Source organism: Triturus cristatus, chromosome 3_1 (genome assembly GCF_964204655.1).
Source record: "Triturus cristatus chromosome 3_1, aTriCri1.1, whole genome shotgun sequence".
Classification (NCBI taxonomy): domain Eukaryota; kingdom Metazoa; phylum Chordata; class Amphibia; order Caudata; family Salamandridae; genus Triturus; species Triturus cristatus.
The window spans coordinates 234,383,679-234,455,767 of record NC_140583.1 but is presented as its reverse complement, the minus strand read 5'-3'; the positions used below and the strand labels follow the sequence as shown (position 1 = coordinate 234,455,767).

Genomic DNA, 72,089 nt, shown 5'->3' with positions numbered 1-72,089 from the left:
CTGTGCTTTTGACTGTGTCTTGTGTCTGTCCTTCCCAGGGTACTTTGCCTGTTGTTTGGTCAACACTGACCCCCAACACCCAGAAGCCAACACCAGTGTGGAAGTTGTCAATTCCCATCAACTGATATACCACACATCCCTGGACTTCAATTCTCCAAAACTTTGTGAGCGTGTGTCCACTGTTACGTAGTATTACCGTGCAACTATTGTGGAATAAACGTGTTGCTGATGTGTAATGAACCTGTGCTACGCTTTGTTATGTGCGTTGTCTGTCTTCCCACATCTGAGTGACATCTGCTTACCTCACCTGTGGACTTGTTACCACTGACTGGGGTTGGTGTTGTGTCTGTGCATGCCAATGTGTTTCAGGTCAACATCATTGTGTGGGATGAGTAACATGGCCATGGTGAGTATGTGGTGTGGTGCCATAGTGGTGTGTCTCCCTCATATGTGTGTCAACAAAATAGGGGACAGGAGGATAAGTTTAATGAGGTCCAGTGTACATACCCTAACAACTAGTAATGCAAAAAAGGTACAAAGTTCCTCTAGTCGAAGAAAGAAAAAAGGGGGGTTGGACTGTCATGTGTCAGGGAGGGGGAAACCCTTGTTAGAACTAGGGCTCTCACACACCCAGCAAGCTAGGTGTCATGCTTCATCATTTGAGCCTGCCCCTCAACACCCTTCGGCAGGAACAAAAGATCCCCGCCAAAGAGCCCCATTATTGGGAGCCCGTTAGGAATTGCAGCGCCGACCTGACGACACATGTCCTTCTTCGGACGACCCCTCTTCTTCCGGGGGGGAGCTTAATGTGCAGGCCTCTGCTTTGCAGGGGACTCTCCGCCAGAGTCCTCCTCCCTCCCTGTGGCGCTGGCAGATGGTGTTGCAACAGATGTTGTGGCCACACAAGGAGGTGTGGACAGGTTGGTGTTGATCTGGCGGAGGCATTGGAGTATGTCCCGATGCACCGCAGTAAGGGCATCCCACTTGGCCTCCATGCGGGCACGGTGGGTGACCTGCTCGTGTTGCATGTCCTTGAGGATCCCCACTACCTGGCCAAATCCTCCAGTGCTATCCTTGTACGCATCTATAATGCGTGCCAGGTGGGGGTCATCATGCAGTCCAGACCCCTCTGCAAGGTGCGCCCTGTTCCTCCCACCGCTCCCAGCACCCCTATCCACACGGGCAGGACCAGCGGCGGGATGCACAGGTGACACTGGGAACGCTTGGGTGGTGTTGCTGATGGTGTTTGCTGTAGCTTCCTGGGGGTCCTGTGTCCCTGTGCTGTGGGTGTTGATTTGCCTTGGTCTGTCTGTGTTGGCGGGGGTGCCCTGTCCAGATGGTGGAGGCGTGGGTACAGGGGGCGCAGATGTTGATGCTGCTGGTGCTGCATGATGGCTCACACTGGAGGGGACAGGTTGGTCGTCGTCATCCGAAGAGGACAGTGAGAGAGTCAGACCAGAGAGCTCAGTGTCTGCCAGAGTCTGGGACAGGGAATCCTCATCATTTTGTGCTGGGTGCCCAGCACCACCTGTGTTTGGAAGAGACACACGATGTGAGTTATGTTTCTGCATGCATTGATGGTTCACAAACATGACATTTTCTACTTTTCGAACAGATGCCTGCCTGTACACTGCTTTTTCCCAGCTTGTCACGGACAGAGTTTGATATTGTTGTTAGCCATTTTCCAGCATGACCTTGTGCTTCCCACAACAGAGTCCAGTGTCAGACATCTTGTCAGTCCATTCCCACTCCCTGTGAGGCGAGTATGGTTCAGTGTGAGCTTGCTGGGCCATGTGGGTGGGTGTAGATTGTCCGTGACTGCGACTCCCATCATACTCTTGGCTACACCCCCCTTTCCAAGCATGCCCATACTTCCTTCCTCTTGACTCTGCTTCCTTGTGAGGGGGTGTGACAGCAATGGCAAGATAGCTGACTGTACAGTCCTGGTGTTTATGGTTGGCCAGTGTCCAGCATGGCCTTGTGCTCCCCACAACAGAGCCCAGTGTCAGACATCGTGCTAGTCCTTTCCCACTCCCTGTGAGGCGGGTATGGTTCAGTGTGAGCTTGCTGGGCCATGTGGGTGGGTGTAGATTGTCTGTGACTGTGACTCCCATCATACTCTTGGCTACACCCCCCTTCCCAGCATGCACATACTTCCTTCCTCTTGACTCTGCTTCCCTGTGAGGAGGTGTGACAGCAATGGCAAGATGGCTGACTGTGAAATCCTGGTGTTCGTTTGGCTACAAGTCCAATGAGAGCCCCTGTGCTTCACACAGCAGCACCCAGTATGGGGTATCTTTTGCTGATATTTCAATGAGGTGTGTGTCAATGCAGTCTACCCGGTGAGTTGTGTGGAGTTTGTGTTGAGGAGTGGGGTGTCTCCACATGCTGATAAGTATGGTCAGGGCTGTCAGTCCTCCTTCCCATCATGAAACGTGCTTCCATTGTAGGGTGTTCAAGTTGTCTTTCAGGATGTCAGTCAGTGGTGTCCTGGTTCTGATTTGCACACAACCCCTAGCAGGGCCTTGTGCTCCCCACAGCAGGACCCAGTGTCAGCCATCTTGTCAGTCATTTTCCACTCCCTGTGATGTGGGCATGTTTCAGTGAGGTCTTGATGGGCCAATCAGGAGGGGAGCATTCTCTGTGACTACAGGCCCCATCATGCTTTTGCATACACTCACTTCACCTGTATCCCCACAATTCCTTCCTGTCAGTCAGCTGCACTGTGAGGTAGTGTGTTTGTGGTGGCAAACTGTCTGGCAGTGTCTAGCTTTGTGCCACTGGCTTGCTCTATTTGTTTGTAGGTTGGTGCATGTCATGACACAGTTCCAAGTCACTATGAGATGGCATGGAATGTGTTTGTCTGACTGGCATACACATCTTGGGATGATTATCTATTGGTTACTGTAGCTTTGCTTGCAGTGCATGGTTTCACTGTCCCCTTGCCACACAATCTTGGGTATGTTGTTTGTGTACTCACCAGGCTCTGGGATGTCTGTTAGGCCATGGATGCTCTCTGGTGGTAGGATGTCCCGCACCTTCTCCTCTCAGGTCCTGAAGTAGACTGGTTTGGCAGGAGGGCCACTCCTGGTGCACTGACTCAGGGCGTGATCTTTTTCGATGAGTTTCTTGACTCTCCAGCGCACGTTATCCCACCTGTTCTGGATATCGTCCTTTGTGCACCTTGCTGGTGCTTGGGCGTTCAACTTGTCCACAATCCTCGTCCACATCTTTGTTTTCTGTGACATGGGGGTCCTTTGGACCAATGTACCAAACAAATGTGGCTCTACTCTGAGGATCTCGTCTACCAGCACTTCTAACTCACTATCTGTGAACTTTGGATTCTTCTTTGGGGGCATGTTGATGGGTGGTGGTGGTGAGGGATGTGTGTGTGAGGGTGCAAGTGAGGGTGGCTTGGTGTTGGTTTTGCTGGCTGTATGTGTGTGTGCTTTTCGATGAGGTGCTGATGGTGTGTGGGTTGTGTGATGTGTGAGTTGTGAGTGTGTCTGTGGTTGCTGTGTAATGGTGTTTGCTGCTGGCTGTCTCTCCTGTTTGCAAGAGATGATGGTAGTGATTGTAGTCCTTTATATAGTTAGAGTTGTGGGTGTGTCTTTGTCCCATGTTTTTTTATTTGGTATTTATTGGCTTTGTCATTGCTTGTTTGGTCCTTTTTTTGTCTTTTTTCCTTTGGGTTTTGTAGGCATGAAGGAGACGTTCATGTGACGGAAACGGGCGCTGCTGTTGTCTCGTGCGGGCTTCTCCGCCTCGTTCACGCTGCCTATCTTCTGTGTTTGATACGCGTCGGTCGCGAAGGTCTCTATTGCTTGTGTGCCCGGTTTTCTGTGCGTGTCGGTTGTGCAGCTTGGTCTCCGTGTGAGTCAGTCTGGTTTTACACGCATTGCATCGTACTGCGCGGATCGGACATCGTGGGTACGGGTCGGTCGGGTTCATTCCAGGTTCGTGTAGGTCAGTGAAATTCGCGTCGGTTTTCCGGCCGGATCACTATCCCTACGGCTCGGTCGTACGGCTTGTATTCCGTATGTGTCGATTGTAATTCACTCGCGTTGCATCGTACTGCACGGGTCGTACGGCGCTGGTCCATGACGGTCAGTATTCGGTCCGGGTCCGTGTCGGTCGGTTCGTTTTGCGGCCAGTATCGGAATCGACCCCTAAGTGTCAACTTTTAAAATAGCAAAATATTGCCTAAAAATCACAACAGTAACTAAGTCGAATGTTATCACTTGTTTCTAAGAACTGTCCCAGGACTGAATCTAGGATCCAGTCCTGGAGTTACAAAAGTAATCCTGAAAGTAATCTATTGCAAATAACTTAAAACTTCTATTGAGCTCAATGCATTATTGTGTTTGAAATTGTGTTGCCTATTGCAACAACCTGTAACCAGTATTTACAGAAGTCAATTGCATTTTGCAAAAGTATTTACCTAAAGCATCTCATTCTGAGAAAGTATATTTAATACCTATTGTTGGTTCTAAAATAAAACAACCATATATAAACCATTGGCCTAGAGTTCAGTTATTGAGTGTGTGAGACCATTTGCTGACTGAGTGTGTACAACAAATGCTTTACACTGTCCTCTGATACTGCCTTACTGCTCGACCAAGCTACCACTTTAGAGAGTAAGGTTATATCTAACTTTAGCCTCTACCAAACCTCTGGGGAATGTGGACTCTGTACACACTGTACCTATTTGGGAACAGTATATACAGAGCCACTTTCTCACATTGGTGGATCAGCGGTGGGATACAAACTTGCATTTGTTGGACTACTTAGTTACCATCTGATTACACGACAGAACTCTTAAGATTTCCTTTAGAATTCGGATTGGTCTTTTCCAAATAACTAAAAGTCTTTTCAGGGCCTTGCTTAAGTCCCATTAGAATTTTAGAAAAATAAAAGTCACGATAATCAGGGTAGAGGATTAGAACTGTCAGGTTAGAATGACTCAAACAAACCCAGCTATTAGTGAAAATAATAACATGGACCTGGTGGAGGAGCTCGACCTCACACCCTACTTACACTTGTCTTTCAAGGAATTGAGGTCCCTATGCAAACTTAAAAATATGCCAATGGGCCTGCATCCAACCAAACTAGGGCTCCAGGAGCTCTTGGCTGAGTATGCTAAGGACCACCCATCTGAACATGGTGATGGCCAGTCAGATGAGGAAAGGGAAGAAGAAGAGGTGGATATTGACCCCCCCCCCCACACTATTCCCTAGGGAGAAGAGGGCCCCCCATACCCTTGAATCCAAGAATTAGCATCTGGGAACCTAGAGTTCACACAGGTGACCCTGGTACCAGAGAGATCACTGGGTGACCCACTAGTGAAGAGGACAGCCTTTTAGCAAGACTGGCCAAAAGATTGGAGCTAGAGTCCAGGCTCCTGGCTCTAGAAAAAGAAAGAAGAGAGATGGGTTTAGCACCCATCAATGGTGGCAGCAATAATAAAAACAAGGATAGGGAGGAAACTTCTGATCCTAAAATCCCCAAAGGGATTGTCCCTAAATTTGAGGAAGGTGATGACATCACCAAATGGTTCACAGCCTTTGAGAGGGCTTGTGAGATAAGAAGAGTAAAGAAACCTCTATGAGGGGCACTCCTGTGGGAACTGTTCTCTGGTAACTGCAGAGACAGGCTTCTGACCCTCTCTGGGTCAGAGGCAGGATCCTATCACTTCTTGAGGACGCACAGACCACGCACCCTACCACCGAACCAACGCCCACCACCACCACCCTCTGCAACTGGACCCCGATCAGCACCGAAGACACCACCCGCACAATGAACACCATCCACTCCGGATCCCCCACCGACCCCTGCCCCCACCACGTCTTCAACAAGGCCGACGCCATCATCGCACCCCATCTCCGGGACATCAACACCTCCTTCCACACCGCCACCTTCCCGGAGAGCTGGAAGCATGCCGAGCTTAGCGCCCTCCTGAAGAAACCAACGGCGGACCCCACCGACCTCAAGAACTACCGTCCCATCTCGCTCCTTCCTTTTCCTGCCAAAGTCATCGAGAAGACCGTCAGCAGACAGCTCGCCGCCTTCCTCGAGACGAACAGATCCCTCGACCCCTCGCAGTCCGGGTTTCGGGCCAACCACAGCACCGAGACTGCCCTGATCGCAGCCACCGACGACATCAGATCCCTGATCGACAACGGGGAAACAGCGGCCCTCATCCTCCTGGACCTCTCTGCTGCGTTCAACACTGTCTGCCACCGCACCCTAGTGCAGCGCCTCAGCAACATCGGAATCCAAGAGAAGGCACTGGAGTGGATCATCTCGTTCCTCGCCGGAAGAACCCAGAGAGTCCGCCTCCCCCCGTTCAGATCCGAGGCCACCGAAATCATCTGCGGCGTACCACAAGGATCATCACTCAGTCCAACCCTCTGCAACGTCTACATGAGCCCCCTCGCAGCCATCGCACGACAACACAACCTCAACATCATCTCCTACGCTGACGACACCCAACTGATCCTCTCCCTCACCAACGACCCCGCCACCGCCAGAGCCAGCCTACACGAAGGGATGAAAGACGTCGCCGAGTGGATGAAGAACAGCCGCCTGAAACTGAAGTCATACAAGACGGAAGTCCTCATCCTGGGATCATCCCCCTCCGCCTGGGACGATTCCTGGTGGCCCCCTGCCCTGGGCACCACTCCCAAACCAACGGACCACGCGCGCAACCTGGGCTTCATCCTGGACTCCTCCCTCTCGATGACCAGACAAGTCAATGCCGTCTTCTCATCATGCTTCAACACCCTGCGCATGCTCCGCAAGATCTTCAGATGGATCCCCACAGAAACCAGGAAGACCGTTACCCAGGCACTCGTCACCAGCCGACTGGACTACGGGAACACCCTCTACGCCGGAACCACAGCCAAACTTCAAAAAAGACTCCAACGCATCCAGAACGCCTCCGCACGACTCATCCTGGACATCCCCCGACAAAGCCACATCACCGGACACCTGAGAGACCTGCACTGGCTCCCCGTCAGCAAGAGAATCACGTTCAGACTCCTCACCCACGCACACAAGGCTCTCCACGACCTGGGCCCCAAGTACCTCAACGACCGCATAACCTTCTACACGCCCACCCGCCAGCTACGATCGACCAGCCACGCCCTTGCCACCGTACCACGCATCCGCAGAGCCACCGCCGGAGGAAGATCCTTCTCCTACCTGGCAGCCAAGACTTGGAACTCCCTCCCCATCCACCTTCGGCTAACCCAAGACCATCTCTCCTTCAGGAAGCAGCTCAAGACCTGGCTGTTCGAGCAGTAACGTACCCCTCCCCCCAGCGCCTTGAGACCCTTCCGGGTGAGTAGCGCGCTATACAAATGTTGTGATTGATTGATTGATTGACTTTGATTGAGGGATTTAGAGTCACTACTGAGGAGTATAGTATTAGATTCAGGGGGGCTCACAAAACCCAGACCCAGTCCTGGATTGACTTTGTAGACTTCTCAGTAAGGACACTGGATGGTTGGTTAGCTGGACATGGTGTGGAGGATTTTACTGGATTGTACAATTTGTTTATGAAGGAAAATATATTAAGTAATTGCACAAATGAAAAGTTGCATCAGCATTTGGTAGACCTAGGTCTAATTTTTCCCCAATAATTGGGAAAGAAGGCAGACCACTGGGTCAAAACTAGGGTTAAAAGGATAGCCACTGGGGGTGACCAAAAGGAGGTGGTCACAAAACCTCCCCAGGGGAAAGGTGGTGAGAATCCCCAAGATAAAAAGTCTGAGTCTTCCAAAGATCCCCAAAAACCTGTTCAGGTGGGTGGGACCCAAACTACTTCCTATGTGCCTCAACCCTATAGGGTGAAGAACTTTGATCCCTTAAAGGCCTGGTGTAATAACGGTAAGAGGTCAGGACACCAACTGTAGATAAATCTTGCCCCCACAACAAAGCCCCTAAGGCACCCAGTACAGCTACTCCAAGTGTACAGATGGGATCAGAAGTGTACCCTGAGCAAATCTGGGAACACACTGAGGCAAGTCTAGTCTCACTGGGAGAAGTGGAGTTTGCCACTGTAGCTGTGTGGCCACCCAACTTCAATAAATATTTGCAGTACCCCTGGGTGAATGGAACTAGGGTAGAAGCTCTGAGGGATACAGGTGCCAGTGTCACTATGGTGAAAGACACACTGGTGTCCCCAGAGCAATATTTGATTGGGAAGTCTTACCCAGTCACCAATGCTGACAGTGTCACCACTAGTCATCCCATGGCCATGGTGACATTAGGCTGGGTGGGGGGGGGGAGGTTTACTGGCCTGAAACACGTAGTGGTCTCTCCAAAGTTGCCAGCTGCATGCCTGCTAGGAAATGATCTGGAAACCTCAGCCTGGGCTGAGGTTGAGCTAAAGGCCCATGCAGCCATGCTGGGCATCCCTGAATTGGTGTGTGTGCAAACCAGAGCACAGAGCAAGAGGAAGGGTGAAAAAGTAGGTCTGGAGCCTGATATAATGGCCCAACCAACCAAGAGAAAAGGTAAGAAGACTGGGGAACCAGCTTCTGTACAGTAAAACATTCAGGACCCCTCTCCACAGGGAGAGGATTTGGATACCCCTGAGGGAACTGAGCCCATGGAACTTGACCCTTACCAGGTTGAACTCTTGGGCTCAGGGGGACCCTCTAGGGAAGAGCTGTGCCAGGGTCAGCGAACCTGTCCCACTCTTGAAAGCCTGAGGCAGCAAGCTGTTTCAGAAGCAAAGGGAGATGTCAGTGGTACCCACAGAGCTTCTTGGGAAGAGGGATTACTGTATGCTGAGGCAAGAAACCCCACTCCTGGAACCACCAGGAGGGTGGTAGTGCCACAGACGTACAGGGAGTTCCTCCTAACTTTGGCTCATGACACCCCCCTAGCTGGACATCTGGGGCAATCCAAAACGTGGGAAAGGCTAGTCAGTCACTTTTACTGGCCCCAGATGCACCAAAAGGTGAAGGAGTTTGTCAGCTCCTGTGTTACCTGTCAAGCCAGTGGCAAGACAGGTGGCCACCCAAAGGCCCCCCTCATCCCACTACCAGTGGTGGGGGTGCCCTTTGAAAGGGTAGGAGTGGACATTGTGGGTCCACGTGAACCTCCCACAGCCTCAGGGAACGTATTTATACAAGTAGTAGTGGATCATGCTACTAGGTACCCTGAAGCAATTCCACTTAGGACTACTACAGCCCCTGCAGTTACCAAGGCCCTCCTGGGTGTCTTCACCAGGGGAGGGTTTCCTACGGAGGTGGTTTCAGACAGAGGTTCCAACTTCATGTCTGCTTACCTGACACACATGTGGAAGGAGTGTGGAGTGCAGTACAAGTTCACTACACCCTACCATACACAAAACAATTGCCTTGTTGAGAGATTCAACGAGACATTGAAAGGCATGATCATGGGTCTCCCTGAGAAACTCAAAAGGAGATGGGATGTCCTGTTACCATGCCTGCTTTTCGCTTACGGAGAAGTACCACAGAAGGGAGTAGGTTTCTCACCCTTTGAACTTCTGTTTGGTCATCCTGTGAGGGGACCCCTCTGTCTTGTAAAAGAGGGCTGGGAGAGGCCTCTTCAAGAGCCCAAACAAGACATAGTGGACTATGTGCTTGGTCTAAGGTCCAGAATGGCTGAGTACATGGAGAAAGCATCAAAGAACCTTGAGGCCAGCCAGGAGCTTCAGAAGCACTGGTATGACCAAAAGGTTGCACTGGTTGAATTTTAACCTGGGCAACAGGTGTGGGTTTTGGAGCCAGTGGCACCAAGGGCCCTCTAAGATAGACGGAGTGGCCCTTACCCTATCCTAGAGAGGAAGAGTGAGGTCACTTATTTAGTTGAACTGGGCACTAGCAGGACACCCAAAAGGGTTATCCATGTGAACCGCCTTAAGCTCTACAATGACAGGGTTGACATCAACATGCTGATGGTGACTGATGAGGAACAGGAAGCAGAGATGGAACCTCTCCCTGACCTCCTCTCCTACAGCCCACAAGATGGGTCAGTAGATGGTGTGGTCTTTTCAGAGACCCTCTCTGCCCAACAGCAGACTGACTGCAAGCAATTCTTGCAACAGTATGCTAGCCTCTTTTCCCTGACCCCTGGTCTGACAAACTGGTGTACCCATGATGTAGACACTGGTGACAGTGCACCTGTCAAGAACAAAATCTATCGCCAGACAAACCAAGTCAAGGAAAGCATCAAAGCTGAGGTCAGCAAGATGCTGGAGTTAGGGGTCATTGAACCCTCTGAGAGCCCCTGGGCTAGCCCAGTGGTTCTGGTCCCCAAACCTCATCAACAGGGTGGAAAGAGAGAGATGAGGTTCTGTGTGGACTATAGAGGGTTCAACTCTGTCACCAAGACAGATGCTCAACCTAAGAGGAGATGAGCTGATAGATAAATTAGGGGCAGCCCAATTCCTCAGTACCTTTGACTTAACTGCAGGGTACTGGCAGATTGGCATGGCCCCAGGAGCAAAAGAAAAGACAGCATTCTCCACACCTGATGGGCATTATCAGTTTACGGTGATGCCTTGTGGGTTAAAGAATGCCCCTGCCACCTTCCAGAGGTTGGTGAACCATGTCCTGGCGGGGCTGGAGTCCTTTGGTGCAGCTTATCTTGACGATATTGCTTTCTTTAGCTCCACCTGGGGCAATCACCTGACCCACCTTGGGAAGGCTTTAGAGGCTCTGCAAAATGCAGGTCTCACTATCAAGGCATCCAAATGCCATATAGGGCAGGGCACTGTGGTGTACTTAGGCCACCTTGCAGGTGGAGGCCAGGTACAACCCTTACAACCCAAGATCCAGGCCATCCTGGACTGGGTAGCTCCAACAACCCAGACCCAAGTAGGGCATTCCTTGGCTTGACTGGGTACTACAGGAGGTTTGTGAATGGGTATGGGTCCATTGTGACCCACCTCACAGAACTCACCTCCAAGAAGATGCTCAAGAAGGTTAACTGAACAGTTAGTTGCCAAAAGGCTTTTGACACCCTGAAAGCAGCACTGTGCTCAGCACCAATTCTAAAAGCTCCAGATTATGCCAAGCAGTTCATAGTGCAGGCTGATACCTCTGAGCTAGGGATAGGAGTGGTCCTATCCCAGATCAATGATGAAGGCCAAGACCAACCTGTTGCTTTTATAAGCAGGAGGTTACTCCCCAGAGAGTAGCGTTGGAGTGCCATTGAGAGGGAGGCCTTTGCTGTGGTTTGGTCCCTGAAGAAGTTGAGGCCATACTTGTTTGGTACTCACTTCCTGGCTCAAACTGACCACAGACCTCTCAGGTGGCTAATGCAGATGAAAGGGGAAAATCCAAAACTACTGAGGTGGTCCATCTCCCTACAGGGAATGGACTTTGAAGAGGAACACAGACCAGGGACTTCCCATGCCAATGCAGATGAACTTTCCAGGTTCTTCCACTTAGAAAATGAAGACTCTATAGTGCAAGGTTAGTCTCATCACCTTTCGTTTGGGTGGGGATGGGGGTTGTGTGAGAAAGTGCCATCTTTCTTGCATGATATGCCCCCACTTTTTGCTGAATTGCTGAATGTACTTTGACTGAGTGTGCCCTGGACTCCTGCCAATCTGGTGCCCAGGGCCTATGTTCCTTCCCTAAAAACCTCAAACCCAAATTGGCAAACCCTGGCCACATGTCAGCCCCTAGTAAATGGTACCCTAGGTACCCAGGGCCTTGTGACCAGGAAAGGTCTCTAAGGGCTGCAGCACTCATTGTGCCACCCTTAGAGGCCATGTATCCTAACACACACACACTGCCCTTGCAGGCTGAGTGTCTGGGTACAAGCGAAAACAAAGTCAATATGGGACACATGCCTGTGTGCCATGCCCACCACCTACACTGAACTGGCATACATCAGCCACCCCTCTAGCTGGGTGCCCTATGCCAGTGGTATGGGCACAGGAGCATGAGCCCCTTGCCCCTACAGTACCCAGGTCCATTCCTGGGCACTGTAAGTGCAGTGCTGCCATTTAAGAGTACATGGTGCTGAGAGCTCGTCAAACACAAACTCCCCAGCACCATAATGGCAACACTGAAGACTGAAGCACATTAAACCTGCACTGATGCCAGTGTGGGATTTAATGTACCATGCACCCCAGAAGGCATCTTAGAGATGCCCCCTGAAACCTAACCTACCATCCACGTCTGGTCTCGGAGGCTGCCTAGGCTGCCACACAGCAGACATGTTGCTGGACCCTTGGGTAGGAGAGCCCCCGCTCTCCTGGGCCTGCAACAATGCACATCCTGGGCGAGGTGCTAGGTCTCCTCCACCAGGAGGGACAGGGGGAAGCTTCAAAGGCATGCCGCCTCTGTGAGCTTCCCCAGGCCATTTGCTGCCCCCACTCTGGCAGGAAGCCTGGCCGAAAAAACCCAAATAAGGACAGGGGATGTGCCAGCCTGCCAACCCCACCCCTCAGGTGGGGGAGGCGAGGTGAAACACATCTCTGGGCGCTCGCCATCTTGAAGATGGGAGGCCCTGCCCAATCAGGACTAGGCTACTGCCCCCCTCCCACAGGAGAGCGGCAGGATAGGGGGTGTACCCACCCCGGGGCAGGGACCCATTGGTCCCTGCCCTTTACCTACCTGTAACGCCCCTAAATCTAGTATTTAGGGGCACCCTGAACCTTCCTTCCAGAGATTCCAGATTCCGAAAAACAAAGAAGAGCAAGAAGAAAGAAGACCTGCCGTGCAGCTGCTAAGAAGAGGAAGACACCAACTGCTTTGGCCCCAGCCCTACCGGCCTGTCGACCCTCGAACCTGCTCCTGCTACATCCCGGCACCTCTTGTGGCCAGCAATCTCACAAACCCCGGAGGACCTGGTTCCCTTTTGGCTCTAAGCACCTGGGACTCCCATGAGCAGAGGCTCTGCTCAAAACCAGCTTCTAATTCCTGCCATCAGCCTGGAACCGCGAACCCTGCACACTCTGCACCCACCAAGCCTGGCCTGTGCCGGAGTGAACCAAGACCCCGAGGACGTCCCCCCGGCGACTGTGACACCGAATCCAGCACCCAAGGACTCACCTCGATGCTCCTGAAGACGCCTGCAGCCTCAGAACCAGGTACCCCCCAACCGCGATCAACAGAGTGTAAGATTTCCCGACACCAAAAGGCACCCCTGCACCTGGTGCCCTGCGGCCCCCTGTGCCCAACTCCTCGGTACCTACCTATCCTCCAACTACCCAACTTACCTCTCGAAGTGGTGGTGGCACCTGAAGAATCTTCGTCCCCGAACTTGCAGCCTTTGTTCAACCAGGAGCTTTCCCCTTGAAATTTATTGAGCGCCCGAAGGCTCAAAAGCACCCTGCACCCAGCCGCCTGAGTGGCCCTGGCAGTGTAACCTCTACACCTATCTACTTCCCCATTTGCCCTGATCAAGTGACCAGGAGCCCAGCTCCCACAGCCACGTGGCCTGCTAGTCAGCAGCCACCAACCAAGGCCCCCCTGCCTCCCATAGGATAACATTGGGCCTAACTCACTCTGCAACTGGCTGCCCCTGTGCCGCTGAGGGTGTAACAACTGTACCTACCTGACCCTGGGAGACCCCTGAGTCTGTGCCCAGAACCTTAACTCTGCCAGTCAAGACTTACCCAAAAGCCGATAACTCAATTTTCCTCAATAGGGTAACATTGGCTGGTTTCTTCTGAAATGTCTTTTAAGTGTGGAGTTTCTAAAACTTAAAATATTCACCAAAAATCAACCGAGTAACGAAAACAAAAATACTCACCTGCTATTAGGTGAGATCCCAGTGCTGGATCCTGATGCCCAGCACTGACCCTGGAAAATATTCACAACCGTACTTACCAGTAACCCAATTTTCTTCCATAGGAAATCATTGACTGTTTTTCTGTGAAATTTCTTCTAAGTGTTGATTTTTGCAAACTTCAAATATTCTTTAAAAATCGTACCAACTGTGAAAACGTAATAACTTACCTGTTTTAGATAGAGGTCCCAGTACTGAGTCTAGGAGCCCAGTACTGGATTACAAAAGTAACTAGAACCTACTTTACCTGCAACTTGAATTTTCTCCCATAGGGAATCATTGACTGTTTTCTATGAAATTTCTTCCAAGTGTCAACTTTTAAAATAGCAAAATATTGCCTAAAAATCACAACAGTAACTAAGTCAACTTTTATCACTTGTTTCTAAGAACTGTCCCAGGACTGAATCTAGGATCCAGTCCTGGAGTTACAAAAGTAATCCTGAAAGTAATCTATTGCAAATAACTTAAAACTTCCATTGAGCTCAATGCATTACTGTGTTTGAAATTGTGTTGCCTATTGCAACAACCTGTAACCAATATTTACAGAAGTCAATTGCATATTGCAAACGTATTTACCTAAAGCATCTCATTCTGAGAAAGTATATTTTAATACCTATTGTTGGTTCTAAAATAAAACAACCATATATTTTTTATATAAACCATTGGTCTAGAGTTCAGTTATTGAGTGTGTGAGACCATTTGCAGACTGAGTGTGTACAACAAATGCTTTACACTGTCCTCTGATACAGCCTGACTGCTCGACCGGGCTACCACTTTAGAGAGTAAGGTTATATCTAACTTTAGCCTCTGCCAAACCTCTGGGGACTGTGGACTCTGTACACACTGTACCTATTTGGGAACAGTATATACAGATCCACTTTCTCCCAGTGGGCCGCTAAACTAGGACAAGGATTAAGTCTGTTATGCAAGTGTGGTTCATTTATTATGAACAATAGAAACACAAAAGGCCTTGTTTCTCCCCAGCTGAAGAAAAACACACCTTTCCTACAAATATGGCATAGCTCTTCTGGCGTTTGGGTGCAGACAGGAAACCTCAAAAGGAGGGAATGGGAAGGAGAGATAGGAAGAGTGAAGGGGGCGGGTGAGCCAGTGAAGGGAGATGGATTGGAGAGGTAAAAAAGTGATAAATAAAATAAAAAGACGGGAAAGAGAGATGAGAAACTGTAGAGAGGCATATTAAAGTATGCTACAGCGTGTTTTAAAAATACCATGGATGCCTCACAACCTATGAGCGATAAGGTGCAGGCAGATGGGACAATAATGCAGTCCTGTGATGTTGAAATGCACACTGACAGCTTGTAGGGCCCTGATACAATGGGGGAGTTGGCTCTTCAGCTATTCTAGGTGGTAATGCTCATGTGGGGGAGGAGGGAAAAGGGTTGCATTTCGTCGACTTTCTGCTGCTTTTTGCAGGCGTGTCTCAGGCTTTTTCCTCCTACTAAAATTAAGTGGAGTGTACTGGGGCGAACAGCATTTCGTGAGAATTATAAAATATCTTGCTCAGGTATTTGTAAAAAGGAGGCCCGCTCCAGGGCACTTATTGTAATACGGCCCCTGATCCTTACCCCGCAGACACGAGCCGGTATATCTCTAGTTTTCATTCACTGTTTCCTGTTACTCGCAGCTTGTGGAGGCTGCGAAGGTTTGAACCCGAGCCCAATGCCAGGCTGCCAGGGCTGCTCTGAAGGCGATGTTGCGCCTAGTCGCTTCCTGCTCCAGATGCTGGCAGTAGGTTGGCTCCTCCCAGCGTGCTAGACTTTGCCAGCTCTGCTGATGGTAGAGCCAAGGTGGCGCTGACACGATGTCATGGCCATGTTCCTCTTATCTCTGTTTTGAATCCGATTTGTCTGCTTATGAATAAAGCACTCATTCTGAAAAGGCTAAGAAAAGCGTAAATATAGCGCTGATAAATTACTGCCATGCTCTGCACGGCGCTATTATTCTAAGGTTGTCACAAGTAAAGCTCGTTGGCTGTACAGTCACTGAGAGGGGGCATCGCATCTTGGACAGTTATTCATTGCTGAGCACTTTGTTTTCTGAGACTGTAAATTGAATGTTTGCTGCAGTGTGGGGTAACAGCTTTGAGGAACACCCACCTATCTGATGCCCAAGTGACCCCACCAGTGCCCGGGACTCACATGAATCATTCCACGCAGAGCCTTTGCTGTCTCCTGCCCTGTGCATGGGGTGGCACGTTGTTTGTGAAGCGAGCAGCGTAACAGGCTGTGAAAGACTGTTTCTTTGAAGTACTTGAGCGTGCGTGTGCATGTGAGCCCTGCGCCTTGATGGTGCCCTGGCCCCTGTCAGAAGCGCTACATACCCGCAGTACCTCTGCACGCCGGGGGCTGGTTTAAGATCTCTGTGCAGGCACGCGCCTGTTCCTGGCAGAGAGAGCATCAGGGGGCAGGCAAGAAACGGCAGAGGATGGCTGAATGCCAAAGAAACAAGCGCGCGCGCCTCGTGCTTAAGGTAAAAAAAAGTTTGAGGAGAGGCAGCAGGGAGAGGGGAGAGAAGAGGGGGCCTGCGCCTGTTTCCCTTGCGGGAGCGAGCAGGAACCATCTGTCAAAGCTCGCTCCCGCAAGGGAATCGCCAAACGTGCACGCGTTGCAATTGAAGGCAATGCAAAGCGTGTACGTTTTTGGCTGAAAAGGCGAATCGATTGCTAAAGGTCTCCTATGCAGCGCATGCGTGCTGCGTAGGCGGGACCTAAAAAGGGACACCGACACATATCCCTGCACTATGTGGCAGGCACCGCATGGTGAAGGGATCTGTAGGGGGCACCATAGGTGCTCCCCAGGGCCCAAAGCTTAGGGCCACGGTTGAAGGGGTCCCACTCTGGGCCTTTAAAGTCCCTATCTGCCTGCCTGTTCATCATGGGTTAACAGCCATGAACAGGTGGTTGGAAAGGGACATCGTAATCCCTAAGGAGGTTCCATTGTAGGGTATGCGAGGCTCTCCACCGCACCAGCGGGCTCAAGGAGCCCATCAGATTTTTACGCCTGCCATTATAATATGGCAGGCGGAAACCATACAAACGATGGTGGTGAGACTTGGTCTCACCATCATCGTAATTGGGCCCTTAGTTTGCAAATTCTAATGCAAAGAGTGGCACTGTGTGGGAGAGCGAGGCTGCTGCTTGGCAGTGTGTGTGGGACACCAGGTTGCACACTTCCTCAGGTGCCACTGGCACAAAATAATGTACGTGCTGCATGTTATGTTTTTCGTCAGTTCCTCTCAGTTGGCGGCACCCTTGACCAATAGAAGTTGAAAGACCTGTGAGCAGTGCTTTAAATGGGCCGGTACTCACCGGTACTGAGTACCGGCACTTCTTATTTTTACCGATCAGAGTACCGGCACTTCTCCGCTGCTAAGGAGAGTACCGGTACTCATTGAAGGTAAGCCAATCAGACATGCCAACCCTTCCGATTCAGGCGGGAGACTACCGACTTCAAGGCTAGTCTCCCGCCTCCCGATTCAAGCATCCAGAAACCCGATTCCTCGGGGTTTCAGCTGACAGGGCTTGGTATTGTGTAACGTGCTAATTCTTCCAGCAATAGTCAGAGTGGCGATGCGGGGGCTCTAGAAGGGGTGAAAAACCAACAAAGCCTCGTTAACAAGCGAATGGTCTTTAAAAGACCTGTGAAGTACCCGGGGGCTGTGTGAGTGTTCACACTGTGCTTGCTTTAACAATTCGAAGTGAACCTTTTTGGGAGAGGGAGGGGGAGGGAGAGGGAGAGAGAGAAGGCGGGAGTGTGAGCGCGCGCATTTGCCTGCTTCTGTGTATGTTTGAGTGTGAGAGAGAAAGCAAGCTCTGAGAGGAAGAGATTCTGGACACCCTCAGGAGGTAGTTTTAAAGAAATGCGTGAAATGCTTTTGTGTGTGCATTGTCTGCTTGTTTGTGTGTGTATTAGAAGTTGTGTGCCAAAAACTACCAAGTAGATCTCATATGTGAGATTGTCATAGGGAGAGCTGGTTGTTTCAAAAGCATGCTGGAAGTACAGCATGACAGTGGTCTGTCTCACAGGTGTGATGGTTATTGGTAGTGTGCTGAATGTCTCACAAGGGTGCAGCAAGTCCTTGGGAGAAAGCTGGCTGTTTCATATCTGTAATAGTGTTTGGAAGAGAGCTGGCCGTCTCGTATGGGTGATAGTCTTTGGAAGAGAACTGGCTAGCTCATAAGAGACAGCTGCTTCACAGGTGTGGTAGTCATTGGAAAACAGCTGGCTAACAGGTGTGATAGAATCTATAAAAGAGAGTGGACTGTCTCCTATGAATATTCCAGTCATGGTTACAAACAGCAGACCTATTCCGCGCTTCTCTGAGGACAGGTTGCCTGTTTGCCCGATTATTACCCTGTCTGTTCGGTCTGCCTGCAAATATTACAAAACAAGGAAATCTTAACATATCCTATTAGGAATTTATTTTGTGAAATGAGTTAACACGTTTTGTTTATATTGATACTTTTCTCAAATGTTTTGGTATGTCCTGCAACTGGCGGAGTACTCATGATCAATGCTGCCATTCCAAACTCTCTCTTGATCCGAGGCGCGCTGATCATGAGCCGGAATAGTGCTGTTGGTGGCTTGACTGCATCCATTTAAAGCTCCTTCTATTGTGATTTAGGGTCTGCTACCGTATTCACACCACTCTTTATTATCATATGCAGCTGTTAATCCGCATATATGGGAAGCTTGAAACTGCAATCAGAGGAAATGCACGGGCAAAATGAATACTCAATAGAAATTTCTTAGTATCATCATGTCTCGCTCCGCCTCTAACCCCGCCCACTAGCCACGCCCCCAGCTCAATTTAATGAGTACCTACACTTATTTGTTCCCATTTAAAGCACTGCCTGTGAGCAGGCGCGCAACACCCATTGGGCTCACCGGGCTTCAGCCCCCCCCCCCCCCGTCGTGTGTGTCAGCCGGGCTGAGACAGCCTCGCGGGCTGGCGTCCATCTAATTGCAGCCGCACCCGAGTACTTCACAGGTCTTTAAAAGACCATTTACTCGTTAAAGAGGCTTTTGTTGTGGTTTCACACCTGCTTATAGCCACTCTGCCTATGGCTCGAAGACTTAGCCCCCCCCCGAAATATTTTTCAGCCCCCCCCGAAATTTGGCTCTAGTTGCCTGCCTGCCTGTGTAAGGGCGTCGCTGTGAGAGAATTAAGGGTGCCCCCTCAGCACTTTTTCCCCTGCACCGCAGTGAGCCACAAAGCCTCCACATTGCGCTAAGAACGCGTCGTTTTCCATGGCACCCTTCAAAAGTACAGTCAGGCTCAGAGGACGTTTTGCACTCATGGGTTACTGCTAAAAATATGAGGAGACTCGCGAACATGCCCATCGCTGCTCACACTTACCTTATGTGCTCTTGGCTAAAAAACATGAACATTGTCAAAGCCAATAGCTCACGAATCGCCGAGCCCTATTGGCTTTGCCAATGCTTGTTGTCTGAACAATTGCAGCAAAGGTGTATGGGTTTCCACGTACGTTACGTCCATGGGTGCCGAAAGGTGTATGGGTTTCCACGTACGTTACGTCCATGGGTGCCGTGGCAACGAGAAACATATCCACAGGAACAAGAACGCACCTGCCAGTGCCTGAACAAAACAGCTAAGAGCAGCACTGGTCTTCGCGGCAGGTAAACTCCTCAGCCTTTATTACCTGTTCTACAGTTTTTCTAGCTCACTCATTTTTGCACGAGGAAAGCAGTCAAAGCTCCTCTATTCTAAATAGGTATAAAGGAGTTCTGTGACGTCTAGTGACGTCATTGCGTCTGAAGCCAGCGTGGGGAGTGCGGGCCGCCGGTCGCATCAGTAATCACTCACCCTTGGAGTCCATAGATGTGCTGGGGTGCCGCCTCCGCCATCGGGCAGCACAGCGCCACCCGTCAGCAGGTGAGCGTGTACCAACCACATAGGGCAAAGAAAGGTGAGGTGGGGAAAAGTTGGAGGTTTCGAGGGATGGGTCGTTCGTAGAAAACCTTCACGTAACAATTTAGGTTCGTGCAGCTGTTCATTATTCCTTTGGGCAACCCAGAGAATTTAGAGACCACCCAGGCTTCCGTTGTTGTGTAATATCTTGCCGAGTAGGGTTGCCACCATGGCTGCCAAGTTCGCTTATGTGTGATATTTCTGTGTTTGTAGTGTGTGCTAATGTGTGACGTTTCCCAGTCTAAGGCGTGCCACTTTTAGGCCAAAGCATTCCAAATTCATCCACAGTGGGAGGATTTCACCCTCCTGACGTAATCACTGCCTCATAGCAGAGGACTTGAATTAACAGAAGCAGAAATTAGCCTGGTATCAATTAACTTTAGTGTGGACTATTCAGGATTACCCTGACAGTAACACTCCCTGAAGGGCCCTGCAACCATCACCGCCCAGTGCAAGCCTGCGTGCGACGTCTCTCCCCAAAGGTCTCTAGATCCTGCATTGTTTTGGTGTCACTGACGACTGTGATTTTCAAAAATTGGAAAGTAATGTGGAATGTTATTTTATTTATTTATTTGAAGAGTTTTATATAGCGCTGGCTAGACCCAGAGGTATCGGAGCGCTTTATGTGAGGTTAAACAGTGTTACAACGTTACATCAGTTACAATTACATCAGTTGCAAGAGCAATTAGATAACATAAAAAACAAGACCAATGCAGCAAAGAGGGTAAAGGGGGAAAAAGTAACGAGCTTAGAATGCAGATCGGGTCTCAGTAGAAAGGCCAAGGAGTAAAGTACTGGCAGGGGTCATAAAAAAAGTCAGAGTTAAACAAAACGGTGGTGTTCCTGTGATCACCCACGTCAAAGCCGGACTCCCTCACAGGGTTGGGTCGTAAATAGAAATAGAACAGGTCCGGGGGAGGGGGCGAAAAGGGTGCCTCACTGAGATAATGCAATGAGAGCGGGGTGGAAATGACTCAAAAAGGGGGGTAGCCTGAAGGCGACAGTCCATATGGCGGTAGAAGGCCATATGTAATGCACAGCATTGAGCGATAACATTAATTTCCTGTGACTCTTTTTCTTGTGGTGAATAAATCGGAATGTAATTTCAATTAACTGTTTAACTGACAAGCAGATATTTATTATGTGTGACTTCTCTCGACAGATCTGACTTTTCAAATCACATCTCATTGCATTCTGGGACTTGTAGTTTCACTTTTTCAATTAGGAATGTGAGTTTAAATACAAAAAGTTAAAAGTGATGCTCTCTTAAAAACTCCTGCTCACAACTGGGTTATGGTGGCAAACATAGCACAGACACTTGGTACCTATGATAACTACAGTGAGTCTAGAGTGCCTCGTGTTGTACTAGTATCTAGGTGCATTTTACACTGAACAAGCCACCTCTGGCAAGCCCCTCAGATAAAATGAGTTTGAAAATTCTGATCTCTTTGCTACCGTGCTGTCTGTTTCAAAATGATCATGTTTGTATAGAGTATAGCAGGGAGACAGGCGAATTTAGGAGGGTTCCATACTTAGCCAGGAGACAAGACTTCTACAGTTCTGTCCAGTGGAGAGTAAGTCTGCATTGGTCTTGAGGACAAGGACGTATTAAGGCATGGGAAAAGGAGGTAATTGCTCTGGGACCCCACCTTCCAAGAGGCCGTCTTTGAAAGGGATTTTGCTCTCTACTAGTTTACTGCTGCATATTCCAATATCTTAACCTCTCAGCCTACCCCTCTCTACCTCTGAGTCTCTCTCTCTCTCTCTCTCTCTCTCTCTCTCTCTCTCTCTCTCTCTCTCTTTGCCCAGTAGCACATTAAGGATTTTTGGGGACCCTGGAAAGACATATTTTAACTGTTTATGTGTGAACCCCATTTCCGAAAGTTTGTTTGGCATCACACAGGCTCCAATTAGCAGGGAATGGGAAGTGAAATTACAAACGGGGAGCCCCAAATTATGTCAGTGATATTAGCAGTGTTTAATATAAGCCGGTGATTGTCAGTGGGGGCCACCGGTACTTATTGTTGGGAACCAGCACTTGTCATTCTGTATCAGGCATTTACCGATAGCAAGAGACGGAAAAACAAACAAAGCAAAAAGAGGGAGGAAGAAAAAGATGGGGAAATCTCATCATAAAGGTAGAAAGTAGGGAGAGTGAGCTAAAGAGGCAGGGAGTGTGTGGCAGCGGTATAAAGAAGCTTGAGGCGGATTAAAGACTACACAGCTGTGGTATTCAGCGCACTGACATGTTATTGCATTGGCCATGGGTTTTTGGGCACCAGCACTAATTCATTTACAAAGTAAGCACTGGATAGGTACAATATACAACCCATGTATGGTGAGTAGCTGCACCTATGAGGCCCACAGAGGGGGTGCCCAACCCAGTGCCTAAACAAGGAGGCAGAAAATACACTTGCAAGGGTGCACGGAGAGGTTAAGCTGTTGCGGGGAGACTTTGAACTTCCAACATGGAATAACCACACAGACTTTTATGGGCAATGCAAAGATAGTATTTACTAACTGTTGCAACAAGGAGAAAAACTTTAGCATACTCTATGGACTGCACCTCAGTCCTACCCAGGCTCTCTCAGGCCTTATCAAATTCCTTCTCACAGGCAGCCTTTTTATACTTAATATCACAGTGGTTTATTACACACAGTAAATAATAGTTCACCTGCAAGTTAAAGATTTAAGATGGAAATCAATTGAAGATATGTGACCTCATAACCCCGAGCTCTGACCTAATCCATTTTTTTATTTAACTCCCAACAATGTTGGACAAACTAGCACTATTCTGCCTGTGAATGCAGGTGAGTTTCATGGCAAACGCAATTTAAGTGAAGTGTACGCTTCCAGTATAGTGCGCCTAAGACCTCCATGTGCTCATAAACAAATTACTTCCCTGCACCCCTTGTTTAATCAAGCACCCTAGCCCTGTGTGAGCTCTGGGCTAGTTCGATTACATGAACCCATTGTCTAATCGGGCCACGATCTGACTGTAGGCACGGGTACATGCCAGTGGACTTGTGAGCTGATTTCGTAAAAGCTTTCAAGTCAGTTAGACACGAGTTGGCCTTTAACAGAAAACCCTTTTAAGTTTCCTATTCCACTACTTCCTTAAGTTAACTTTTCACCTTGCTCGCGTGAGTGCAGGATTTTTGCCTAAACTGTTTTTTTAACCACAAACCACTATGTGGTTTCCGCTTGGGTTTGTTGTTTCGCTATATTCTCATGTTTCGTATTTTCTAAAGCGGGTTCATCTTTCGCATTTCCTACAACAAAATCAACATGCTTTCAAACTGTCAGCTGAGATCACTTTATATGTGTCACATATTTATGACCTTGCAGTAACGCACAGATAGCCCTTATAGGGGCTAGTTTAACCCTAGATGCGTGGCACTTGGCAGGGCTGTGCCACCTTAATAGCTTTCTGCCTGCGTCACCGGTATTTTGATGTCCTGGTCGGTACAGCAGTATGCCGTCACCAAAAGCAGATGTTTCGCCTTTATCTGTATATACTTCAAATAGCAAACAGAAATAGATATCACTTTTAAGTGTGTTCTAGAGCTGCGATAATGACTCATAACTAATAATTAATGTAAATAAAGGCATACAGATGCTTTTATAAATACATACAATTTTGTTTAAAGTCATGTCCCGGTAGGATGACCACGTCTGCTTAATTTAAAGAGTGTGCTGAAATTAACCCTAATGTCCTTTGTCCGTGATTGATGTTTCAACGGATGGCAATTGTCCATAAATTTAGCCTTTTGACTAAAACAAAGGGGTTAATTCCATCTGTGACAGAAATGTAAATGTGAGCAATGGGTTAATCTGCCAACACAGAGGCTGCTTGGTAACAATATAGATGTTCATTTAGGAAGTCAGTTGAAGCTTTCTGGTTACAAAGATGTATTTTTATTGAGGGGCCCTGTGAAGGTGTTACAAACTGGGCTGTGGCATATGTGCTTGTATCTTTGTTTTAAAAAAAATAATATTTACGTATATTTACCAAAATAATTATTTTCATGGGCGCAAATGAACAGACGCCCTGCAATTTTCATAAACTTCTGATTTAGTTCCTCGTGCTAATGTCTAGGAGCAAGGAAATGTTTTCAGAATGTGTTTTTTATATAGTGCCAAAACAGTTTTAGCCATTTCAGGCACTGCAGATCTAAACTAGCAATATAGGGGTAAGGTTTTGACTTTGAAAGGATAACATGCAGCGATTGCTCTGCCAGGATTCAAACTACAGACCTGCAAGACATCACAGGGGCCTTACTGGAGAAAGTGGTCCAGGAGTGAAACAATGATTTGTATCCATTTGTATCCTCAGGTGGCAGTCGGCTACCAAGGAATGGCTGCATTGTCTGCACATCCTCTTCAGGTGTATAAGGTGAGAGCCCACTCCATGGAAAGTAACTGGGATCGTTCACTGGATTTCAACTTCTACCCAACTGACATTTCCTGAAATCGTAGTTATTATAAATATATCTAGCATTGCAGCGGAAGATGAGTCGTTGAAGATTTAAATATGTGCTCTTGCTGATCTTCTACAGAAGTTAAGAAAGTTCATGACAAGCAAACAATAGTCCTCCTGGAAGAATCCTCCATGACTCTATCTTCAGTACCTTGGACAAAGTCAAGACTTGGGGCCTGATGATGAGTTTGGCAGTCTTGGAGCAGACCACCATGCCAGTGCTCCGCTCCAGGACCGCCAAACTCGTCAGCCACCCGCTTGCCAGATTACAAATCATTTAGTGGTCTGGCGGGCGGTGGAGTTGTCCTGCGGCGATGCAGTTTAAAGGCTTGTATGTGAGCCTTTGCACTACAGCCTGCTGGAGCGCCAAAGCAAGTTCCATGCAGGAACTGGGGTTCATGCACACAGAGGGCCACACCCTGCCCCCCTGCATGCACTCCTATTCACAGGGGCACCAAGGTGCCCTGTAGGGCCCCCTTACTTTCCTGACCACCATACATTTCATGGCAGGATCACTGCCATGGAAAGTGTGCCGGTCAGGAAAGTCATATTATGGTTGGCAGTGCAGCAGCAGCACTACCAGCAGGTAAACTACCTTCACCCCACATCCGTGACCCCGCATGCTGTCACAACGCGGTCATAACAACGACCGCGTTGTGACAACGCATATCATTACTCCACAAGTTGAGGGCTTGCGTATCCCCGGCGGTTGCGGCAGACCCATGGCGATCTGACTGCAAAACGGTGGTCGGACCACCTGTGCAACGGTAGCTGCCATGCCTCCGTTTGTTTGGCTGTCACTTGGACCCCTAAACTCGTAATCAGGTCTTTATTCTTAAGGAGGTATTCAAGGTGCAAGGCATAACATTTGAAGAAAGAGAAGTGCAATGTCAAAACAAAGCTTATAAACTTGCAAATTGTTTGAACTACCAGTCCCAAGACTTTTGGGGGAAAAAATGAATCGAATACCTTTCAATACGAGCCAGCAAAGCCAACTATTAACTTACAATAGAATAGAAAAATCAAGTGAGAGCATCGAAAACGGAGAGTCAGAAATTCTTCGAAGTACTGCTACAGGTGCTTTGGAAAAATGAGAATAATTCTTAAGCCTGCAGACATGGACTGGGTTTGGGAATTCGGCCCGGTGGACAAAGTCTTTTTTGTATGAATTATTATTGAAGAATACAGAGAAGAGTTACAGCTCACTTTGATAGCATCAATTGCAACTGAGCACTGGCACTTTGAACGGTGGACAACAGGACCAAAAACAGTAGGCATCTAGATTGTGCTCCCAATGCTTGATGACTGGAATAGCAACTCTGTACCCACCAACCTCTGCCTGATACCTGAAGAACACATGCCACTTCTGCAGGTTTGAACAGCGAAAACTGCCATTCCAAGGCGAGCTACCTCCACTACGTGGCACTAATACCAACCAGTCTAACCTTACACTCTGCTTAGCCGTGTGACGCAGTTCAGGCCGCGTCGGCTATAGGCTCAGTTGCAAGCCCCAGAGCTGCAGATGGCTCTTTTGATAAGTATGCTTCCAAATATCCTTGGGTCATGAGGAGGGCGGATGAAGCACTACATACGTTTAGTTTCCTCCCCACAGTAAGCAAGGTCAGATAGCCATCGCGTCTTGGTCGGTGCTTTTCCTCTACCCCAATGTTTAGACACTTGTTGTGGTGGTTAGGAATAGTGCAAGTGCCACCAACTGTCTGTTGCTGTCCTCTTGCAACCAGCCCAACAAAGCCATCATGACGTCCAAGCAGAGGTCCTCCTTCACCATTTCTGACAGGGTGACCCCAACCTCAGCCCAGTACCCATGAACATGTGGATATTGCCATGCAAGATGAATAACTTTTGCATCAGACACACCACATTGAAAGCCGTGTGAATGCATGCCCAGCCTCATTTTACTGAGACTCAGTAGAGGATAAATAGCGAAAATGAATCATACGAGGTTTGCTGCTCGATGAGAGCCTCGCCGTCTGAGAGCAGAAATACTCTCAGACCTCCATTTATTTTTGAAGTTGGTGACACATACAGGGGCATCCTGTTGAGCAGAGACGGACAGCGACACAACTAGCTTTCAGGGTGTGTCCATGGCCAGCAAACATCCAAGCATTGTGGTAAGCATGTTGTGCACGCTCGAGGACGGCCTTCAGCCTATAGTATAAGAACATATCTAGGGTGTGCACTCTGCTCCTTCTCTGAATTTGCTGATGTCTATGATAAATATGTATCAATAAAGTTTTACCCTCTTATGAATGTGTAGTTTGTTGAGCTGTGAAATTGACTTGTGCTCAGAGGTCGGGGGGTGTAACAAAGTCAAACCCTTCCTTTCCCTCAATCTATGCCATGCCTGTGCTGTGATATGTACCGTATTAATCTTATTGAAGCAAGTGTGATTCTATGTCAGGACCGGAGGCGAGGATTATGCTTTAGCTTTCTTCACTTTAATATTGCAGCGCTTCAAAGTCAAACAAATAAACTACTATTCCCATGCAACATGGGGAATAAACAAATTTAATCATAGACTGTCCCAGGCTAGAGTGTCCTCCTTATGCACCAATCAGCAGTCCCCTTGGGGTTGATAGTCCTTTGTTTATGACTGCCCCTCCTCTTTCTTCGCTGCGGCAGCCGAGTTAAGTCACCTTTTTCTTGCCTTATTCAAATCTTATCTGCTACGTTGCGCTTATTAAGTGTAACTGCCAGTATTTGTTCTTTAAGCGATTACGATATGTAAAATTACCTGCGCGTCGGCTGTGTGCTTTTTTCTGTGCGCGTAGTTCCGACTGTTGCTGTTTCCCTCAGGGAGCGTTTGCTTGATACGCGCGCGCCACTTCCGTTAGCGCGCTTTTTCACAGCTTGTATATTTCTGGTATATTCTTCTTCTAAAGTATTTCTTGCGCAGTAACTCTTTCGATTAGCCCATAGCGTTTCGCCGCTACTCTGCGTCCGCGACAGCCGTGGGAGGTTCGTCCTCCCTTGCGGCGACGTTGGTGCAGCTTGCGGTTGCCTCCGAGCGCCACTAGAGGGCGCATGGTGCATCCTCTGACGCGGCGGGCGCGCTGAAGACTCCGAGCATTCTGACAGCATCGGAGTCCAGCGCTGGCCCGCCGCGAAGCGAGCCTTGTCTTTGTCTGCCTCAGACGCCCCTGACAAGGGCCTGTAATATATTTTGAAGCCTTCTTTAGAGGCTTTTACGCCCCGTGAACGCCCGTGATACTGGATCTGTACTGCCATTAGGCAGATTTGCAGGTGGTGTTTCCTGCTGTGGGGTCTGTACTCGTAGGCCTTTTTACACCCTGTTTCCTTCGGGGTCAGTGGCGCAGTTTTTCTGCAGGGACCTGTGTTAGGCAGACTGCCCTTTTTACATATATTGCACCAGGGCGTTTTGGGTCCTAGGCTTTAAGCCTCTAAAATTGCGAGCTTCGCCCGCCCATATCCCAGCTGCTGCCCAGCCATCCTTAATTTGGTGAACAACTTGTTCAGGGTTTGGCCATATTTCTTCCACTTATTATGGACGCCTCCCACGACGCTGGGTATGAGGAACAGTGGGAGGAGGACCCCTTGGGGGCAATGCCCTGGGGTGATGACTTTTACAATGCGGTGGATGAGTCCATTTATAAGGCGGTGGAATTGGCCATAACCCCTTTAAAGGAGCGACTTTTGCAGAAAATTGAACAAGCCTGTGAGAAATTGTCTAAGGCCGCACGGGCCTCGGCTTCTGGATCAGCTGCCATTGCTTCTACTTCAGGTGCACAGTCACCTCCTCCAAAGCGGGCTAGGGTTGTGGTAACGGGTTCTGATCCCTTTGCTCGCCTTAAACAGGCGTTCCTTTCCAGTTGCAAGCCCCGTTAGACTCTGTTTCAAGTCCGCCACCGGTACCTTCTTCTCCCCCAGGAGGAGACCCGGATGATCAGGGTGATGGGGATGCTTCTCCGGAGCGATCCCGCCCATGGCTCCCTGCCAAATCCCCTGTAACAGACACGAGTTTGTGTGCCGATATGTTGGACCCGGATGATGTTTTACATCCACGATCCTCTGATTGGGCTCCGTCAGAAAAGGTCGCCCAGTATGTGGCCAACAGAATTCGCCGACCTTTGGAGCCAGCCACTCGTAACTGCCTTAGGGCAGACTGTCCACGTTCCACCCTAAATGGCAAAGTGGCGGCGACACCCAAAATTGACCCCAGAATGGCGACATTTCTCCAGAAATTTGACAAGGACCCCAAAAAGGGGATAGACCGTTCATGGCGTGCCTGCCAAGATAAACTTTTAGATATCTTGGGGCCAATTACAAAAATGTTAGATATGACAGAGGAGCGTTACAACAAACAAATGATGGACGGAATGCTGACAATGCAGACATTCTCCCCCAGTCAAGAGATCTGGGTTAAATCCATGGTTCTTTTGCCCACTACACTACCCCAGTTTAGACATGGCCATATGCAAATCAGTCTTGACCCTGTGCCTCATGGGAACAGTCCAGCCCGAACTGCCAAGCCATGTCTTCCCTGGACCGGAATCAAGCATCCTAGGACCGGTTTCTGGCTATCAGCCGTCATCAGCCAGGATAGCTTGACTCCAGTGGCGTAGTGAGCACGGGTCCCACGTCATCCCAGATATGGCAGAGGAAGCCAAGGTTTCGGGCTCTCTAATTTCTCCAGACCATCTCTCTTCTTGGGCCCAGAGAGTGGTAGTTTTTCTAGGCAACGCCAACTGCGCGCTGTCCACTGAGCAACGCAGGTCTCTTCTCATTAAGGTGTCTCCCCAGCTGGGAGACCTTGCAGACACAGAAGCGGGTCCTGTAGCTCAAGGTGGCCTCTTTGGGGAACCTTTCATCAAAGAGCTAGGGAAGTTTGTTAATACTTTCACCTCCCTGGACAGAGCCCAATTTTCTATTAGGAAAGTCTTTCGCCCCCGCGTTTTCAGAGGGGCCGGACGAGGCAGAGGTCGCTCGTCCAGCCGTCCAAATCAGACCAGAGGACAAGGCTCTAACCAGGGGCAGTACCAAGATCAAGCACGCTTCGAGAACTTCTACCCCACCAGGGGTAGACGAGGCAGGAACAGAGGCGGCTCCAATACTTCCGGTGAGTGTTCTCCCTTCTTCCCATCTAAAAGTGGGGGGCCGTCTGGCGCATTTTTTCCCAATGTGGACTTCCATCACGGGGGATGCTTGGGTGCTTCAGACAGTCAGGGGTTTCCATATAGAATTCCTCGGCTCGCCGGTGCAATCAGTGCCCCCCAGGCCACTTTATTTTTCAGAGGTAGACGCGAAGCTCATCGACCAGGAGGTCGAGGCCCTTTTGGCCAAAGGTGCTATAGAAAGAACAGTGTTGCACCCAAGAGGTTTTGTCAGAAACCTCTTTCTGGTAGACCAGGTGGACGGAGGTCAACGCCCAGTTATCAATTTACGGGAGTTCAATGAGTGGCTAGTCTACCGCCACTTCAAGATGGAGGGAATCCATCTCTTGCAAGACATTTTGCGCCCAGGATATTGGTTGGCACGCCTCGATCTCAAAGATGCTTATTTGGCGGTGCCAGTCTTTTCCCCCCCCATCGCAGGTTCCTTCAGTTTCAGTGGCGTGGCAACACCTACGAGTTCACCACACTTCCTTTCGGTCTCTCCTCCGCCCCCTGGTGTTTCACCAAGGTCTTGAGACCGGCAGTTTTACGCCTGCGGGCGTCAAGACTCAGACTCATTGTCTATTTAGACGATATCCTGCTGATGGCGCAAGATCCGAGCACCTTGTCACGACAGCTGCAAACGGCTGTAAATCTCCTGCAGAACCTGGGGTTTGTCATAAACGAACGCAAATCTACTCTGGTGCCTTCGCAAACAGTGGTTTTTCTAGGTTTCCTGATAGACTCAGTGGCTTCTACCCTCAGCCTTCCTGCACGCAAAATGACAAATTCGCCACGAGCTTCGGAGAGCCTTAACTCTGACTCGAATCTCGCTCAGACAGTTGGCCCGGATAGTGGGTCTCCTATCGGCATCCATCCAGGCCATCTTCCCGGGACCCCTACATTACAGGGCTTTTCAGCGCCTGAAGGCGGTTCATCTTCGCAGGGGTCATCCTTATTCATTCAAAGTGTCCTTAACGGCGGAGACCAGGGAAGAACTACAATGGTGGTTGACGCACATGGAAGCCTGGAATAGGCGGGCCATTTTCGGTTCAGCACCCGATGTGGTTATCGAGTCAGACGCGAGCAGGTCAGGCTGGGGCGCGCGTTGTGGCGACTTCACCACCGGAGGAGTTTGGCCTCTGTCGGAACAGCGGTTGCACATCAACTGCCTGGAACTTTTGGCGGGTTCGTTTGCCATCAAGTGTTGGACCAGAGACTCAGTTCGTTCGTGTGTCCTCCTCAAGATGGACAACACTTCCGCGGTCCGTTATATCAACCACCTTGGGGGCACTCGCTCAAGAGCACTTTCGGATTTGGCGGCGAGTCTCTGGCAGTATTGCCAGGGCAGGACAACCAGGTGGCAGATTTTCATTTACGCTACTTTCACGATCTCAGTCTCTCGAAGCTCCATCCCGGGGTATTTGCGGATCTACAAACCCTTTGGGGGCCCTTTTCAATAGATCTTTTTGCCTCTCGGGTAGACTTCCAACTTCCCTGTTTTTTCAGCTGGAGACCAGACCCCCTGGCGGAATGCACAGATGCCTTCCTTCAGGGTTGGAGGAACGAACAGGGCTACGCGTTTCCTCCATTTGCAATGATAACCCGGGTTTCAGCCCAAGTTCGCCAGCAGGCAGCGTCCATTGTTCTGATCTCGCCGATTTGGAGATCTCAAGTCTGGTTTCCGGTTCTACTGGAACTTTCCTGGGATTCTCCAATCCTACTCCCCCAGTTTCCCGATCTTCTTCTGAGTCCGGACGGGTTTCCTCACCCATTGATCGAACAGGGTTCCCTAACACTGATGGCGTGGCGGATTACAGGGGACGATGGACGTCCCGGGGCTTTCGGGAGCTTTAAACGAGCATAATCCTCGCCTCTGGTCCTGACATAGAGTGAAAAATGTCCTAGCTAACGGAAAGTTTCAATTCTATTAAGGACTCGGAGGCGAGGATTATCCCACCCAGGGTACATCTTCATTGTCCTCCCTCCCTCGTAATAGGGTGAGTCAAGTGTTTATGTACCTTTCCAGTCGACTGTTGATGTATATGCAATGTTGTTTCCTCCACAGAGCTAAACCTTAGCCATGACTGTCGCTTACGCCATCTTATTTTCTTCCAGGGGACTCGCACAAACAGGATTCCTGAAGGGTTTTACCTGGTTGACCGAGCGACGAAAGAGGAGGGGCAGTCATAAACAAAGGACTTTCAACCCCAAGGGGACTGCTGATTGGTGCATAAGGAGGACACTCTAGCCTGGGACAGTCTATGATTAAATTTGTTTATTCCCTATGTTGCATGGGAATAGTAGTTTATTTGTTTGACTTTGAAGAGCTGCAATATTAAAGTGAAGAAAGCTAAAGCATAATCCTCGCCTCCGAGTCCTTAATAGAATTGAAACTTTCCGTTACGTCAGCTAGGAAATTTTTCATTCATCACTCATATCTGTTTTCACAAGGGAGTAGGAGATGTTGCAACGGCCCCTAGCCTGTCCTCCAAGGGCTGCACCACACTCTCCCCATGCTGCACTTACTCGACACAGAGGGGCGGCAATGACTGCATATTAAATACTGCTGCACAGGGTAAATAAAGCAGATAGAAGGGTTCATGGGAGTTCCTTCCTACGGATGCAGCTCCATATATCCATATATTCCAGGATCACCGCGGCCAGAGAGCGGGTGATGGATGATGAGGCCAGCAGAGCTGCACTAAAGTGGGGTCATCTTGCAGCTGGCTCTCTAGCTCCCCATGTAGTGGATGCTTTTAATGGTCATTTGGACAATGGACAGTTCTAAAAAATGTTTACAGTAGGTCGGCATATTTCTAAAAATCTATACTTGAGAAGCGCTTTTTATCTTTAACCACAAATATATTTGCATTTTTTGCGGCAGCCTATCTTATAATGTGTGTAATGCAGGTTTCAAATAATGATTTGCGCATTTGAAGAAAGAAGACTAATGTCAAAACAAAGCTTATAAACTTACGAAGCGTTTGAACTAGCAGTGCTTTCTGTGACAGGCAGAGACTTCCTAGTACTAAAAATACACAAGTCACTATTCCCTGCTGCGCCAAACAGGATTCATATGTTAAAGGAATACTTTCTACATTTTAAAGTCTTCATGTTCTTACATTTTGTTTGTTGTGTAATTTACATCTCAAATATTTTAAAGATTCTACATGTTCTTCTGCACGTAGGGTTGAGCCATTCCACTGGTTCGGCCTTGGCTGACTGCAGAGTAAGAAGACATTGATAGAGTGGGCAGTTCCTCTGGGCCCAAACTTCCAAGTGGTCCAGCCCCTGACCCCCTTCCACAAGCACAACCAACGGACCATTGCACCATCAGAGTTTGCCCGTGAGGAGGTGGTGCTTGTTCAACCACTTGACGGTGCCGCTTCTCTTCTGGCCTCTCTGTTGAGACTACTCTGCAGGTATGTAATACTACACAATACTCATAGCAGGCCCATCTGATTTTAGGAATTGTCACACCTTCTTCTTATCTTCATTATTTGTGTGATTCTTAGAAACAACCCTTTAAATCAGTTGCTGCTGACCCTTATCTAAATTCTACTTCATCCTGCTCTTTAATTTTCTGAGTCTGGTGGTCCAGCCTCACAGTTAGGAGACATGTAGAGACCCCAGCAGACACTCTAGTGCAGCAGTTTAACCTTCTTAAGGCTGTGAGACCAGGGATTAATTTGAACCAGTGGTTTCTGGTGCTCGGCACCAGCACTTAATTGCCAACAGCAGCACTTATGACAGTCTTGCCACTTGGTGGTGCTGTTTGTACTATTTAGAGATGAGCACAGCAACTGTTGTATATTAATTCTATATACCTTACTGTTCTGCTTGGGTTTTCGGATCAGATAGAACCCGCTCATCAGAGCCTCACTAACCCAGCCAGAACGTTACCCGTTCCCTAGAACCTATTTACAATCCTACAACCACATATATCTATCACCTAAGGACAGGGGATTCCTACTATGCATACCAAGATCTCATAAGTGGCGGCCTCGCGGTCCCATAGGAACCCAGACCTCTCTGCCCATATGACAGTATCACAAGTGGCGGCCTCGCGGTCCCATACGAACCCAGACCTCTCTACCCAGACGGCAGTCTCAGCACAATCGGCGGCCTCGCGATCCTCTACGGATGCAGACCTCTCTGCCCATACGACAGTATCACAAGTGGCGGCCTCGCGGTCCCATACGAACCCAGACCTCTCTACCCAGACGGCAGTCTCAGCACAATCGGCGGCCTCGCGATCCCATACGGATCCAGACCTCTCTGCCCATACGACAGTATCACAAGTGGCGGCCTTGCGGTCCCATACGAACCCAGACCTCTCTGCCCATACGACAGTATCACAAGTGGCGGCCTCGCGGTCCCATACGAACCCAGACCTCTCTACCCAGACGGCAGTCTCAGCACAATCGGCGGCCTCGCGATCCCATACGGATCCAGACCTCTCTGCCCATACGACGGTATCACAAGTGGCGGCCTCGCGGTCCCATACGAACCCAGACCTCTCTACCCAGACGGCAGTCTCATACGACAGTTCATCCTATGATCACCATAACATACAAAAAGGGAATCAGTCTCACTATTCATCAGATCACACAAGGATTGCCAGTTCGGGCATAGCCTGTTCTCAGGTTTGAGGGGCTCCTCTTTCCCTTATTCAGTTACCACTTACCTGATCAAGGTTAACATCTGTTCATGTAGCCGCAGCTGACTAGAAGAATAGACAACCCTCTTATACAAGAACACACAGCATATGTTGGTTCACTACAAACTGGATACTTTATTACTCATTACACATACAATTACATAACATTACGATATAACACATAACCTGCAAAGAAAAGTGAAAGATTAAGTTGTACACTCTAATAAGAAAGGGTCGACATCACCTTAGTAGTATGTAGCCTGCACTCAGTGGTCATCTAGGCTCCCTTCTCGTCTGTGTCTCGGCTCGCCTGGAATCACCCTTCTCCGAGTCACTGGGACCTCTTCCTTATCGGCTACTCTCTCCTCTCTGGTTATTCTGTTAGGAAAGCATCTGTCTCTCAGTTCTTCTCCGCCTTCAAGATGGCGTCTGTCTTCCCTGGAATAAGTAGTAGCTCTACTGCTAACGGCTAGATGCCGCCTACGGACTGAACATGTAACTGCCTCAAACTTTCACTAATATAGAGGTGCATTTCCTCATGGAAAATTCCGACCCGTAACCTGCCGCCCACCAAATTCTTGTACCTCCCCGTACCAAGGACACGTTCCCAGCCGGCCGGCCTGATGTAGTGTCTTCGGCATGAAGAAAAATACAATCCTTCGATAAGGGCCGGCCTGAACCGGTTCTCTCCAAGCGAATAACACCTCATAACTAAAACATTGCATTTGACCTAGAAGAATCCCAAGCTGCCGGAGCAGAAAGAAAGATGGAGTCTCTCCCGTTTGAGGCCTACCAGGCCTGCATTCAGCACGGCTCCATGAAATACCCTCACTACAGGACAGGTTATCCCTAATACTAACGAATCTATCCCCTAGGCTATATGTGCAAGCCCTGATCTATGGGGAGGAGCACAGAATCATGTCGAAGTGCCTAGTAAATAGGCTCCATCCACTACTCTAACCCTTTGGCTTGAATGGTAAGAGACTGAAGTCACATTCAATCACTTGTTAACACAAGAAGGCCAGGAAAGTCGAGCAGAACATTTCACCCTTGACTTCAGTCTATTATACATTCATTAAACAGAACTAACATCTGTGGAAGAATAATATGAAACAAAACTAACTGATCTATGTCTATTACCAGGTGTGCAGAATTGAAGTAGTGAAGGAATACACTGAATAAAGCAACAGATGGAAATCAAAATGCCGATAGTAATCAGAATACCTCCTAATATTTGACGTAACATATGTAAATCAGGTAACCAATTAAAGAGCCAGTCAAACCAGCCCTGGTCAATGTGTTTTCTAACTTCTTCTGTTAAGTCATGTAGCTTATTAATGTGAGCTCGAATGGATTGTGTATGATCAGACAAGTTAAAACAACAAAGACCCTCAAAATCAGAACAATCGTGTCCATGTTTAAGCAAAAGATAATCAATGGCCGCTCGATTTTGCAAGATAGCCCTTCGTTCACCCTGGGCGTCTAATAGCATGTCCGACAGGACTGTAGAAGTATTATTAATGGATTTCACCATCCAGCAGGCCATTTTCTCAATAGATTTTGCATTATAAACTGCCAAAGCAGGAACACCAATAATTGAAATAGCCAGGCTAAGGTATTCGGACTTAGAATATAAATGCAAAGATGAGTCACAATCCTCCTGTAACCTCACTGTATCTCGAATCACACGAGAGTTGGCATTCGGATGTGATGAAAACATGAGCAAGCTTAGTCTAGTAATGGCACAAGGGCCTCCAGAAATATTTGCGGGGACATATGGCCAGGAAGTATTACCACATGAGAAAAGCCATCCGGCAGGTAGTAACATCGTGCGATAATGACTGGGGGCAACTACCATACTCTTGCAAGTCATGTTATTCTGAACAGAAGTACATATTTTCGGTGTCCTTTGAAAGCACAAAGTCCGTTCATGAGTGGTGAATGAGGTGGCACCTTTCAATTTTAAACGCATACATTCCGAAATTGCACTAGGATTACACGTAAGGAAGAAACACAAATCACCTTGTGTGATATTATAAGTAACTATTTGGGACTGGATGGGGGGTAGCGGATCTGACAGTTCAGTACACAAGGGGCAATACTGATTGGTAGCGAAATCGCCCAGAAGAACATTGGGGCGAGCGGCTGATATATTGAAAATATGAGTCAAAGTCTCCAACGATGCAGGGACAGCAACCAAACAAGTTGCCAAAATGTCGTTTACTGATCTCATCGGTGTCAAGCAGAAATGAGGGGCGCTAGTCACCCGTTTCGCTAGTGAAGTCCAAAAGTTCGATGACGAATCCCACGCAGCAAAGGAACGCGACACTCGGGTTTTCCACTCATCCCGGGTTGATGGGATCCCTCCTCTCTCGTCGCACCAGCCCGAAAACAGTCCGACGCCGACACATCCTGCAGCAACAGTCCAAAGAATGATCTGAAAGACCATCAAATACAGGCATTATTCATTCTCGTAAGTAACATTTGTCAGCCGGGACTGCTTCCCAGCTATCTTTCCCTGGTCTCATAACTAAAATGGTATTATCTTGACCGGTTGCAATGACCTCTGCTTGTTCAGGGGGATTCTTAGGCGACTGCACCCAAACTCTGGCCCCAGGATTGTCGGTGGAGCCAAAACCTTTCTGGCCTCGTACAGTTAGCAACGTTGGGGCAGTGCCTTTTACCATCTCACCACTGAAGACAGGCATTATTAGCAATTGAGCCACTCGGTCAGTTTTATGTATCAGTAGGTCAACCTCACTGCTATTCAGCAGGAGCACCTTAATCTCTCCTTGATAATCACTATCAATGACTCCTCCAAGCACCTGAATGCCTTTTACAGCCAGCCCCGATCTAGGGGCAATTAATCAGATACCACCTGGAAATTTCGGAACACCAACACCTGTCTCAATGATGACTCGATCTTTACTTTTTATAATGGTGTCATCCATGGCATGCAAGTCTAAACCTGCCGACCCTGGGGTCGCTCTGCATGGAGCCAAAGCTCCGGGAGTAATCTCCCAGTACATCACAGTCTCTCTGATCTCGTTAGGTTTAGCATCAACATTCGGAGGAAACAAACACATAAGTGGGGATTCAGCATTTAGAAAAGGGCGGTTATTCAAAATCAATAGCGCTTGAGGCAAAAAATCTCGCCAATTCTTATACTTGTCATCTGTTAATTTGCGAAGTTGGTCTTTTAGCAGGCCATTCAACCTCTCCACAAGACCCGAGGCCTGTGGATAATAAGGTATATGAAATACCCATTCAATATTGTTTTCCACACAGAATTCCTGTACCAATCTTCCACGAAAATGGGATGCATTATCAGATTGAATTTGGAACGGCACACCATAATACATCATAATCAATTCCAATGTTTTAATAGTGTTAATTGGGTAGCTTGCTTACAGGGAAGGGCCACCAACAGGCCACTGTATGTATCAACAATGGTGCAAACATATTGACAATTCCTACTCATAGGAAGTGGACCAATGTAATCAATCTGCCAAATTTGAGCGGGCAATTTCCCGCGATGTAAATGACCTTTAACAATTTGGGGCACTTTGCGCTGCCTGATATGCTGACAAATGGGACAATGTAGAATAACATTTTTAATTAAATCTAGGGGAATATAAATTCCTCGATCAGCAGCCCACCTGCTAGTGGCTTTCTCTCCAAAGTGTCCTGCTTTCTGGTGGGCCCATTTCGCCAATCCCGCAATATCAGAATCTTGCGTGTCCACCACTGCCTCAGCAATTTTAGATTTCTCATCTGCAATATTATGAAAGAATTTGTCAAGAGAGTCTATCGGGGTATGAGCATCCACATGGAAGATTGTAACAGTACTCTGTGGGAGCATTTCCCAAATCTCCTGCCATAATTCTTTTCCCCACAATTCCTTTGAATGGATTTTCCAACTATGGGAATGCCAAGTCGGTAACCAAACTGCCAGTCCATTGGCAGTAGACCAAGAATCGGTAAAAATATGACATGTGCCAGGTAACTCTTGTTTCAGAACTTGATAAACAGCATAGAGTTCAGCAAATTGACTGCTCTTACCCTCACCAGTTGTACTCAGCAATTTTTGTGTGATCGGATTATAGGACACTGCTTTCCAATGCCGTTTCGTCCCTATGAACCTTGCTGAACCATCCGTAAACCAGACATGGTTTCTGTCCTCTGCAGACAAATCATCACAAGGTTTACCCCACTTAACAGGAGACTCCTGTACTAAGGGTACGGAACATTCACTCTCAGTTTCAGTTGATGGCGCCCGTGCCACCTGCTCATGCAAAGATGCAACTCCTTTTTGTCCCACACGTGCCCTGTCTTGTATATACCATTTCCATTTAATCACACTCGCCTCTTGAGCGTGTCCAATTCGGTGAGTTTTCGGCGAACTCATAACCCACTGCATGATAGGAATTTCAGGTCGCAAAACTAGATCATGTCCCAAAGTCAATTGCTCGGTATCCACCAGAGCCCAATAACATGCAAGTAGCTGTTTCTCAAAAGGTGTATAACGCTCACCAGCATCAGGTAACTTTTTGGTCCAGAAACCTAACGGTACTCTACTCTTACCTTGTTTCTGCCACAAACTCCAATTCGCATAAAGGCCTTGTACAGACACATTCAAATCCACATCACCATCACATACAGACCACAAATCCAGAGCATGTTGAATTGCTTCTTTTGCCAGACTGAACGCATCTTGCTGTGGTTTACCCCATTCAAATGCATTCTTTTTACGAGTGACCTGGTACAAAGGGGTCAATATTTGACTCAAATGAGGAATATGCTGGCGCCAAAATCCAAACAAACCAATGAAGCTTTGGGCTTCTTTCCTATTTCTCGGAACTGCAAAATCAAGAATTTTCTGTTTAACCTGAGGGATCACTTCTCGGTGCCCTTCATGCCAATTTAATACCCAAAAATTTCACAGCCTGGGACGGACCTTGTAATTTATCCGGGTTGATTTCCCAACCTTTCTCACGCAAGCACTCAATGACTCTATCCAATTGGGTCTGAACATCCTCTTGTGATTCACCTTGGATCAAAATATCATCAATATAGTGACATATCTGAATTTGTGGATGATCTGGTACCTTAGCCAGATGCTCTGCCACCAGCCGGTGACATATCGTAGGACTATGCACATAGCCCTGAGGAAGACTTCTAAACGTCATTTGACGCCCGTTCCACGTAAAACTGAATTGTTCCTGACACTCAGGGGCAATCGGAATCGAAAAGAAAGCATTAGCAATATCAGTGGACGCATACCATGTACCTGGATGTTTTTGGATTCTTTCAATTAGGGTAATAACATCCGGTACTGCAACAGTCAAAGGGGGTGTGTGTCTATTCAATTCTCGATAATCAACAGTTATGCGCCAAGAATTATCACTCTTACGTACAGGCCAAACAGGATTATTCCAAGCAGAAGTAACTGGGGTTATAACTCCTGCATCCACCAACTCCTGAATAGTGGTACTTATCTCTTCATGACCACCTGGAATACGATACTGCTTCTGACGAACCACTTTTGTCGCCTGAGGAACTTTTATGGGGGGCATTCTTAAACGACCAACCCGTACAGGCCTGGACGATATATAATGTTTAGTTCCAAATTGGTAACATCCATCATCTAAGTGCAAAGTCATTCCTTTCAAAATATCAATTCCAATTATGAATTCTAAGAGTGGCACCACTAATACAGAGTATTCTTTTCTAGGAATTCTACCTATTCTCATTTCAAGTAAGGTTTGAACTGCGGGAGTTTCCTTTCCACCTAATCCGGTAATTGTAAAAGGCTGACCTTTAAACTTCTGTGATTTTCCATGAATAAGAGTGGCCTCCGTTCCTGTATCTACCAATGCTCGGGCCCTTTGGATATTACGATGTCTCCAATAAATATCAATATCTACATAGGGTCTATTATCTCTGTGAGCCCATCTGTGTACTGGAGCTTGACCTATTTCCTAGTCCTTTTTATTGTGTTCTGTGTACCAGGATAAATCAGGATAAAGACTCTCACGGTTCCTAGGTATCGATACCTCCTGTTCATATCCATCTCCATTACGAAATGGATTACTGTTCCCTGCATTGTACTGCGGGTTTCGATCGGCCAATATGTGTCGATCCTCTCTCCTTCTCAACTCAGGGGATTGATCCCTATCATCTCTACGTCTGCTGTTAACATAATCATCTCTCCCCCTCTCTCTTTCCCCCTCTCTCTCCCTGTCTCTCTCACGACGGGGGGACAAATCACGCGCATAACGTCGATCATCACGACGATCAGAGCGCCCACGGCGGTCGTCATCACCGCTACCGTCAGAAAAACCACGATCACACTCAGTTGTCCGAACACGCCGGGCACCCTCCTTTCGATCCAAGCCACGTTTGCGAAACATTTCCCACAAACGAGAAGTAGTCTCACCATCAATGTCCTCCTTTCGCACACCATCAGCCAGAAGAGCAAGAAACATATCACGTCTAGTAAATTTATTTTCACCAGGAGTACGAGTGTCAGGCCGGGACTGCCGTTCAGGTTTAAACCACTCACCCAACTCACCGAGTTGGCGTACCGATTCCAGCACCACAGATAACATGTTACCAGTCTGATTAATCAATAAAGTCATCATGACCTGCTTATAAGCAACAGGGGAAGAACGAATAATACGATTCCGCACAGAAGATGTCAAGAAAGCATCAAGCAACCGGTCAGCAGTATTCAGAAAAATTGCCGTTTTCATCACCTCCTCTTTGAGACGTTGCGCAGCATCGCGCAAAGTATACCACGGTTTGTCATTCACAGGCCAGTCAGACTCAGTAGGATATTTTTGATTACAACCCTCAGTCGCCAATTGAAGCAAAGAAATTTGACCACCACCATTAAAGTTACGAAAATGATCCTGTACAGTAGAATCCGAACTCAAGGAACAAAACTTCAAACAATCGCCAGCATCCAACATAATGCCAGCAGCTCCCAGTTCATAAAGGCGCACCATCCATGTGAGCAAGGGCTCACCAACTCGTTGCCGAAATCGCTGCAAAATATCACTAATTTCTTGTTGAGTAAAATCCTCCAAAGAGTCTAAAGCAATACCATTCGGAGCACCGGGAGCCTGCTGCACCTTCCGTCGAAAAACTGGATGTGCCGAGACCGCGGGATGAGCATCACAAGGAGCTCGACCAGTACACGTAGAGGAACAATCAGTGGAAGAAGCGTCGACCCCGCTCGAAGGACGAGCGCAATCACGGGGTGCACCATCAGAGGCGCAAGAAGCAGATTTACAAGCACGGCCGGAGCGAGAGGACTCGCGCTTGGCAGACTCCTCACCCGAGGAAGGAGAATCACTCGAGTTCCAGATATTACCATCCCATTCATCAGGATTCCAATCCAGTCCGGCTTTCGCCACGACCAGACGCACCTTCCGCGTCGAAACCCGACCACGCCGATTCTTGTATTTATAACGAGCAATTCGCACAGCCGCTCTCTCGGCAATAGTTTGGTACGTCTCAAGTTTGTCAGCAAGCAACTTATTTTGACACCGTAACAAAGTATGAGCATTCTGAATCTCAACAAAGTTCGCTTCCAAATCCTTATGCAAGTTCTGCAACTTCAACAACCTCTCATGGAGAAGCCTGTACGCAGACAGAACAATCCAACCTCTGCGCCCTAAAACGGGAAGCTCATCACCCTTAGATACCGGCGCCTTCTGTAAGCAAGTAATCACATTAGCCGGCTCCGCCAGCTCCAAAAAGAATTCCAATTCTCACTCAAACCAGTAGAATCAGCCCACTCACGGGCTAAGGCTTCATAAGGCGTTGAATCCCAACCGGGAATATCAACGGGCAACTTAAAAGCAGATTTCGACTTTCTAGAAAACATTTTTGAAAAAAAAGAGAAAAAGAAAAAGAAGAAAGAGAAAAGAAAATTATACGCAGGTAGATACAAACAAAACCACGCACGCGCCAAAGGCAAACACAATACAACCACAACGCACACAGGTTTCGTAAACGGTTCGTGACGCCAAATGTTCTGCTTGGGTTTTCGGATCAGATAGAACCCGCTCATCCGAGCCTCACTAACCCAGCCAGAACGTTACCCCCTCCCTAGAACCTATTTACAATCCTACAACCACATATATCTATCACCTAAGGACAGGGGATTCCTACTATGCATACCAAGATCTCATAAGTGGCGGCCTCGCGGTCCCATACGAACCCAGACCTCTCTGCCCATACGACAGTATCACAAGTGGCGGCCTCGCGGTCCCATACGAACCCAGACCTCTCTACCCAGACGGCAGTCTCAGCACAATCGGCGGCCTCGCGATCCCATACGGATCCAGACCTCTCTGCCCATACGACAGTATCACAAGTGGCGGCCTCTGGGTCCCATACGAACCCAGACCTCTCTACCCAGACGGCAGTCTCATACGACAGTTCATCCTATGATCACCATAACATACAAAAAGGGAATCAGTCTCACTATTCATCAGATCACACAAGGATTGCCAGTTCGGGCATAGCCTGTTCTCAGGTTTGAGGGGCTCCTCTTTCCCTTATTCAGTTACCACTTACCTGATCAGGGTTAACATCTGTTCATGTAGCCGCAGCTGACTAGAAGAATAGACTACCCTCTTATACAAGAACACACAGCATATGTTGGTTCACTACAAACTGGATACTTTATTACTCATTACACATACAATTACATAACATTACGATATAACGCATAACCTGCAAAGAAAAGTGAAAGATTAAGTTGTACACTCTAATAAGAAAGGGTCGACATCACCTTAGTAGTATGTAGCCTGCACTCAGTGGTCATCTAGGCTCCCTTCTCGTCTGTGTCTCGGCTCACCTGGAATCACCCTTCTCCGAGTCACTGGGACCTCTTCCTTATCGGCTACTCTCTCCTCTCTGGTTATTCTGTTAGGAAAGCATCTGTCTCTCAGTTCTTCTCCGCCTTCTAGATGGCGTCTGTCTTCCCTGGAATAAGTAGTAGCTCTACTGCTAACGGCTAGATGCCGCCTACGGACTGAACATGTAACTGCCTCAAACTTTCACTAATATAGAGGTGCATTTCCTCATGGAAAATTCCGACCCGTAACCTGCCGCCCACCAAATTCTTGTACCTCCCCGTACCAAGGACACGTTCCCAGCCGGCCGGCCTGATGTAGTGTCTTCGGCATGAAGAAAAATACAATCCTTCGATAAGGGCCGGCCTGAACCGGTTCTCTCCAAGCGAATAACACCTCATAACTAAAACATTGCATTTGACCTAGAAGAATCCCAAGCTGCCGGAGCAGAAAGAAAGATGGAGTCATCTCCCGTTTGAGGCCTACCAGGCCTGCATTCAGCACGGCTCCATGAAATACCCTCACTACAGGACAGGTTATCCCTAATACTAACTAATCTATCCCCTAGGCTATATGTGCAAGCCCTGATCTATGGGGAAGAGCACAGAATCATGTCGAAGTGCCTAGTAAATAGGCTCCATCCACTACTCTAACCCTTAGGCTTGAATGGTAAGAGACTGAAGTCACATTCAATCACTTGTTAACACAAGAAGGCCAGGAAAGTCGAGCAGAACACTTACAAAGATGACAAATAACTGTCACTTATGCCATTTGTATTGCTTTGGGGGCCTGGAATAGTCTGAATTGTCACACTTGTAAGTGTGTGATGGTTAATAGGTGTGTTTGTTCAGTCATTGGCAGCGCTGGCAGAATATATGCCTTTTTTTCGCATGCGTTTACAACGCATGCCATAACAACGTGGTCGTTACAATGACCGTGTTGTTATTCCGCATACCGTTACAAGGAAAGTCGGAAGAACGACTTGCTTTTAGGGGGCTGGATGTTGGAATTGTATAATTTACTATTCAAACTCCAGTCTGTGCGGACACTAGGGATGGTGTTGGATTTTAAATCCAACACCTTCTTCCCCCTAACGCAAGTCGTTCTTCCGACTTGCGTTGTAACGGTATGCGAAATAACAACACGGTCGTTCTAACGACCGCATTGTTATGGCATGCATTGTTTAGCATGCGAACAAAAAGCTGTTTACCAAACTGGCATAGGCAATGGGTGGTGCAAGCTGCATTGGTCTCCTGACAAGGGCCCTGGCACTTCCTTTTTTACAAATTAAAAACTGTGTGAGACTACAGACAAGTTGTGGATTCCTCACATCCTGATATTAGATGTGAGGATGCCGCCCACACTAGCGGAGGGTGAGTTGAGCCAGATGTTCAACATCTCTAAACTAGTAGAAGGTGAAAAAGTCATATACTCTAATGGAGTGATTCATTTGTAAAACAATAAGTTCCAGGGCCCAACATTTTGCTCAGAAGCCTGAGGACAGTGTTTCAAACATTGGGGATGCTGATTACCAAGGTGCGTAGTTTTAAGTCCACCCCATGCCTCAGCCATCCACCCCCAGACATTCCCTGCCTCTTTATCTCTATCTTGCAGGTTCTTTTTAATCCCTTCATTCTCCCTTTGGCCCTGTTTTTTGTCTTTCTCTTCCTCTTTCTTTCCCACTTTTGTGTTTTTTCTCCCTTGCTCTGGTTGATACTGTGATGAGGAAAAATGTGCTCGCCCCTAAAAATGAGGGTGGGAAGGCCCCACCGGCAACAACCAACTCAAATTCAATGCTGCTTAATGTTTGCCCAAACAGTTTGCCATGGATTTTAAAATGTTTAAAAAGACAATCAAAGTTTTGTTGTTGTTTTCTCTCCTCCAAGAAATATTGGATAGAAGTGATGCCCTTGACACCATGCTTAAGTGTATCAATTTACTATTGAACAAGGACATAAAACGCCACCCAAATATAGCATACCTAAAGCCCATCACATACAAAGCACAGTGAATAAATAGTGCAATATAAAAAACAGTAGGCAAATGCACTGATAACATTAGTGGGGTATGGCCTCTCCTAGGATGTGCCCTTAAACCTGACCTTTTGTCTTGAATTTTTGTCCTGAATTTTGACCCTTTGTCCAGAATTTTTACAGTCCTGACTTGAATTTGCCTCCATGTCAGGTGGTCACCTTATAACCCGACCTTTGCAGACTCCTAAAACACAAGCAAATAGCCAGTATTTTTCTCTTGGAAAGGTGGCAACCCTAGAGCCGAGTCAGCAAAAAAGTAATAATGGTGAGTGAGTGTCCCTAAACGTGTTAGGGCACACTCAGTGTTGTTTAAATACCCCTCACACACCAAGAATGGCCCATGGTGTCATGCTTCATCATAGGGGTCTTCCCGTCCCGCTGCGGGACGGGGCGTGCTGCGACCTACGACTACGTGGGAGCACTTTTGATGAAGTACTATGTGTGGTGTAAAGGGAGGGTCTATTGAAGTTGTGAATATGTGTGTGTTAAAAAGCAACTGGCCCAAGGAGACTGAAAAAAACTTTAATTAGTCCCAAGAGGGCTGGAGCTATTAAAAACAAAAGTGCGGAGTTTGCCTACGTAATGTGTGGTTACTCCTTGTGGGTCAACATGTTTCGATGCGGAGCATCTTCATCAGGACAGGAAAAAGATCCCTCCCAAATAGGAGCATGTGCTTAGTTATATACAAAAGTGAGACAGATGCAGTAAATGGTGCACGTATATACAATACCTAATCGTATGTATATGAATTTATATGTAAATGAGGATAATGCCTCATGAACCTAGAACGGGTGGGATCGTAATGGAGCCTCAATTGTGCCCTGACTGAAAATCTCAGCTACGAGTCTGTCCCTTCCGTGAGGGACAGACTCGTAGCTGAGATTTTCAGTCAGGGCACAATTGAGGCTCCATTACGATCCTACCCGTTCTAGGTTCATGAGGCATTATCCTCATTTACATATAAATTCATATACATACGATTAGGTATTGTATATACGTGCACCATTTACTGCATCTGTCTCACTTTTGTATATAACTAAGCACATGCTCCTATTTGGGAGGGATCTTTTTCCTGTCCTGATGAAGATGCTCCGCATCGAAACATGTTGACCCACAAGGAGTAACCACACATTACGTAGGCAAACTCCGCACTTTTGTTTTTAATAGCTCCAGCCCTCTTGGGACTAATTAAAGTTTTTTTCAGTCTCCTTGGGCCAGTTGCTTTTTAACACACACATATTCACAACTTCAATAGACCCTCCCTTTACACCACACATAGTACTTCATCAAAAGTGCTCCCACGTAGTCGTAGGTCGCAGCACGCCCCGTCCCGCAGCGGGACGGGAAGACCCCTATGATGAAGCATGACACCATGGGCCATTCTTTGTGTGTGAGGGGTATTTAAACAACACTGAGTGTGCCCTAACACGTTTAGGGACACTCACTCACCATTATCCCTTTTATTCAGTCTCCACAGTACCTCCTTTTCAAGGTGGATCCTTCTGTTTATAACTGATACTAAAGTGGAGGACGTATCCACCTTTAGCGCCTACGTAGGCCCTACCTCTACACTCCCTAATCTTGTTATATTTAGCAAAAAAGTAATGCCAGTCCTGATGAGTGGTGGGGGCCTTGTGATCTGCCATCTCCACCTTTTGTAAGGCCAAAATTCCCCCCTCTTCCTTTCTCTCAGTAAACCTGCTACAATCAGGTAACATAGAGCAAGGAGCTTCCTGATTCCTCTAATCTCTATTTGTAGTTCTTGGGAAAACAGTGATGTAAGTCCAGCGGTTAGGGTGTAGGTAACACTTAGTTTCTGGGAAGGGACAGCTTTAGGTAGCGCTGAGCCAGATGTTCAGCTTGGCTCTAAGAGCCAGTACGCAAGCCGAGCCATCAAAAGATGTTAACAATGTAACAAATGTCATGAAAAAATGTGATAAAGACTTTAAAAGGTGTTTGGACAAAATATTGAGTCTAAAATATTGTATGGACAAAAAATCGTGTCAAGAACATCAAGGACAAGAATATCGTGAAGGTAAGTATCTATGGGAAAGCAACATTTTACTATACTTAACTCCACATATATGTACCTTGACAATATATCGTCAAGGTACTTGGAGCTTTCCGTCTCTATATTTTGGTTTCCGATATTTTTTAAATGATTTTCTGTCCACACAATATTTTTGTCCTTGATATTCTGTCAGTGATCCCTTTAAAATGACACAAATATATATTTATTCAGTTATTCTATTGTTTTTACTCACTCAGTGGAGATAGAATCTTAAATCTGACACTATATACAGACCATGTACATGTATGGGCCTAGTGGTGAGATTTCTATCTAAAATTGTGTTACACTTCACAAGCGTCTCCTCGCAGAGCTGTAACAAAAGGAGTAAATGCTGCAGGAGAAACTAAACCTCTCTGTGTTTTTTAAGACAAAGCCTTCCACATAGCAGAGCTGTCTGGTTGCGGGAGAATTATTGGGGGCGTTCTGAAAGCTTCCCTAGGACTGCATTCAGCCCATTGCTCATCAATTAATTTGTGATTTGTAACTCACTTTTGCTTGCTTTCTATTTGTTGGCCTTATTTGTTTCATGCTCTCCAGCATGTCTTTGTCCCTCCCTCTCTGACTGGCTCATTTTGAGGGAACTCTGTTTTTCATTTTTCACGAGGCAGTCCAGATGTTTGTTTGTTATCTTCTGTATGCTTACTCACAGCAGTAAACTGCTGTATTCCTTTGAAAAAGGTTTTCTGCCTCCTATCTTTCTGCATGGCTGATTCTACTTATCACTGACACTCCGGTTCATCAATCTGTGTCTACCTGCTTGTTTATTGCAGTCAATGCCCTTTAGTAATAGCATAACTTAAGCAGTCCTGTTCCTCAATTTTACGCTGATGCCATGGGCACTGGAAGAAACACCCCCAAAATAACCATGCTGGAGTTCAAAAGTGCATGAGCAGTGAACAGGTCTTTAAACAATATTTTTATCTTGTCACATCTGCTGTTCATAATAAGATTGAGGTCAAATGTTAGGCTCTGTCTCACAGGGAGTTTGGTGTTGACTTTTCTTTCTCCACTGCAAAGTGACAAGATGTATGTGATTATCTTATTGACGTATGGGAATGTAAAAAGGCTGTAGGATGTTATTTTTTCTGGCACACAACAAAATGTAAATGCCTTTAAAGGAACTGTATATATGTTTCGGAATATATCAGAATTAGGGCAGTACAAATGAAGCACATTTTTTCAAATTCTCAAGTATGGTGGAAACATATTTTAATAGGATCAAACAAATCCATACAACAGGTAATGCTGATTTCCGCACATTAGAATTTGTGTGTTGTATAGTTTTATCAGTAAAACTGTATGTCTATGCAAATATAATGGTAATTTCAATTGAAAATGTGCACCACGCTACCATACAATGCATATTTCACTTAATGTAACTCCACTCCACGACATTCAACTCCTTTATACGCCACTGTCCTTCACTGTGCACCACTCCACTGTACGACACTCTACTTCACTCTACTCTACGCCACTGCACACCACTCCACTCAATGCTACTTCACTCTGACACTCCACTCTGCAACACTCTGCAAAACTTTACACCACTTAATTCTACACCACTCCACTCAACTCAACTATTTTACACCACTCCACTGCATTACACTACTTCACTGTAATCTGTACGCCACTCATCTACTTCACTTTACGTCACTCCACTCTATGACATTACTGCACTCTACTTCACTGTACTTCACTCTGACTCTACACCACTCCAATCTACGGCATTCCACCACACAGTACGCCACTCTACAACACTCTGCTCCACTCTACAACAGTCTATTCCCCTCTACGACACTCTACTCCTCTCTGACACTCCATGACACCCTACTCCACACCACTATATGCCACTCTACTCTACAACACTCTACACCATCTATGCCACTTCGCTCTACACCACTTCACTCTACTCCACTCCACTCCACTCTACTTTACGGAACTCCATTGTACTGCACTTTACCCCACTCCACTCTGCGACACTACTCCACTATTTGCCCCTCCACTCTAAAACACTCTCCCTCTACACCACTTCAGTCTGCACCACTCAACTCTAGTCCACTTTACAGCACTCCACTCTACTCCCCTTTTTCCCACTCCACTCTACAGCACTACTGAATTCTACTCCACTATTTGCCACTCCACTCTATGGCACTCTACTCAACGCCACTCCACTTCATGCCACTCCACTCTACAACACTACTCCAATGTATGACACTCCACTCTACTCCATGACACTCAACACCACTTCACACCACCATACTCTGCTCTATGCCACTTTATGCTACTCCACTGTATGTCATTCTACTCCATTCCACTCTTCACCACTTTGCTCTACACCACTCCACTCCAGTGTACACCACTCCACTAATGCCACCCCACTCTACAAGACAACTGTGCTCCACTCTACACCACTCCTCACTGACACTGCTTCACTCTGAGACTCTGCCACTCCACTCTATGCCATTCCACTCAAATCCACTTTACTCCACTCTACGCCACTTCTCCACTCTACGCCACTTCTCCACTCTACGCCACTTCTCCACTCTACGCCACTCCACAACACTCTGACACTCCACTCCACTCTACAACACTCCAATCTACTCCACTCTATACCACTCTACACCATGCCATTCCATTGTACGCCACTCTACGCTACTCCACTGTCTGACATTGTACTCCATTCAACTCTTCACCACTCCACTTTACTCCGCTTTACATCACTCCACTTATGCCACTCCGGTCTACGACACTACTTCACTCTGCTCCACTGTATACCACTCCACAACGCTGCTCCACTCTTTGAGACTCTGCCACTCCACTTTATGCCATTCCACTCAAATCCACTTTACTCCACTCTACTCTACAACACTACTTGACTCAATGCCACTCCACTCTACTCCACTCTGACACTCTACTCCACTCCACTCTGACACTCTACTCCACTCTGACACTCTACTCCACTCTGACACTCTACTCCACTCTGACACTCTACTCCACTCTGACACTCTACTCCACTCTGACACTCTACTCCACTCTGACACTCTACTCCACTCTGACACTCTACTCCACTCTGACACTCTACTCCACTCTGACACTCTACTCCACTCTGACACTCTACTCCACTCTGACACTCTACTCCACTCTGACACTCTACTCCACTCTGACACTCTACTCCACTCTGACACTCTACTCCACTCTGACACTCTACTCCACTCTGACACTCTACTCCACTCTGACACTCTACTCCACTCTGACACTCTACTCCACTCTGACACTCTACTCCACTCTGACACTCTACTCCACTCTGACACTCTACTCCACTCTGACACTCTACTCCACTCTGACACTCTACTCCACTCTGACACTCTACTCCACTCTGACACTCTACTCCACTCTGACACTCTACTCCACTCTGACACTCTACTCCACTCTGACACTCTACTCCACTCTGACACTCTACTCCACTCTGACACTCTACTCCACTCTGACACTCTACTCCACTCTGACACTCTACTCCACTCTGACACTCTACTCCACTCTGACACTCTACTCCACTCTGACACTCTACTCCACTCTGACACTCTACTCCACTCTGACACTCTACTCCACTCTGACACTCTACTCCACTCTGACACTCTACTCCACTCTGACACTCTACTCCACTCTGACACTCTACTCCACTCTGACACTCTACTCCACTCTGACACTCTACTCCACTCTGACACTCTACTCCACTCTGACACTCTACTCCACTCTGACACTCTACTCCACTCTGACACTCTACTCCACTCTGACACTCTACTCCACTCTGACACTCTACTCCACTCTGACACTCTACTCCACTCTGACACTCTACTCCACTCTGACACTCTACTCCACTCTGACACTCTACTCCACTCTGACACTCTACTCCACTCTGACACTCTACTCCACTCTGACACTCTACTCCACTCTGACACTCCACGACCCCCTGCTCCACGCCACTGTATGTCCCTTCATTCTATGACACTCTACACCACTGTATGCCACCTCTCTACACTAGTTCACTCTACACCACTCCACTCCACTCTACACCATTCCACTCTATGCCTTTGCACTCTGTACCACTTCACTCTACGCCTCTCCAATCTACGACACTCCACACCACTATACGCCATTCCATGCCATTTTCCTCTTTGCTACTCTACAACACTCTGCTCCACTCGTCAACACACTGCAATACTCTATCACACTCCACTCTGACAGTCCACTCTACTACACTCTATTCCATGACACTCCACTCTACAAGACTCCGCGCAACTCTACCACACTCTACTCCACTCTACGACACTCCATGACACTCTACATCACTCAACTCCATGCCACTATATGCCCCTCCACTCTACGACACTCTACACTACTGTATAGCACTTCTCTCTACACTTCTTCATGCTGCACCACTCCACTCTTCTACACTTTACGGCACTCAACTCTACTCCACTCTACACCACTCCCCTGCACCTGTTTTGTACTGCAACAAAGTAACTTAGTGTCTGCAAAAGAGTTACCCTGCTTGCTAATGTCCTACAATGCCCAAACTGTGTGATTAGTACGTTTTGTGAAAAATTAGAAAAGTAACTGAAAAGTAACTAAAAAGTAATCTTAAATAATTTCAAGTATTCTGAAGAGCTTACAACCTAATTTCTTGATTTGACTGCAAAGTAAGTTGTATGCTCCTACAAAACCAGTGCACACTGTATTTTGAAAGTTTCATTGCATGTAAAGTTGACATAGGCAATGTTTAGGTCCGCTTAGGTGCCCTGTCAGACAGCAGATTTTGGGGTTGATTTAAAGTTTAGCAGACAGAGCGTATTCCGTATGGATGGCAGATGGCATTGCTCCAGCCATCCCAGGGGCCATCTGCCCGCCAAATCTAGAGTTATCCACCAGTCCGTGAACAACTTTTAACATTAACTGTCAATGCAGTAAAGGTTTGACTGACTTCTCCCTCAAATGTTTAGTTTTTCATTGTTCAAACACAAACTCCCAATGTGCGAATTTGTTTTAGTAAAATAAAAAAAACTAATGACCCCATGCCAAGAAATGTTTCTCCTATAGTTTCTGGTCATAATTGTTTAGTGTGGTTTTTTTTACTATCCCTCACCTCCTTTTTTTACCTGCCAGTCATGGACAGCAAAAAAAGCCATCATATTGTCCACTCTAAATTGGCTAACCTCCGACCACCCATACTCTGTCGAGCCTGCGGAGGCATATGCTAGCTGCAGAGATGGAGTAAGCACCATAGTCTACATACTTTAGCACTGCTTGCAACTGAAGGAGCCAGTTTCCATGTTCTAGATTTTACTCTGGAATCCTAGGCTGATGTCTCTTTTTGTCTGCATCAAAGTGTGGAGGGGAGGGAAATCACTAACCAATCAATAATTTATTTTCCAATGAATTATGACTCTGAAGAATCACAGACTCCCAATCGAGTTTAGTAAATTTATTACAAAGCCAAGAACAATTGGGCATACAGTCACCTCAAGACAAGGGTGTAGAAATATATTGGAACTACTACAAAGCCAAACCTACGAGTGAAGTTGAGACGGTGCAGCATGCACAGAATAATCAGTTCCAGAATCAGGATACAGAAAAGAATGGCTTCGACATCCAAATTTGCCTTCATTGGGGGTTCGTAGGTGAAAAGCATTACTCTATCCTTACACTACCACTAACATGACATCCCTACTTAGCATTTCCCAGGCAAGTTCTGTAAAGGTGTCAGCACGTGAAGACTTCCTAAGAAGTCCATTCACGTTGAATGGGCCAAGTATCATAAAGCTGCAGAGCTCGTTCTAAGATGCTCTCTCTCTCAAGGCAAGTAAGAGGTCCCCTGACTCTGTCCCTAACTTCGATACATGAGTTTGCAGGTGGCATCCGAAGATGCAACTCGACATCACACCATCCATTCAAGCCAGCTCCTTTTAGATAACTTTCCACACAGCAGCGATGATCCCAGGCCTAGGCTCTATGACCTTGATTCCCAGGCTTTCGCCAATGAGAAAATACACTGTACCTCATTATCAGCATCGCCGTTCAATGTATCTTCTCCTTGCTAAGCCTAACTCCTAAAACAAAGACATTATTCTAGCTAACGAGGATGAATTTTTCCACCTGCAACAGAAACATGAGAAAGAACAAAGTCCACATGCACGTGAAATTCACTAGCGAGTCTAATACGAGAGCTTCCGGGGAGAAATACAGTTCAGGCCTACAGAAATCAGCCAACATAAGAAACGGCACATAATCCTATAAAGCACCCATATAAATTAACATATTACGGAGCACTTTCAAACCAACCCATTACATAAGCACATTAATTGTAAGAATTTTCGTTTGCTACATAAATGAACCCTACATGTTAAGGTTTTTGTCTAGCCACATATAATTACAACGTTAATTTCTTCCCTTTTAGTCTGAAATACACCTAGCTCTTCACTTTTCACGTTATTACAATACACGTTTTAATGACCCAATGTTAGCACATTAAAGGATAATATGTAGGCGCGAACTACCCATGATTATAATGTACCCCTACAAATGAAAGAGCAAAATCACGCTCTAACAGACCCCCCGATGACTAGTGTCATCTTAGTCGTTTTGAACTACCTGTAGAAAGAACCGACCTAAACAGAAGTTGTAGCCAGCCTTCCCTGTTGAAACTTCTTTAGGTTCTTGAGATTTTCATAGTGACTGTCCTGCAGTCTCTCCAGTCTTCTCTTTCACTGTCTAAGGGCATTTTCAACTTCTCTTGACCGATGACATTTGCAAGCTTTCACTGTTCCCATCAACAAAATGGTACATACCACAACTGTTACTATTGGTTTCAAGATATAACCAAGAATTCCCTTTCCAAGATTTGAAACCAACTTCCAACTTTCCCAAATACTTTACCAACCTTGCTCCAAACTCCCTCAAGTTGCCAAATTATGTATCGCGTGATGTATCTCAGTGATGTTACTTCCTCAGATCCATGCTAGGGTTTGGGATATAAGTACAACACTGTTGAACCCTCAGCATTTTACAGACTCCGCCCTCTTTTGCTAATAACACATCTAAAGCAAGACTGTTTTGTATCACCATAGCTCTTATCGAGACCATCTCTCCATCTTTGAGTAGTAATGACTGAGCTGTATTGACTGACAACTTAACTACTATAGTTGACAACCTTTTAATCTTAACATCATGTAAAACCACTCCCAAGCTTGGTATCAGTGCTCCAAACATATCTCCTCCAATTTCCCCTGCACTGGTACCACGTCTCTCTCTATGTGGTGACTTCTCCTCCAAAGTCTTCAAATCCTCCACTCTGTATATCTTAGGAAACACAAAAGCCACATAACATATGCCATACCAATTCAGTGGCAATCAGACATACACATTTCTCCCACACACAAAATACTCATTTGGCACCACTTGTACTTTCTCTTGTAAGAACTTCTTTGCAGTGGTCTCCATTGTGAAAATATGATCACATACACTCTGTCCCACAAATATCTTGTCATAGTAAGTCTGTACTTGTCTGATGCAAAGATTTTCTCGCTGTTCCCAATTTAAAGCTATTGGACCATAACTTCCTCTAGCCTTATGTGCTAACTCTTCTTTGGTCCACTCAAAATTTCCCTTTCTATCGTTAAACTTAACTGCTAATGGTCTATGTCTATCTTCTGCTTGATCTACAAATTTCTTTTCTATGTCCGTCAACATTAGGGGTGGGCGGAATTTGCGTAATTGCGTTCCGCAAATCTCCGCGAAACGGTAAAAAATCTCCGCGAACACGCAGAAATTCCGCGAACACGCGGAATTGCTTGTTCGCGATGCTTTTTCCTGTTCGCAATTGCTGTTTGCAGGCTCGAGGAGAAATATCTCGCGAACATGCATTTTGAGAACGCGAACAAGCAAAAATTTCGCGAACTCGCGGAATGCAGACTTTTGAGCAATTTCGCGTTCTCCGCGGAACGCGAAATTACGCAAATTCCGCAAATTCCGCGAGCGGAACGGAATTTGCCACCCAGGCCTAGTCAACATACATCTCCAATTATGTCTAAGTGCATAATTTGTGTCTAATGTAACTGTAGATATGAAATACTTTCCCATTCTGTCTTCTTGCTTGTAATAATCACACTTGTTTAGGTGCTTGTAAGCTGGAACTTCTGATAGCACATCATAATTGAAGAATTTGTACTCGTAATGACCTTTATCATAACACATACTAAGCAACAGACTACAAGTAATGCCGTATGTCAGAGGCAGGTGATGGTATCCAATACCCTCCTCAACTGACGCAGGTACTTGCATACACACATAGCAACCTCTCACATCCATCGTATTTACGCACTCATACAACAATTTAGCATAAGTGTTCAACGTATAATTGCCTTTAGACAAATGACATGCAACAAGTGACTAGTCTGACTGATCATAGCACTGTTAGCTCCTAATGTACCCTCTTTTGTGCTAGAAGTGGTAGGTGTGGATGTCTAAAGTACTCACACTCCATCAGCTTCAGCTTCGTGTGAACTTATGACGGACATAGTAATGACTACAGCTATGACTATAATTACTCCTGCTATAAGTGTACTTATTATACATTTGTGGCAACGGATCAAATTTCCATACTCCATTTTCAAATGAGTTTGGATTGTGACTGTAAGAGGATCAATGCAAAGTTTCTTTCTCTGCCTCTCACTGTTGCACAACAAAGTGCATACACAGTTCCTTGAAGTTGTGGAAATAGTTCTCACTCAGTTTGTGGCACAGTTATTTACACATCTGGACTAATTCCCTAGCCCTCTTTCTTCTTCTACGCAAAAGTCCTTAATGTTATTCTTCTTCCACTCGAGCCTAGGTTATCTTCCTTTGAGCAAAAGATTTTTATTTACTGATCACAGTTCAATTTACATCCCTTATGAGATCAGAGCCAATTTCCTCAATGACACGCTGCAAAAGTTCAATACGAAATTCTGCAATCTCCTGAGCTGGTGGCTGATACCCAAAAGTTGGAAACGTAAGGTCTTCCAAAATCAAGCTCCGTAGGTCTCGCAGTCTTGGAGGATCTGGTACAGTCATTGTCAAAACTCCATTAACTTCTACTCCAAGGACCAACATCTCAATTTCAATAATCAACACTGAAGTTCCCCGCCTCACTCTTCTGGACCTCCCTCTCCCGGATCTCACTGTTCCCAGCATCTGTGACCAGGTAAGTCCACTCCGGGGCAGCGTACCTCTGGCATGGTACTCTCACTCTCCTCAATCTTCTCAGGCTCCCCTGTGCTAGCACTGTATCACTTTGATCCAACTCTGATGTTTCAGATATGGGAGCGAAATCTTTCTGGCACAAATCTCAGATTCTGCCTTTTCTGTCTCACCGGCCATGATTCTATTGCGACCGGTTTTCTTCCGCAGCACTCGACCACTTTCCACTCCAGTCTCTTCAGTTGAGTCTTACTCTATACCACTCGCAACGTTAAAGTCTCCCTCAGAGTCTGTACCTGGGCCTTGTGTAGCGTGACCCACCTCAGCTCAACCTGGAGGGTATCCAGCCTCTTCAGGAACCCCCACAGCTTGGCCTGCCCTCTTCAGTGGCCTTTCAGCCATGGCTGGATTCTATTCAGGGAGAGGATCTGTTTTTTCTGAGCGTCCTGAAACCCTGGGGATATGGGAGTCATGAATCCAGTTCGGCAAGCCTCTGTACTTCACAGCAGTGTTCATTACCAAAATCACCTGGTAAGGAGGACCTCGCCAACGTGCATCAAGGCAGTTCTTCCTCACATGCTTCTGGATTAGGACCCTGTCCTATGGGTCCAGGTTGTGACAAAGGTCCTTCGAGGTTGGTGCAGTTGCAGCTTCAACCTGGTGAGACACAGAACGAACCACATCAGCCAATCCTTTGGAATAATCAAGGACCAAATCATCAGTGATGTTTATCAATGCTGTGGATGGCACCGCAGGCAAGTGCATCGCCCTTTACCATGAGAATCTCATGTGGGGATAGTCCAGTTCTCCTATCTGTAATACTGCGCAAACTCATCAGCCCCAAAGGCAGCGCATCAAGACAATTCAGAGACGTTGAAGAACGCCCCTTTGCCATTCTCATCTTTAGAGTCCCCTTGATTTGCTCCACAATGCCTGACGCGCTCAGCCTGTAGCTACAGTGCAATCTCTGATCAACATGTTAGGCAGTGCATAACAGCTTCATGATCTCGCTATGAAAGTTAGTTCCTCTATCTGATTCCAATGAAGTCGAAATCTGAATCATAGTATCAACTCTCTTAACAATAACTTGGCTACTGTAAGGCTATCACACCTTCTAGTTGGATATGCTTCCACCCATCTTGAAAAGATGCACTCCACAACTAGAATGTACCTCAACCCATTGCACCTAGGAATCTCAATGAAATCCAGTTGAATTAAGTTAAAAGCACCCCCGACTTTCCAATGTGACTCCAGGCAGCCACAGTTTTCTTTCCAGTATTCATCTGTTGACACTTAACACATCGGTGACACACTGCTTCAGCAAAAGCACAAAACCTCAGGTTTAACCATGTTTGTCTAAACACTCGCACCATTGCATCTCTCCCTATGTGAACTGCTCCATGAATCTGGCTCGCCATAGGATTTAGTAAACAGTTTGTTAACACTGCTCTACCATCAGTTGAACCCCAAATGCCATCATCACTCTTTTCACACCTGGTTTTGATCCAACCAGCTTCTTCTTGGTCTGACACTTCTCCCTGCAGACACCTGACCTCACCCCAGGTATCCGCTATGGCTAACATCATGCTGAGCGGGGTTCTTTCTGTGCTCTCGCATGAATAGTCCTCATTAAAAATGCAAACATGAATAGCACAAAAGCCGGCAACTTTGTCCGCGTACCTGTTCTCGACTGTCACAAAATCCTCACCCTTCCCATGGGCAGCACACTTTACAACGGCAACTTCCTTCGGTCGCTGCAAGGCTTCCAATAGTTGTCTCACATACTCTCCATTTCTGATGGGTGATCCTGATGACTTTAAGAACCCCCTCTGTGACCATAGCGGTCCGAAGTCATGAACCACACCAAAACTGTACTGGCTATCAGTATAGATGGTGACTCAGATTCATTCGGAAATAAGAAATGCATGTGTCAAGGCAATGATTTGGCTACTTGTGCAGAGGATACTCCCTGTAGACAAGCAGTTCCACAACTCCAGAAATAGTACAGACAGCAAAAGCTGCTCTCGGGTAACCCTCATTGTCTCTTAGGCATGCACTGTCCACAAAAAGGACATGGTCTGATTCAGGTAGAGTTTCATCGACAATGTTGTGTTTTGGTTTGGTACAGCGTTCAGTCACATCCAGACAGTCATGGTCCTCACAATCTTCTCCCTCAACTTCAGAAATAGGCATCAAAGTAGCAGGATTTAACACAGAACATCTCTTCAATGTGAAATTTTCAGAGGCCAACAGAATTTGCTCATATCTAGTGAGCCTGTTTTTGGTCAGGTACTGTGCTTTGGTTCTTGTCATCAGGAGCTCAACTGAATGTGGAACATAAACAGTAAGAGGAAGATCCATCAAAATACTTTCACATCTTTCAGTGCTGACACCAGTTGCAGCAACGGATTTGAGACATCCGGGCAGCGCTTAAGCTACAGGATCTAATGTAACTGAAGAGTAGGCCACTGGTCTACGGACACCCCTGTGTATCTTTGTGTGTCAGTCTTTGTACGGGCCACCCCTTCAGTGAGAAGTTTGGGATCCATTGTCGGCAGTAGCCAACCATTCCCAGAAACATCTTGACTTCCTTTTGCGTGGTAGGCTGATTCATTTTCATAATCGCATCAATGCTGTCTGGTGACACCTTGATCTTGCCTTTTTCGATGACCCAAATACTGAACTTCAGGCAAACAGTACTGAAGTTTGCTAGGAGAAACCTTGTGTATTTTTCTGCCAAGTGGTTCAATAGGGCAATGGTATCATCCCTACAAGCCTTCTCAGTCCCTGAAGCAATTTTAGGTAATCGATATACTGCACACACACTGACCTTTAGGGCACCACCAAGCTCTCCAGGTTCTTTTTCAAGATCTGGTTAAAGATAGATGGCCTCTAAGTATACCCTTGTGGAATACGACACCATGTTATCATACGGTTCTCCAGCTGGCAAGCAAATAAAAATTGGCTTTCCTCATGTAAGGGTATTGAAAGTAATGCTTGGCATAAGTCAATCACCGTGAACCATTCAGCCTCACAAGAAATTTGGAATAGGACCACAGATGGATTCGGTACCACGGGACAACATGGAATCGACCTTCCTTGAGTCCTGGACAATGCGACATTTGCCGCTCGGTTTCTGCAGCCCCATTAAAGGATCTAGGTCTTGTCACTGTGTTTATAACAACAGGCACATGTGCAATCTCTTCTTCCTGTAACTGATTTGCTGGATTAACTATACACTCATGCTTCCAATGCCAGATTTTGTGACAATAGTGACAAGCAGTGGTTTTCTTTAGCTCATTGATGTCTACCCCTGGCTTGGGGTATGTCCTTTTCCCCTTTCCCTGTCCTGTATTTGTTCTACGCATTCTGAATTCCTCCTTGGTTGTTCCCATGATTCCGACCTAAATTTCCCTCACCTGAACCAACATCAACTTGTCCTTTATTCTCTTGTGCTTGGAATTCACTTCATCACTATAATATCTGGCATACCGTAGATTCTCATCCACTGAACTGTTTTGCCAGCAGATTAAATGCTGTTGAATCATAACACTAATCTCTGGCCTCAGTCCTAGCACAAACTTGGAAACAAACTGTCCCATATCCTTAGGGTCTTTAGGGTCTAGAGTATCTAACCCGCTGTACAGCTTAAAGGCTTGCAGAAGCCGTTCATAATAGACATATACTGATTCCTTAGGCTCTTGGGTGGTTCGATCTATCTTGACCCAATCGATATCTTGTGGAGCGATCTTAGACGGTAACCATGTAATTACCTGTTCAAAATTATTTCATGACCAAATGTGAAGGGCCAGGAGTTATGGGATATCTATCTGGTTTAGTGGAAGGCCAATCGATAGCAATTGTACAGGCAGACCATAAGTCACTGGGAACCTCAATGTCAAATAATCTGTTCAAATCAATCCACAACACCTTTGAAATCTTTACAAAGTGATTGACTTGCTTATACCATTAAGCAGGTTTCTCCCTCAGCCGAGGAAAATCATTTGTGAACGCTGCTAAGTCACCCCTGCGCCAAGGTACTTGCACATACCCTCTGCTATATACCTTTCGCAATGGGTAAACCTCAACTCCTGTTATGCCCCCCCACCCCCTGAGGCAGCGTTTTCCCCCATCACCTTCCTCACACTCTTTTTCTTTGACCATTTTCCTCCCTTTTGTCAAGTATGCTCCATGCGCATATCCCTATGACCAGCTCCCAAATCTGCTTTTTTTTAAACCTGTGACTCTTTTCTCTTCTAATCCCTGATCACTATAATTCAACCTAAGGTTTCCCTATAACATTTTTGTTTTGGACAAATCCACATCATATTTTTGGGCCAATTCTGTCTCACGTGTTTGCCTTGCTTTGTGAGTGACATCCTTTGCCATGAACAATAACTCAACCTGTACAAACAGCTCTATCCTTTCCAAAGACAAATTTCCACTAATTATTTCATTCACTTCCGCTTTCAATCTCCCTACGTCTAGCAATTTTGCCTTTACTGCAGCATTGATTGTGCCCTGACTTGAAACGTCTCCCTCTTTCACCAGTAATGGATACAATATCACTCCCTCAATGGTGTCTATTCTCCACCTCTTCAACTGTGCATCCCGTGGCGCATCCTTATATGCCTTCATTGCCTTCCTCATCTTCCCCTGACATCTTTCCCAGTTCTTTGCCTGAGCTGCTCGCATCCAAGCATCTGATGCCTCAAACTGCGTTGGTCTAGGTGGGGGCTGTAATGAAGGCATTACTCCCCTCAACTGATATAGCACCTCTAATCAAAATGAACCATGACATGGGAAAGTCAAATTTCCCTCCTTATCAGTAATTTTGTGCCAATTTTGAAGCCAAACTATAGTATGGAGCCCTATGTTCGTTGACATGTAATGTGCCGGGGTATCCTCGTGTGGTGCTACCTCACCCACTTGAGTTACCGCTCCCCTATCTCCTCTGCAGAGATCACGTAATACATTAAAACACCGCAAGGTTAAATCAAATTTTTCCTTCAACCGTCAAGATTTCCTCACTTCAACTCCTGATGATCACCAACCAATCCCAGCATGGCGTTACTCCAACTGACCTATCGCAGAGCGACACACTCTGACTTTACCTTTTCCTCCTTGCAGCCGTTCACCCTATTTCACAATTTCTCTGTACGCATTCACTTACACAATCATGAAAAACAGTAATTGTCTGCCTTTCTAAAAAAATCAATAGAATTCAATCACTAAAGAACATTCACACACAGCGAACCTCTATCTGCACTGGTCACCTGGATCAATATAGTCCACCCCTGTACATAAGGTTTCCTATACGATCCTAACCGGTCCACTCACAAAAAGTTCCCTATCTCAGTTGGGTTGTCTGACGCCTCACGACATCCCTTCAAACCAACGGTCAGACAATTACACAACTCAGTGTTTTCTACACCACAAAATATATACCAGGATCTTCGGCTACTTCGGAGCCTGAAACTCAAAACAAAACTCTTGGACCACATCTGGCCCGAAACCACTTTCACTTGACTTTCCCACAAACTCCGCCAGACATCATACAATTACACACCAACCATCTTAACACACGACACATCCCTATTGATACTCACATCTCTGTCAGTCTCCGCCAAAGTCCGTTGTTCTCCGCTCCCGATCATTAGGCTCTATTTTGGGGGCTCTAGGGAGCCAAGTCTTTTCTAGAGTTTTCTAGATTCTCCCCTCACTTCATGAGACAACCATGCTACACTGCTACAAACTGAAGGAGCCAGGTTCCACGTTCTAGATTTTACTCAGAAACCCTAAGACAATGTCTCTTTTTGTCTGCATGAAAGTGTGGAAGGGAGAGAAATCGTTAACCAATCCATAATTTCTGTTCCAATGAAATATGACTGAAGAATCAGACTCCCATTCGAGTTTAGTAAATTTATTACAAGTCCAAGAACAATTGGACATTCAAGCACCTCAAGACGAGGGTGTAGAAATACTTTGGAACTAATACAAAGCCAAACCTACAAGGGAAGTTGAGATGGTGCAGCATCCACAGAATAATCAGTTCCAGAATCAGGATACAGAAAAGAATGTCTCCTACATACAAATTTCCCTTCATTGGGGGTTCGTAAGTGAAAAGCATTAGTCTATCCCTACAATACCACTAATGTGACATCCCTACTTAGCATTTCCCAGGCAAGTTCTGTTAAGGTGTCAGCACGTGAAGACTTCCTAAAAAGTCCATTCACGTTGAATGGGCCAAATAGCATAAAGCTACAGAGCTCGTTCTAAGATGCTCTCGAGGCAAGTCAGAAGTCCCCGGACTCTGTCTCTAACTTCAATACATGAGCTTGCAGGTAGCATCCCAAAATGCAACACAACATCACACCAGCCAAGCAAGCCACCTCCTTGTAGATAACTTTCCATGCAGCATCGATGCTCCCAGGCTTGGGCTCGATGACCTTGATTCCCAGGCTCTCTCCGGTGAGAAAATACACTGTCCCTTATTATTAGCATCGACGTTCAATGGATCTTATGCTCCCTAAGTCTAACTCCTAAAACAAAGACCTTATTCTAACTAACAAGGATGAATTCTTCCTCCTGCAACAGAAATGTGACAAAGAACAAATTCCACATGTACATGAAATTTACTAGCGAGTCTATTACAAGATCTTCCAGGGAGAAATACAGTTCAGGCCTACAGAAATCGGCCAACATAAGAAATGGCACATAATTTCATAAAGGACCCATATAAATGAATATTATTACTGAGCACGTTCAAATCAACACATTACATAAGTACATTAATTGTAAGAACTTTCATTAGCTACATATATGAACCCTTCACGATAAGGTTTTTGTCTAGTCACATATAATTACCACATTAATTTCTTCACGTTTACTCTGACATACACCTAGCACTTCACTGTTCACTTTATTACAATACACGATCTAATGACCCAATGTTAGCACAATAAAGGATTATATGCAGGAGCGAACTACCCATGATTATAATGCACTCCTACAAATGAAAGAGCAAAATCACGCTCTAACACGTTTAAATCGGATGGGTGGACCTCAAATTTGGCAGGGGGGTACTCCATTGCCATGGAGAATATTCTTCCCCAAACTCTAAATCAGCTGCTTTTTCTGAAGAAAGGCAAATGGTCATCATGCAAGCTAACAAGGCTGTAGAGGTACAGGTCAACAGGCACCATTGGTTGAGTCAGGTACTCCAGTTGGCACAGTGTAGAAGGGCTGTAAGAGATGACACTTCATCTCTGGAGGACGACCTGATTCTCTGAGAGACAGCAGAGGGTCATCTGAGGCACCAAGTCAATTAGGTCTTGGAGAGCCAGGGGAGGTGCCAATTTTTGTCCCTTTTTGCATGGTCGCACTCCCATTTTTCTATATTTTACTATGGGTTTTTGGACTAAAACTGACACCTAAAACATCTTGAAATTGGCTATACTCCTTATTTGCATGTTTAACTTACCTTTAAGTCCCTAGTAAATGGTACAGAGTATACTCCGCCCATAAGCTAAATGTTACTAGTGGACTGCTGCACAGGGTTGTAACATATGCCCCCGCAGTGCGGGGGGGCCCCAAGCACCAGGGGGCCCCCTCAGCACAGTACTCTGGCCGTAGAGCTCCTGATTGAGCCCGGAGGGGGCCCCCTCCATGTACCTTGCAGGGAGGCCCACTCAATTTCCGTTACGCCAGTGCTGCGGCACCAAACATGCCTGCAGGGGTCCCACTGTTGCATGTTTGTGCAGTTTTAAAACTGTAAATTCAAACTGCCAACATAATCTGTGATGACAGAACTACCCTCCTTTTAAATATAATTAAGTTACCCCTTTGTAGGCTTTAAATGCCCATAAGGCAGGATGCAAGGCATTTAAAAGTGGGTCATATAAATGGAAGAAAGATCCTGCCATGTTGACTTTAGGTAGACAGGTGCACTGTGGGATTGTTTGCAGAAGGGCACATGGGAACTGCTGCAAAAGTGGGTACCCCTGGGACCTTTTTACCTATTGATTGGGAGGGGCCAGAAGTCACGCACACCCACAGGCTCCTGGCCACCCTCTTCGGAACAGTACTAGACCCATGGAAGACAGAAGAAGTGCTGCACCTGCTGTTCATACCTGTGAGGGTAACCCTAAGGTCGAGATATGCTCCCACTTCTATCCAGGCCAAAGGAATTAACTCAGACTTCCTGTTAAGCTGCAGGGCCACAAAAGCTGCAAGAACCCCACACTCCTGGAAAAGCCTAGTGGGCCAGTTTCCACTGGTGCTGCCCTGGACCCTGCTCATGGCTTCTTTTTGAGTGAGTCCTGACTCCCAAGTACTGTTCCTGAGGTCCTGGAACCCTTGATTGGTGCTAGAGTGTACTCCTCCTGTCTAGCTCTAAAACTTGGGACTTGGAAACATTTTGCTAACTGTTTGCTTGGAGAACCATCGAGGCACTGGGAACAACCTGCCAGCTCCTACAATGTTCTGCCCAGCAGCACATCGGTTTTAGCTAGACATGACCAGCATCCAATGGCATCGGATCCCTCTTGGCTACCGACTGCAGTCTTGCCCTGCTGAGGAAATTAGACTTCCAGAAAAGACTCTAAGTCTGAAGTGCGAAAGCCTCATTGGGCCCATCGCGAGCAGCAAACGATCGACATTAATGACTTCCTATCTGCGAACTCTGGAGTTTTCCTGCTTGAAACTTTTCTATTTTTATGCATTGGAATGGGATTTTTATTTAGTTGTGGTTTTGACCTTTTAACTGTTTTGTAACTTCTAAATGCTTTACACATTTTCTTAAGTTAAGGTTGTCTGATCTGTGCCTTAGTTACCAGGGATGGAGCTCAGGTATAAACTACTGAAACCTTTACTGGATCTATCGAGAGCGATACCATTATTATTTGTGGTGGACTGCCATTTAACCCAGCTAGCTTTCTCACAGGAGCGAGCTGGGGGTCTGAAGCTTGAATTCCTTTTTCTTAAATTCCCATGTTGGTTTTCTTTGTTCTTTGTATTTTTAAGACCTCTAGCCCATGATTGTTTGCTAAGTGTAAAGTGCACTGATACCTCTTGGGTTAAACGTTGTGCCCTAAAAATCATGTCAAATGTTGTACAATTTTTTAATATATAGTATTGCAAACTCTATTTTAAAGATAATGGGCCTCATTCTGATTGCCAAGGTGTACTACCTGTAATTCCTATGTTAAAGTGAAAGGGAGTTTGGAGCACACATTCCCTCCAATCAGAGAGTGTGATGTCTCTGAAAACCTTATTATACAGATGTTTGTTTCGTGCACTTTCCTATAGGGAAGTCTTCCTATTTTAACAATAACGTAAAAATAACTAAGAAGTGTTCTCTGATAAGTCACCTCATTACTTGTTCTTTTCTGTGTTTGTTTTGGTTGTTAGAATGTCTAAGAAGCCTTGGGGTACAATTGTCCCCCCGCCGTTTCCTCTGGGTCACCAGATGCTCTCCAACTATGAGATTCAGCAAGTTGTGGACAGGCTGCATTCGAGCCCCAGATGCACAAGCTGCGGAACGGCTGCCCTCATTCGACGACCAAAAAACAGCAAATCTCTCAGCCCAGAAAGATTAATCAATCTCTTGGAACGACTTACCCTTCATGCTGCTGAGAAAGCACCAGATCAAAAGAGAATTGCACAGGGCAAAATGCAAAATATGGGTATTGTGAACTCCTACGCCTGGAAAGGGTGGAATTAGTGATTCCTTAAAATTGGAATAGGGATGAATAAAGCAAACTGTCAAGCCTACTTTATCAACTGAGTTTAATTTTACTCTTTTATTTTGCAAAGGCATACTTTTTAATGATCAAGACGAGATACATTATTAGAACAAGATTATACACAATACTGGAAATATTTATCAGTATGTTTCATTTAACAAATCGGTGTCTGGATTACAATCCTTCGTGTTACCATATTCATACCTCTGATGTCCTGAAGATGTGTTTGTTTTGTCATTTCTTAATATTATTTGTTTTTATTCAGGTCAGGAGACACCGGAGAATGTCAACACGTTTTACAACAGTTCGAGGCAAGGCATGGTCAGATACCTTCTTACATAAGACAGCTACCACACCACAGCGAGCGAAGGAACAATGAGAGCAAAACATAACTACAGCTGGAACTATCCAAGCAAAGCAAACCCTTGAAGCAGCCCTTTTTCTTTCTAGTCTTCAGATGGTGGCCTCCTAAACCAGCAGCATCAGACTAAGGGTCTAATTCGTCTACAGATGGGAAATATTTGAACACTCGCCTCTTCAAATGACACCTACCAGACTGTTTTCTGTTTTTCATGCATTGCATTCATCTGCCAATGCACCTTTGCTCAGAGAGTACCCTGGGCTACACCCAATTTGGTGCCCCCTTCCCCCACTCGTCCTCTTTCTTTGTCTATGTATGGAAAATTAAGAAGGGGTGAGATGTAGGTGCGGTGGGCAAGATTAAGGAGCGCCATGAAAAACAAACACATATCAGAAGTGGACTCCGGCAGCCTTCAGGAAAAGGTTTAAACACACTGTTGTTTGGACCGAAGTCATAGGGAGACCGTTGCAGGGGGCTCCAGCGCCCCTCTGGAGGTCAGTGCCTTGTTATGGACACAGCTCGCACATGTAAATGCCAGTGCAGACCATGCTATGGAATTTCCGTGAAGTCGCGTGAGTAGAGTAAATGGTTACTGTTGTAAAGGTTAGTGTGCAGGTGTGGTCATTACAATTTCTGATAGGTTTTTCATGTTGGCCATGAATTTGACTGTCTCTTTATTACGGCACAATTAAATATACTCAGTAATAGTTTTTGTTTATGGAAAAGTATGTTGGAGGAGGTACATCTCGGGCACTGGTAGAAGGTACCATTTTAGATGGTTGACTATATATTGTTGATTTGATTTTGGAGGTAAACTCGTATTTTAGGTTTCTTGATTTATTTAAACACAGGTAAATGATGGAAAGCTTGAACGGATGTCAGCCACTAGTCATTGCTCTCAGGGAGGTACCCTCGGTAAGCCAGGTATGTCCCCAGGTAGGCCAGGTATGTCCCCAGGTACCCTTGGTAGGCCAGGTACGCCCCTAGGTACCCTTGGTAGGCCAGGTACGCCCCTAGGTACCCTCGGTAGGCCAGGTACACCCCCAGGTACCCTCGGTAGGCCAGGTACGCCCCCAGGTAGGCCAGGTACGCCCCCAGGTAGGCCAGGTATGTCCCCAGGTACCCTTGGTAGGCCAGGTATGCCCCTAGGTACCCTTGGTAGGCCAGGTATGCCCCCAGGTACCCTCGGTGGGCCAGGTATGCCCCCAGGTACCCTCGGTAGGCCAGGTACGCCCCCAGGTACCCTCGGTAGGCCAGGTACGCCCCCAGGTACCCTCGGTAGGCCAGGTACGCCCCCAGGTACCCTCGGTAGGCCAGGTACGCCCCCAGGTACCCTCGGTAGGCCAGGTATGCCCCCAGGTACCCTCGGTAGGCCAGGTACCCTCGGTAGGCCAGGTATGCCCCCAGGTACCCTCGGTAGGCCAGGTATGCCCCCAGGTACCCTCGGTAGGCCAGGTATGCCCCCAAGCACGGGCCTCTTAGCACGCTGTGTCCTACCTTTTGAAGCTGCATTTCACTAGAAGGCCCAAAAAGGCAGCAGCATGGCTGGGATGGCTTGTCTCAGGGACAGATGTGATGGGACCGTGCATAGCAGTGACGGCAGTTCAGCCTGGACTGCACCATTTGGAAATGGGGTTCAAAATAATGACTAGTGATCAGGAATAATAAAACTATCGATCACTTGTTCTCAGTATCTTGCTATTTCATACTAGAAATGACAATTTCAGCAGAATGCTTTGAAGAAAAGTTTGACTCTTCATGCAAACAGTGAAACGTATCACTGCATCAAAAATAGACTTGTGTACTCTATAAATACATTAAATCAATGTAATCCGTAATAAACATATTCACAGATTTGACACTTTTAGTGCTTACGTGGTTTATTATCAAATCCTACATTGCATTTAGTGAAATATTTTGTTTCAACAATGAAACCATTCACATTAAATGCCAATTTTGAGACTACGAAGCCTGCGGATTGCTGTCTGGATGTGTTCTTTGAATGTGAGTTTTAGCTCTGTACTAAGATTCTAACACGGTAGAGTTGGTGATTTGCTGTGGGGCTACACACATAGGGCCTCATTACGATGTCGGTCGGAAAGGTTCCGAACAGCATTGGGATTTTCCTAACAAGTGTCGGAACCCATGTTTCCAACCGACTTGAAAACCTTTCTGACCGAACGATTACGATAGAAGGTAACCATTCTGTCTTTCCGACTCGGTTCCGACTGGCATTCGGAGACTCAGAGTCTGTTAGAGCCGAATCGTTCAGATCTACGGACCGCGTTTTCAACCGACGTATTGCGATGTCTGATTCAGACAGCCTTTCTGAATCGGTTTGTTCGACATGGAACGGCTGTCGAAAACTGACTTTGTAGCAGGCCCCACTTCACCCGGAGGCCTCCTGCTGGGGCACATGGGGGTACTCATGAGACCCTCTTTATAACCATGCACAGTGTTGCAGGCACCGTGGGGTGCCTGTGACAGGGTGCAAGGTTTTCTGCAACCACCCCTTTTTCCAATGGGACCCTATGTTGTCGGTCGGAACAAAGGCTCCCATTGAAGTCAATGGGAGGCCAACCGAACAGTGTTCGGAAACATCGTAATCCATCGGTCAGACTCGCAGAACCCGAGTCGGTCGGAAACTATTGCTTTCAAACCGACATCATAATGAGGCCCATATTTGTATGTCTTAAAAGTCATTGATCCTTTAGATCATGTGACCTTCTGGCAGTCCTAGGAGTGGCCCTCACCCTCATTATGAGGGCAAAATATCTAAGCAATTCTCAGGTTTGTTTCCAGTGAACGAAGAAACATTGGGTCTGGTTTTACAACAGTGTGTAAATGCACCCAGTGAACCAACCAGGTCCCCAGGCCTGCGGCTGAGTGCAGAGGCGCTGCACTGCTCCCACCTGACTGCCTCCCACAGCAGCAGAGGAGCAGCCAAGCTCCCCCAAGGAGCCTACAGCCTGCCTGCCTCTGCTGCCTCCATTCCCCGCCCTCGCAACCCACAATCCCACACACTCAGTGAACCTTAGTACATCTAATAAAGTGAGCCTTTCATCTGCCGTCCAAGATAGAGACTAAACACTATCCCTCTTACATAGATGCCAAGAGGTCCAATGGCATGTGATGTGTAATACCTTCAGCCATTCTTGCGTTTCAAGCCAACATCACTTTGCATGCTGGGATTTTTAACTTCATATTTACAATGGTGAAAGCTCACTTGTAAGTCCCAGGATACACTCTACTGCTGTCTACAAATTCAGGCCTGACTGCAGATGACATGGAGTTACTTGGGGGCTAAGCTTTTGATAGACAACCACTTAAAAAACAGAACAGCACATTCAACAGTTTAATGTTGTGTTTGATTGCTCTCTCTCTCCTTACAAGGTCTGGCCCAGTGAGACGACACGGAAGCTCGTCTGACACTGTCTGTCCTGTGGATGGAACGATCGGTCATGTATATATACACAATGAGTGTGTTCTATTGGTAGTCTTGCTAAGCTGCTCTTCGACCAATTAAAATCGTTTCCGTCTTCAAAGAACCTGCCCTTTTAGTGCCCCAGCATGAGATTTCTTTACACATAAAAGATCACTTTTCTCCACTTAGACTGGCTCCCACGCATACATGCTTTTTGTTATTAACGTTCTCAGGAATGACGACCGATTGATGAAAGATTGTATGTACTTCTGAACTATCGCCATTTCCTCCTATTTATTCAACCACGTCTTGAACCACTAGAGGGCAGTGCAGTGTTTTGCATCTTTCCCTTCCATTAGCTTGTCTGAATCTTGAGAGTAAAAGCATTCTTTTGATGAATGAAATTCTTTTTCAAATCGCATGTATTTTAGGCTTACATTGGAGAAATTACGTAAATGATGTCCTTAAACTGTACTGAATATTGAGAGCTCTTGAGGCGCATTATGTTTCTCACTCTACATTAACTTTTTTTTCAAAAAGGTATGAATTGGCTTTTCCATTAAGACATTTATTTACACTGGTATCAACTATAGTCAATTAGACATATCCGTAATTGCATTTCTTAAGTGCAAATAAAGTCACAAAAAGATGACACGGTGCAAATACTGTAAGCGCTGGAGTGTCATTATACATACGGGAGCGCCCGTTATTTTTAGATTGTATATGACCTTTGACATACAACCTAACACATGAACTCTCTTCTTAACAGATGCTGTCTATAGGGCCTGTATGACGCTGCATTAATATATTCTGGTCATTATTATTAGTTCTTGTTAATTGCGATAGTGTGCCTATATTTATTGCATAAGCAATTTGCGCAGTGGTGTTAGTTAATTATTACTGAGATGCAAAAAATATATGAAACGACTGAGCCCCTCTCGTGAGCATACTCTCACTGCAAACTGTCCTGCTGCAACTCTCACTAGGCCGTCTTCTCAGGCATTCAAAGAGAGATGATGGGCAGGACCCCTGGACAGCCAATGAGAGGGAGGATGGAAGCATCCCAGGTGAGCGCCTCCAAAGACATCCGGCATCCTCTCCAGGCAAAGCCCTATTTTATCCAGGGGATCTGCAGGCTAAGGGCTGTGGTCACCCAGGTTCAAGCGTGCAACTCACTCTTGTCTCACTTCTGATGACGACACACCTTAGTTAGCAGCTATGGCCAAGACTTGACTGGGTTCATTTTGTATACTTTTGTCAAGCTTATTTTTTCTGAGCTCTTTGTGACTTTTGCCATCATTTTGTTATCCTTGTTCTGTATGAACATAGTGAATAATAAATACTTATACTATATAAATTATATGTAAAGTTGTGTCTCGTGGCCTAGTTGACTAATGCGCCTCCTGTAGGGGCCTGTGTTCAACTTCATGGTCACAGGTTTAAATCCCAGCGGGTCCACTCAGCCCTTCATCCTTCTGAGGTCGATAAAATGAGTACCATTATGTTGGGTAACAACAAACATCTGTAATTCAGTGTCAAGATGCCTATGGGTTCACATATGCTTTACGAATACACGTTCTGTTATTCATCTTTCGTTTGTGTGTGTAAGGAAGGGAGTGGACCAAGGGAAACTCATTCACCAACCCAAGTCTGACTTCTGGTAGGAGTCCTGCAATGGTACTTACTCTACTTGTATTGTAAAGGAGGAGTTCATGGGTCACCTGTGTGTATATTCACTCCTCCACACCACTGGTGGGTATTCCTTCAATGTCTTGGTGGCAAGAGAAATCAGCCAGGCATGACAAAGAAATCCTCTCGTGTAACCGTACACATCGATCATGGTGCTCGGGTACACTGGGGCTGTAGACCTGAGAGACTTTCTTTTCGTGGACTGAAGATCTGTCTGTAACATAAGAGACCAGGGCATGTCAAAGCTGCTGATATGAACAAACTGTTTCTTATGTAGGTACAAGTTAGTCTGCAGTTCTGTAAATAACTTTCAGCCAATTGGGTTCAGCACATCCTATTGTTCAGAGATGCCCATTTTATCTATTCCTGCAAACCCTTCACAGACACAATTGATCCAGGTTCCTACCTAAATGGAATCAGTTCATGCCACATGTGAAATACTGTCTCTGCCGCCAGGGCATCAGGTCCATATAAAGAGTTTCCTTGGTTGATGCTCACCATGGAGGACGGGTCCATGTAGATGACCAGATCTCTTCAGAGCTGAGCGGCCAATCATTCAGAATAATCCGATGAGCCACTCAGTAGTATGGTTTTATATATTCCACACCCAGTCCTCATCTAATGTAGATTGGCAGAACTATGTAATAGACAC

General features: G+C 46.7%; 1 long non-coding RNA gene across 3 annotated transcripts; it reads left to right on the top strand.

Annotated features, from left to right (window-relative positions):
* Positions 1-19,243: 19,243 nt before the first annotated feature.
* Positions 19,244-68,121, top strand: LOC146859991 (uncharacterized). 3 transcript variants are annotated; one of them, XR_014979077.1, is made up of 4 exons: positions 19,246-19,442; positions 32,538-32,771; positions 65,629-65,903; positions 66,229-68,121. It is a non-coding gene; the product is annotated as an uncharacterized LOC146859991 (long non-coding RNA). The 3 variants fall into 3 exon arrangements; XR_014979075.1 differs by lacking the exon at positions 66,229-68,121 and having other exon boundaries at positions 19,244-19,442; positions 65,629-65,991; XR_014979076.1 differs by lacking the exons at positions 19,246-19,442; positions 66,229-68,121 and adding an exon at positions 19,541-19,698 and having other exon boundaries at positions 65,629-65,991.
* The last annotated feature ends 3,968 nt before the right edge of the window (positions 68,122-72,089 follow it).